Genomic DNA, 71,318 nt, shown 5'->3' with positions numbered 1-71,318 from the left:
AAAAAACTTCATCACCTCTCCCACGAACCCTTCCAGACTCACGCACATGACCGTCTGTTGTTCCCATTCAGCGGTAGCCCAGGTGAGAGCCCTCCCAGATTAGCGTGAATAGGTAGGCTTTCTATCTTGGAACGACCAGAGGGGATGGAGGAGGGCTGAAGCTCGAAAATGAGGGCACAGTGAGCTAAAAACGCCTGACAGGTGCTCGGCTCTCCATTTAAGCGTTCCGGGGGAGGTAAACGGGGCTCCCGGGAAGGTGGAGTGGCCGGTGGGACGGCACTGCTAACCGCCGAGTTAGTAAGGGGAGCTGGGGTTACCACCGTGGCAGACTGCCCCCCAGACAACCCGCGGAAATGCTCCAGCAGCATGTCCAATGCCCGGTCATGGCGCTCAGCCAACATTTGGACCCCCCCTCCAAAAGACCACGAAACAATTCCTTCTACCTACCATTGGAGGCTTGTTGGGAGGAGATGGCATTGCGCAGCTGACCCGGGTCTGCTGGGTCAGTCATCGCCAGTTCGTACTATCAGGTATGAAGGTAAGACCCAGATGCAGACAACATCGAATTCACAATGGTTTAATAATCCAACGGGGGCAGGCAATAGACAGGTCAAAGCAGGCAGGGGTCAGTAAACCAGAGGGGGGGCAACGAAACCGGACGGCATGCAAGCTCAGGGTAGGCAGAGGTCTATAATGGGGCAAAGTTATAGGTCGGCAGGCAGTCTCAGGGTCAGGAGAGGCAAGGGTCAAAACCAGGAGGGCGAGAAAAAGAGAGACTGGAAAAAGCAGGAGCTGAGAAACAAAAACAATGGTTGACTTGACAAACAAGACGAACTGGCAACAGACCAACAGAGAACACAGGTATAAATACACAGGGGATAATGGGGAAAGATGGGCGACACATGGAGGGGGGTGGAGACAATCACAAAGACAGTTGAAACAGATCAGGATGTGACAGGCAAATCAACGTTAAAATAATAATAATCGCAATCACCTCAAATGCAAATGTCTTGACTGCTGATCATTTTGTTCAGGAAAACATTATTTTATTATTCCTTCTTATTCATAACACCGACAAAACCTTGCTGGACGCTTCCAATATATGGATGCAAATAGAACTGGTCACTTATCAAGATTTTTTACAAATTAGAGTGCTAATATAGTCAAACGTCGTTGAACGTCACTGTAGAACCAAAAATAATGTGAGCAACACCAGTTTACTGAAAATATATTCCACAACATATTGTCCTGAATTAAATGTTTAGTCTTTATAGGAAAACTACTGAGCTGACAAAATGATTGGCCCATTTACTGGCAAAATGATTAGCCAATCTCCCAAAACACTCATAGAGAAACAGAAAGTATCAAGTCTATGGTAGGGGTAGTATGAGTGTGTCCTGAATAACCACCAGCATTAGCCTCTAGAGGTTTGCATCCTCCAGCAGCTCAGATGGGTTAGGTGAAACAGTGGCTTTACTGGTGACAGTAGGTTCAGGTGGAAACAAGAAATGCAATGCAGACAAGAGCCCAAAGAGGCTGATATTCTGTATGTAACTCATAGAGAAACAGAAAGGCTTTACCGACAAACCTCATTGAGAAACAGAAAGGCTTTACTGACAAACCTCATTGAGAAACAGAAAGGCTTTACTGACAAACCTCATAGAGAAACAGAAAGGCTTTACCCACAAACCTCATAGAGAAACAGAAAGGCTTTACTGACAAACCTCATAGAGAAACAGAAAGGCTTTACCCACAAACCTCATAGAGAAACAGAAAGGCTTTACTGACAAACCTCATAGAGAAACAGAAAGGCTTTACCCACAAACCTCATAGAGAAACAGAAAGGCTTTACTGACAAACCTCATAGAGAAACAGAAAGGCTTTACTGACAAACCTCATTGAGAAACAGAAAGGCTTTACTGACAAACCTCATAGAGAAACAGAAAGTCTATGGGTGGAGTAGTATACAGCGTCTTCCAAAAGTATTCACACCTCTTGACTTAAAAACATTTTTTGGGTTGTGTTACAGCTTGAATTTAAAATGTATTACATTTAGACATTTCTGTCACTCGCTTACACACAATTCTGCATAATTAAATAGAATTATCTTTTTCAAAATGTGTATAAAACATATATAAAATGAAAATCTATAATATCTTGAGTCATTAATTATTAACCCAGTTTGATATGGCAAGCCTAGATTAGTTCAGGAGTAAAAATGTCATGAACAAGTCACATAATAAGTTGCATGGACTCACTCTGTGAGCAACAATAATGTTAATATTATTTTTGAATGACTATCTCATCTCTGTACCCCACACATACAATTATCTGCAAGGTCCCTCAGTCGAGCAGTGAATTTCAAACACAGATTCAACCACAAACACCAGGGAGGTTTTCAAATGCCTTGCAAAGAAGGGGAATCTTATCGGTAGATAGGTAATGGTGCATGGTGAAGTTATTAATTACACTTTGGATGGTGTATCAATACACCCAGTCACTACAAAGCTACAGATGTCCTTGCTATCTCAGTTGCTGGACAGGAAGGAAACAGCTCAAGGATGTCACCATGATGCAAATGGGGACTTTAAAACAGTTACAGAGTTTATTGGCTAAGATAGGAGAATAATGAGGATTGATCAACTATATTGTAGTTACTCCACAATACTAACCTACCTGGTTGACCAGGGTGCCGAAGGTGGAAGTCTGCATGAGGGCTGGGTCCAGGATGTCTCTAGCGGGGACCCAGCACTTCTCCTCCGGGCCATAACTCTCCCAGTCAACCAGGTATTGGAAACCCCTTCCCCAATGGTAAAACACTCAGGAGCCGTCTCACCGTGTAAGCCGGATGGCCATCGATGACACGGGGAGGAGGGGAGGAGGGGTGGGCCTGGAAACAGAAGACAAAGGGCTGTGAGACACAGGCTTTTCCTAGACACATGGAAAGTAGGGTGAATACGGAAGGTACGGAGTAACAAAAGACAAACAGCAGTAGAGCTAATGGCTCCAGAGAGGGGGAACGGGCCGATGACATGGGGGGAAAGTGTGCGCGACTCCAAACGAAGGGGCAGGTCCTGGGTGGAGAGCCATACCCTCTGCCCGGGTCGATAGCGTGGAGCAGGGGATCGATGGCGATCCACTTGTTGCCTATGCCTGGAAGTGATCTTCAACAGAGCGGCCCGGGCTCTCTTCCAGGTACGTCAACAGCGGTGGATGAACATCTGGGACGAGGAATTGCTGACTTCCTCTTGCTTGGGGACGAGTGGAGGCTGATATCCCAAGGAACACTCAAAGGGTGAGAGACCCATGGCAGAGCAAGGAAGGGTGTTGCGAGCATACTCAACCCATACCAGTTGCTGACTCCAGGTGGTAGGGTTGGCGGAGACTAGGCAGCGAAGAGTCATCTCTAAGTCCCGGTTTGCTTGCTCCGACTAGGCCGTTGGACTGGGGGTAGAATCCGGAGGACAGGCTGTCCAACAAACGAATGAGAGTGCAGAACGCCTTCCAGAACTGGGACGAGAACTGCGGACCCCGGTCGGAGACCATGTCCACCGGGATTTGATGGATCCGGAAGATGTGCTGCACCATAAACTGGGCCGTCTCATTGGCCACGGGTAGTTTGGAGAGAGGAATGAAGTGGGCGGCTTTGGAAAACTGTCCGACCACAGTCAGGATGGCAGTGTTGCCCTCAGACGGGGAGACCCATGACAAAATCCAGGCATATATGGGACCAGGCACGGTGAGGGACAGGCAGTGGTTTGAGATGACCAGCCAGAGCTTGCAGAAGAGTCTTGTTCTGTGCGAGGACTGTGCAGGCAATGACAAACTCGGCAACATTTGGAAGCATAGCATCTTCCTGTCTGGGTTGGCGCCCCCCCTTGGGTTGTGCCGTGGCGGAGATCTTTGTGGGCTATACTCGGCCTTGTCTCAGGATGGTAAGTTGGTGGTTGAAGATATCCCTCTAGTGGTGTGGGGGCTGTGCTTTGGCAAAGTGGGTGGGATTATATCCTTCCTGTTTGGCCCTGTCTGGGGATGGGGCCACAGTGTCTCCTGACCCCTCCTGTCTCAGCCTCAAGTATTTATGCTGCTGTAGTTTATGTGTCGGGGGGCTAGGGTCAGTTTGTTATATCTGGAGTACTTCTCCTGTTCTCCTGTCCTATGTCCTGTGTGAATTTAAGTATGCTCTCTCTACTTCTCTTTCTCTTTTTCTTTCTCTCTCTCGGAGGACCTGAGCCCTAGGACCATGCCTCAGGACTACCTGACATGATGACTACTTGCTGTCCCCAGTCCACCTGGCCGTGCAGCTGCTCCAGTTTCAACTGTTCTGCCTGTGATTATTATTATTTGACCATGCTGGTCATTTATGAACATTTGAACATCTTGGCCATGTTCTGTTATAATCTTCACCCGGCACAGCCAGAAGAGGATTGGCCACCCCACATAGCCTGGTTCCTCTCTAGGTTTCTTCCTAGATTTTGGCCTTTCTAGGGAGTTTTTCCTAGCCACCGTGCTTCTACACCTGCATTGCTTGCAGTTTGGGGTTTTAGGCTGGGTTTCTGTACAGCACTTTGAGATATAAGCTGATGTACGAAGGGCTAAATAAATCAATGTGATTTGTAAGGTAGGAGAGGGGGCTTTGATATTTACTTTCTTTGCTTTGGTTCCATCCAGCCCCTTTTCCCAAAAATTACACTCTGACGGAAAAAATCATTGTAAACGGTACAATTCTCTGCCTTTAGTCATCCTTACTCACACCTACAGTGCATAACTCTTTCACTTCACAGAGAGTTGAGTTGTAGCAGGGTGTTGCGATTCCTCTTCATAGAGGCGTGCGTAACAGACCCCGGCCGGTAGGAGAGGGAAAATTGGAACCGGAAAAACAGCAGGGCACCTCTCGCTTGCCTGGAGTTCAGGCGCTTGGTGGTGCGGAGATACTCCGGGTAATGAACAACTGGTTCTCCAGAAGGCGCTGGAGAGCCTGTCGGACGTGGAGTACGTGTTCTTGGGGGCAGCGGGAGAAGACGAGGATGTCATCAATGTAGACAAAGACGAACAGGTTCTGTCATGTACTGTCATGTTGTGTCTTGTCTCTGTCCTTTCCCTTCACCCTGTCTCCCTCTGCTGGTCGTTGTTAGGTTACCTTTTCTCCCCCGCTTTCCCCCAGCTGTTCCTTGTCTCCTCTTGACTACCTCGTCACCCCTTCTCCCACCTGTTCCCCTTTTCCCTCTGATTAGTCCCCTATATCTCTCTCTGTTTTTGTTCCTGTCCTTGTCGGATTCTTGTTTGTTGTGTTTCATGCCTGAACCAGACTGTCGTCATGTTTGCTGTAACCTTGTCTTGTCCTGTCGGAATCTGCCGGTCCGTCTGAGCCTACCTATGTTTGGTAATTAAAGAAGCTCTGTTTAAGTTAATTCGCTTTTGGGTCCTCATTCACGCACCGTAACAGAAGAATCCGACCAAGAATGGACCCAGCGACTTCGGATCCTCTCCACTCAGCCGTCGGGATCCAGGGAGCGATGCTAGGCAGACACGAGCAGGAAGTGTCTGCTGCTCGACATGCCGTTGAGACCCTGGCCACCCAAGTCTCCAACCTCACAGAACAGGTTCACCATCTCCGCCTCGATCCACCGGCCACTTCCAGGGCTTTCGAATCTCCGGAGCCCAGAATCAATAACCCGCCGTGTTACTCTGGGGAGCCCACTGAATGCCGCTCGTTCCTCACCCAGTGTGATATTGTGTTTTCTCTCCAGCCCAACACTTACTCCAGGAGCACTGCTCGTGTCGCCTACGTCATATCTCTCCTTATTGGACGGGCTCGTGAGTGGGGCACGGCAATCTGGGAGGCAAGGGCTGAGTGTACTAACCAGTATCAGGACTTTAAGGAGGAGATGATACGGGTTTTTGATCGATCTGTTTTTGGGGAGGAGGCTTCCAGGGCCCTGTCTTCCCTATGTCAAGGCAATCGATCCATAACAGACTACTCTATTGAGTTTCGCACTCTTGCTGTCTCCAGTGGCTGGAACGAGCCGGCCTTGCTCGCTCGTCTTCTGGAGGGTCTCCGCGCAGAGGTAAAGGATGAGATTCTCTCCCGGGAGGTTCCTTCCAGCGTGGATTCCTTGATTGAACTCGCTATTCGCATTGAGCGACGGGTTGATCTTCGTCACCGAGCTCGTGGAAAGGAGCTCGCGCTCTCCGTCGCTCCCCTCTCCGCATCACTACCATCTTCCTCTGCCGGCTCGGGTGCTGAGCCCATGCAGCTGGGAGGTATCCGCATCTCGACTAAGGAGAGGGAACGGAGAATCACCAACCGCCTCTGTCTCTATTGCGGTTCCGCTGGTCATTTTGTCACTTCATGTCCAGTAAAAGGCCAGAGCTCGTCAGTAAGCGGAGGGCTACTGGTGAGCGCTACTACTCCTGTCTCTCCTTCAAGATCCTGCACTACCTTGTCGGTCCATCTACGCTGGACCGGTTTGTCAGCTTCCTGCAGTGCCTTAATAGACTCTGGGGCGGAGGGCTGTTTTATGGACGAGACCTGGGCTCGGGAACATGACATTCCTCTCAGACAGTTAAAGGAGCCCACGGCCTTGTTCGCCCTGGATGGTAGTCCTCTCCCCAGGATTCAGCGTGAGACGCTACCTTTAACCCTCACTGTTTCTGGTAATCATAGTGAAACCATTTCTTTTTTAATTTTTCGTTCACCTTTTACACCTGTTGTTTTGGGCCATCCCTGGCTAGTTTGTCATAATCCTTCCATTAATTGGTCTAGTAATTCTATCCTCTCCTGGAACGTTTCTTGTCATGTGAAATGTTTAATGTCTGCTATCCCTCCTGTTTCCTCTGTCTCTTCTTCACAGGAGGAGCCTGGTGATTTGACAGGGGTGCCGGAGGAATATCACGATCTGCGCACGGTGTTCAGTCGGTCCAGGGCCACCTCTCTTCCTCCACACCGGTCGTATGATTGTAGTATTGATCTCCTTCCGGGAACCACCCCCCCCCCGGGGTAGACTATACTCTCTGTCGGCTCCCGAACGTAAGGCTCTCGAAGATTATTTGTCTGTAGCTCTTGACGCCGGTACCATAGTCCCCTCCTCCTCTCCCGCCGGAGCGGGTTTTTTTTTGTCAAGAAGAAGGACGGGTCTCTGCGCCCCTGCATAGATTATCGAGGGCTGAATGACATAACAGTGAAGAATCGTTATCCGCTTCCTCTTATGTCTTCAGCCTTCGAGATCCTGCAGGGAGCCAGGTTTTTCACTAAGTTGGACCTTCGTAACGCTTACCATCTCGTGCGCATCAGGGAGGGGGACGAGTGGAAGACGGCGTTTAACACTCCGTTAGGGCACTTTGAATACCGGGTCCTTCCTTTCGGCCTCGCTAACGCTCCAGCTGTCTTTCAGGCATTAGTCAATGATGTCCTGAGAGACATGCTGAACATCTTTGTTTTCGTTTACCTTGACGATATCCTGATTTTTTCACCGTCACTCCAGATTCATGTTCAGCACGTTCGACGTGTCCTCCAGCGCCTTTTAGAGAATTGTCTTTTTGTGAAGGCTGAGAAGTGCACATTTCATGCCTCCTCCGTCACATTTCTCGGTTCTGTTATTTCCGCTGAAGGCATTAAGATGGATCCCGCTAAGGTCCAAGCTGTCATTGATTGGCCCGTCCCTAAGTCACGCGTCGAGCTGCAGCGCTTTCTCGGCTTCGCGAACTTCTATCGTCGTTTCATCCGTAATTTCGGTCAGGTGGCAGCTCCTCTCACAGCCCTTACTTCTGTCAAGACGTGCTTTAAGTGGTCCGTTTCCGCCCAGGGAGCTTTTGATCTCCTCAAGAATCGTTTTACATCCGCTCCTATCCTTGTTACACCTGACGTCTCTAGACAGTTCGTTGTCGAGGTTGACGCGTCAGAGGTGGGCGTGGGAGCCATTCTTTCTCAGCGCTCCCTCTCTGACGACAAGGTCCACCCATGCGCGTATTTTTCTCATCGCCTGTCGCCGTCGGAACGTAACTATGATGTGGGTAACCGCGAACTGCTCGCCATCCGGTTAGCCCTAGGCGAATGGCGACAGTGGTTGGAGGGGGCGACCGTTCCTTTTGTCGTTTGGACTGACCATAGGAACCTTGAGTACATCCGTTCTGCCAAACGACTTAATGCGCGTCAGGCGCGTTGGGCGCTGTTTTTCGCTCGTTTCGAGTTCGTGATTTCTTATCGTCCGGGCTCTAAGAACACCAAGCCTGATGCTTTGTCTCGTCTCTTCAGTTCTTCAGTAGCCTCCACTGACCCCGAGGGGATTCTCCCTGAGGGGCGTGTTGTCGGGTTGACTGTCTGGGGAATTGAGAGGCAGGTAAAACAAGCGCTCACTCACACTCCGTCGCCGCGCGCTTGTCCTAGGAACCTTCTTTTCGTTCCCGTTCCTACTCGTCTGGCCGTTCTTCAGTGGGCTCACTCTGCCAAGTTAGCCAGCCACCCTGGCGTTCGGGGTACGCTTGCTTCCATTCGCCAGCGTTTTTGGTGGCCCACCCGGGAGCATGACACGCGTCGTTTCGTGGCTGCTTGTTCGGTCTGCGCGCAGACTAAGTCCGGTAACTCTCCTCCTGCCGGCCGTCTCAGGCCGCTTCCTATTCCCTCTCGACCGTGGTCTCACATCGCCTTAGATTTTGTCACCGGACTGCCTTCGTCAGCGGGGAAGACTGTTATTCTTACGGTTGTCGATAGGTTCTCTAAGGCGGCTCATTTCATTCCCCTTGCTAAGCTTCCTTCTGCTAAAGAGACGGCACAAATCATCATCGAGAATGTTTTCAGAATTCATGGCCTTCCGTCAGACGTCGTTTCGGACAGAGGTCCGCAATTCACGTCTCAATTTTGGAGGGAGTTTTGCCGTTTGATTGGGGCTTCCGTCAGTCTCTCTTCCGGCTTTCACCCCCAGTCTAACGGTCAAGCAGAACGGGCCAATCAGACTATTGGTCGCATCTTACGCAGTCTTTCTTTTCGCAACCCTGCGTCTTGGTCAGAACAGCTCCCCTGGGCAGAATACGCCCACAACTCGCTTCCTTCGTCTGCGACCGGGCTATCTCCTTTTCAGAGTAGCCTCGGGTACCAGCCTCCGCTGTTCTCATCTCAGTTCGCCGAGTCCAGCGTCCCCTCCGCTCAGGCTTTTGTCCAACGTTGCGAGCGCACCTGGAAGAGGGTCAGGTCTGCACTTTGCCGTTATAGGACGCAGACTGTGAGGGCTGCTAATAAGCGTAGAACTAAGAGTCCTAGATATTGTCGCGGTCAGAGAGTTTGGCTCTCCACTCAGAACCTTCCCCTTAAGACGGCTTCTCGCAAGTTGACCCCGCGGTTCATTGGTCCGTTCCGTATTTCTCGGGTCATTAATCCTGCCGCAGTTCGACTTCTTCTTCCGTGATACCTTCGTCGCGTCCACCCGGTCTTCCATGTCTCCTGCATCAAGCCCGTCCTTCGCGCCCCCGCTCGTCTTCCCCCCCCCCCCCCCATCCTTGTCGAGGGCGCACCCATCTACAGGGTCCGTAGAATTTTGGACATGCGTCCTCGGGGCCGTGGTCACCAGTACCTCGTAGATTGGGAGGGGTACGGTCCTGAGGAGAGGAGTTGGGTTCCCTCTCGGGACGTGCTGGACCGTGCGCTGATCGAGGATTTCCTCCGTTGCCGCCAGGTTTCCTCCTCGAGTGCGCCAGGAGGCGCTCGGTGAGTGGGGGGGTACTGTCATGTACTGTCATGTTGTGTCTTGTCTCTGTCCTTTCCCTTCACCCTGTCTCCCTCTGCTGGTCGTTGTTAGGTTACCTTTTCTCCCCCGCTTTCCCCCAGCTGTTCCTTGTCTCCTCTTGACTACCTCGTCACCCCTTCTCCCACCTGTTCCCCTTTTCCCTCTGATTAGTCCCCTATATCTCTCTCTGTTTTTGTTCCTGTCCTTGTCGGATTCTTGTTTGTTGTGTTTCATGCCTGAACCAGACTGTCGTCATGTTTGCTGTAACCTTGTCTTGTCCTGTCGGAATCTGCCGGTCCGTCTGAGCCTACCTATGTTTGGTAATTAAAGAAGCTCTGTTTAAGTTAATTCGCTTTTGGGTCCTCATTCACGCACCGTAACAGGTTCAGCGTGTTGTGGAGAACATCATTCACCAGAGCCTGGAACATGGCAGGGGAGTTGGTGAGGCCAAAGGGCATGACAAGATATTCGTAGTGGCCGCTAGCCGTGTTGAAGGCGGTCTTCCATTCATCCCCCCTCATATCTGCACCAGGTGGTAGGCATTTTGTAGATCCAGCATGGAGAAGACAGTGGCCCCATGGAGAGAATCGAAGGCAGAGGAAATGAGTGGTAGTGGATAACAGTTCTTTACAGTAATGTCATTGAGGAAGTCAATGCACGGGCGCAGGATCTTGTCCTTTTTCTCCACGAAGAAAAAACATGTGCCGGCAGAAGAGGAAGAGGGACGGATAAATCCTGTAGCTAGGGAGTCCCCAATGTAGGTCTCCATAGTCTTGGTCTCTGGTCCCGACAGAGAGTGCAGAAGTCCCCGGGGCGGAGTGGTGCTAGGGAGAACGTCAATCCCGCAGTCATAGGGGCGGTGCAGGGGAAGGGAAGTGGCCCGGGACTTGCTGAAAACCTCCCGGAGGTCCTGGCACTCCACTAGAATGGCAGAGAGGTCCGGAGCAACTTCTGATGCCCCAGGAAGATGTCCCATGGCAGGTTGCGTCGACTTCAGACAATGGGCGTGGCAGATCGGACTCCAGCCCATGATAGCACCCGTAGACCAGTTGATGATGGGATTGTGTCGCTGGAGCCAGAATTGAATGGTCTCGCTGTGATTCCCGGACACACATAGGTTGATGAGATTGGTGTTACGGGTGACCCGACCTATAGAGCGCCCGTCCAGCGCTCTACCATCTATGGGAATGGAGAGGGGCTGTTCAGCTCGGAAGCCAGTGTGGCGTCCAAAAAGCTCTCGTCGGCCCCAGAGTCAATGAGGACCTGGAGAGATTTGGACTGGTTTCCTCACATCAGAATGACATGAAAAGGGGTGCGAGTAAGGGAAGCAGAAAAGTTCTCCATATAGCCCACCAGTGTATCCATTCCTAACGGGGAGCCTGTTCTTTTACTGGGCAAGAGGACTTAAAATGTCTAAAAGTACCGCAAAACTGCCGGCTCCTTGTGTTGATCCTGTATTGTCGTTCCGCTGGCAACAGCTCAGCTCTGCCTAGTTGCATAGGCTCGTGACACAGTACCACGGCCGTCTTCGGTGACTCTCGAGGAAGGTCTGGAAACCTCGGGTGCTCTCGGCAATGGGACATCCGGGGACTTCCAGGATGACTCGGCGGCGAGGTGGAATCCCTTGAGGTGCGAGCGAAATAGAATTTCCTCTCCATCCGTCGTTCCCGCAATCGCCCATCGATGCGGAAGGTGAAAGCAATGAGGGACTCAAGATCTGTGGGTAACTCCCAAGCAACAAGCTCGTCCTTAACCTCCTTCAAAACATCTTGCATGAAGTCGTCGAACAGTGCTTCGTGGTGCCACGAACTCTCCACTGCCAACATACGGAAATCCACCGCATAGTCGGGCCACTCTGCGGGCGTCCTGCCGGAGCTTGTTTACCTTCCAGGCAGCTTCTCTCCCGGAGCACAGGGCATCAAAAAACTTCATCACCTCTCCCACGAACCCTTCCAGACTCACGCACATGACCGTCTGTTGTTCCCATTCAGCGGTAGCCCAGGTGAGAGCCCTCCCAGATTAGCGTGAATAGGTAGGCTTTCTATCTTGGAACGACCAGAGGGGATGGAGGAGGGCTGAAGCTCGAAAATGAGGGCACAGTGAGCTAAAAACGCCTGACAGGTGCTCGGCTCTCCATTTAAGCGTTCCGGGGGAGGTAAACGGGGCTCCCGGGAAGGTGGAGTGGCCGGTGGGACGGCACTGCTAACCGCCGAGTTAGTAAGGGGAGCTGGGGTTACCACCGTGGCAGACTGCCCCCCAGACAACCCGCGGAAATGCTCCAGCAGCATGTCCAATGCCCGGTCATGGCGCTCAGCCAACATTTGGACCCCCCCTCCAAAAGACCACGAAACAATTCCTTCTACCTACCATTGGAGGCTTGTTGGGAGGAGATGGCATTGCGCAGCTGACCCGGGTCTGCTGGGTCAGTCATCGCCAGTTCGTACTATCAGGTATGAAGGTAAGACCCAGATGCAGACAACATCGAATTCACAATGGTTTAATAATCCAACGGGGGCAGGCAATAGACAGGTCAAAGCAGGCAGGGGTCAGTAAACCAGAGGGGGGGCAACGAAACCGGACGGCATGCAAGCTCAGGGTAGGCAGAGGTCTATAATGGGGCAAAGTTATAGGTCGGCAGGCAGTCTCAGGGTCAGGAGAGGCAAGGGTCAAAACCAGGAGGGCGAGAAAAAGAGAGACTGGAAAAAGCAGGAGCTGAGAAACAAAAACAATGGTTGACTTGACAAACAAGACGAACTGGCAACAGACCAACAGAGAACACAGGTATAAATACACAGGGGATAATGGGGAAAGATGGGCGACACATGGAGGGGGGTGGAGACAATCACAAAGACAGTTGAAACAGATCAGGATGTGACAGGCAAATCAACGTTAAAATAATAATAATCGTAATCACCTCAAATGCAAATGTCTTGACTGCTGATCATTTTGTTCAGGAAAACATTATTTTAAAATTCCTTCTTATTCATAACACCGACAAGACCTTGCTGGACGCTTCCAATATATGGATGCAAATAGAACTGGTCACTTATCAAGATTTTTTACAAATTAGAGTGCTAATATAGTCAAACGTCGTTGAACGTCACTGTAGAACCAAAAATAATGTGAGCAACACCAGTTTACTGAAAATATATTCCACAACATATTGTCCTGAATTAAATGTTTAGTCTTTATAGGAAAACTACTGAGCTGACAAAATGATTGGCCCATTTACTGGCAAAATGATTAGCCAATCTCCCAAAACACTCATAGAGAAACAGAAAGTATCAAGTCTATGGTAGGGGTAGTATGAGTGTGTCCTGAATAACCACCAGCATTAGCCTCTAGAGGTTAGCTTCCTCCAGCAGCTCAGATGGGTTAGGTGAAACAGTGGCTTTATTGGTGACAGTATGTTCAGGTGGAAACAAGAAATGCAATGCAGACAAGAGCCCAAAGAGGCTGATATTCTGTATGTAACTCATAGAGAAACAGAAAGGCTTTACCGACAAACCTCATTGAGAAACAGAAAGTCTATGGGTGGAGTAGTATACAGAGTCTTCCAAAAGTATTCACACCTCTTGACTTAAAAACATTTTTTGGGTTGTGTTACAGCTTGAATTTAAAATGTATTACATTTAGACATTTCTGTCACTCGCTTACACACAATTCTGCATAATTAAATAGAATTATCTTTTTCAAAATGTGTATAAAACATATATAAAATGAAAATCTATAATATCTTGAGTCATTAATTATTAACCCAGTTTGATATGGCAAGCCTAAATTAGTTTAGGAGTAAAAATGTCATGAACAAGTCACATAATAAGTTGCATGGACTCACTCTGTGAGCAACAATAATGTTAATATTATTTTTGAATGACTATCTCATCTCTGTACCCCACACATACAATTATCTGCAAGGTCCCTCAGTCGAGCAGTGAATTTCAAACACCAGATTCAACCAGGGAGGTTTTCAAATGCCTTGCAAAGAAGGGGAATCTTATCGGTAGATGGGTAATGGTGCATGGTGAAGTTATTAATTACACTTTGGATGGTGTATCAATACACCCAGTCACTACAAAGCTACAGATGTCCTTGCTATCTCAGTTGCTGGACAGGAAGGAAACAGCTCAAGGATGTCACCATGATGCAAATGGGGACTTTAAAACAGTTACAGAGTTTATTGGCTAAGATAGGAGAATAATGAGGATTGATCAACTATATTGTAGTTACTCCACAATACTAACCTACCTGGTTGACCAGGGTGCCGAAGGTGGAAGTCTGCATGAGGGCTGGGTCCAGGATGTCTCTAGCGGGGACCCAGCACTTCTCCTCCGGGCCATAACTCTCCCAGTCAACCAGGTATTGGAAACCCCTTCCCCAATGGTAAAACACTCAGCAGCCGTCTCACCGTGTAAGCCGGATGGCCGGCGATAAAAGTTGGCAAACCGCAGTAAGCATTGCAGTTGCACCCTGGATTTAGGCTGAGGAAAATCCACAACCGCTCTCACCTTCTCGGGATCCATCTGGACAATCGCAGCAGAGATGATGTAGCCCAGAAAGGGAATGGTGGAGCGATGGAACTCTTTTCCACCTTAATGAACAACTGGTTCTCCAGAAGGTGCTGGAGAGCCGGTCGGACGTGGATCACGTTTTCTTTGGGGGAGCGGGAGAAGACGAGGATGTCATCATTGTAGACAAAGACGAACAGGTTCAGCATGTTGTGGAGAACATCATTCACCAGAGCCTGGAACATGACAGGGGAGTTGGTGATGCCAAAGGGCAAGACATGATATTCGTAGTGGCCGCTAGCCATGTTGAAGGCGGTATTCAACTCGTCCCCCTCTCGTATCCACACCAGGTGATAGGCATTTTGTAGACCCAGCTTGGAGAAAACAGTGGCCCCATGGAGAGAATCGAAGGCAGAGGAAATGAGTGGTAGCGAATAACAGTTCTTTACAGTAATGTCATTGAGGAAGTCCTGCACGGGCGCAGGATCTTGTCCTTTTTCTCCACAAAGAAAAAATATGTGCCAGCAGGAGAGGAAGAGGGCCGGATAAATCCTGTAGCTAGGGAGATGTTTTTGAATGATTATCTCATCTCTTTACCCCACACATACAATTATCTGTAAGGTCCCTCAATCAAACAGTGAATTTCAAACACAGATTCAACAACAAACACCAGGGAGATTTTCAAATATCTCGCAAAGACGGTAATCTGTTGGTAGATTGGTAAAAGTTTAAAAAAGCAGACATTCAATATCCCTTTGAGCATGGTGAGTTATTAATTACACTTTGGATGGTGTATCAATACACCCAGTCACTACAAAGCCACAGGTGTCCTTCCTAACTCAGTTGCCGGAGAGAAAGGAAACTGCTCAGGGATGTCACCATGATGCGAATGGGGACTTTAAAACAGTTACAGAGTTTATTGGCTCAGATAGGAGAATAACAAGGATTGATGAACTATATTGTAGTTACTCCACAATACTAACCTAATTGACAGAGTGAAAATAAGGAATCTCTTACAGAACAAAAATATGCATCCCGTTTGCAACAAGGCAGTAAAATAATGCTGCAAGTGATGTGGCAAAAGCAATTACCCTTTAGTACTGAATACAAAGTGTTATGTTTGGGGCAAATAAAGGTTAAAATAATCATAATCATCATTACCTCAAATGCAAATGTCTTGACTGCTGATCATTTTTACAGGAAAACATTATCGTAAAATGCCCTCTTTTTCAATGACACTGACAAAATGCCGTATTGAGTTACCAGAAAATACAAACATGTTTGTGATGTTGGCCCTATTATGCACCGCGAAATATGTACTAGTGTTGTGAAAAGAAGCACAAAGCGACAATGGAGGCTGACACATTTATCTGGCCACAAGGGAAACATGAAGAGAAAGCACTATTTTTTTTCACCGTCTTAAGTAAGTGCTTAAGGTATCCAACTTTAGTATCCAACTCAACGATGAGATGTTGATTTGCACCCCCTGGTGGATGGAGATTCTAAATACAGAGGCCGAGGCATTTACAGAATACTGGCACCATCTAGAGGGGATTACAAAACATTTTTTTTTCTTCAACAAAACATACATCTTTTCCCAAGCTGAAATCAGAAAGTATTGTGTGGTCAAAGTATGTATTTAGTAGCCTATGTAGTGGTGTTGCCATCTGACGGAGGGAGACCAATGACGAAGTCCAGTGATATATGAGACCAGGGGCGGTGAGGGACAGGAAGTGGTTGAAGGAGCACAAACAATGCAGGTGGTGATGAACGCGGAGACGTCCGGAACCATGGTGGGCCACCAAAAACTCTGTTGCACAAAGGCCAGGGTCGGACGGGAGCCAGGGTGGCAGGCATGTCTGGAGGAATGAGCCCATTCCAGGACTGGGGAACGGGCAGCTGGCACTCCCTGGCTGCAGGCACTCTCTGCGGCCAACTTACGTAAATCCACCGCATAATCTTCCACACTACGAGAGTCTTGACGAAGCAGGAGTAGCTTCCAGGCTGCCTCTCTCCCAGACAACAGAGAATCAGAAACCTTTTTCACCCCCGCCACAAACTCTTCCAGACTGAAGCACACGTTTGAAAAATAAACAAATTATTGATGGGATCACTGACAGCGCCGTTGCAGGATGCTACAGGATTGGCATTGAAAACATGACAAAGTGCAAACTATCATGGTCCAAACACACCAAGACAGTCGTGAAGAGGGCACGACAACCCCCCCTCCCCCCATTTTTACGCTGCTGTTACTCTCTGTTTATTACCTATGCATAGTCACTTCATATATTTTAAATTACATTTTTTCTACTTCAGTTTATTTAGTAAAAACTTTCTTAACAACTATGTTTCTTAAACTGCATTGTTGGTTAAGGGCTTGTAAATAAGCATTTGACTGCAAGGTCACTTGTTGTATTTGGCGCAACCTTTATTTAACTAGGCAATTCAGTTAAGAACCAATTGTTATTTACAATGACAGCCTACCAAAAGGCAAAAGGCCTCCTGTGGGGACGGGGGCTGGGATTAAAAATTCAAATACAATTTAAAAAATATACTACAAAACACATCACGACAAGAGAGATAACACAACACTACATAAAGAGAGACCTAAGACAACAACATAGCATGGCAGCAACACATGACAATACAGCATAGTAGCTACATAAGATGTCAACAACATGGTAGCAGCACAACATGGTAGCAGCACAAAACAGGGTACCAACATTATTGGGAACAGACAACAGCACAAAGGGCAAGAAGGTAGAGACAACAATACATCACGCAAAGCAGCCACATCTGTCAGTAAGAGTGTCCATGATTGAGATAAAACTGTCCAGTTTGAGTGTTTGTTGCAGCTCGTTCCATTCGCTAGCTGCAGCGAACTGAAAAGACGAGTGCTTTGTGTGCTTTGGGGACCTTTAACAGAATGTGACTGTCAGAACCGGTGTTGTATTTGGAGAATGAGGGCTGCAGTAAATATCTCGGATAGGGGGGAGTGAGGCCTAAGAGTTAAAAAAAATAATAAGCATCAACCAGTGGGTCTTTGTGACTGGTATACAGAGATGACCAGTTTACAGAGCATTGGTGGCAGATCTGATGGCCGAATGGTAAAGAACATCTAGTCGCTCGAGAGCACCCTTACCTGACAATCTATAAATTATGTCTCCGTAATCTACCACGGGTAGGATAGTAATCTGAATAAGGGTTAGTTTGGCAGATTTGATTTAAAGTGGCTGTAGATCATTTAAAAAACATATTTGAATAGAATGACAGTAAAGCAGTTATGCTCTGTGTTCGTTGAGAAGCTAGCTGAAATGTTTATTTTTCACTTTGATGTCTAACTTTCAATAGGCTACTGCTACCATTCAATTCCAGTCATTTTTGCTTGCATTGCTGGTATCATTGTTTACAATTCTTACTCATTCATGTAAAGAATTATGGGATATTAGAATCCTCTTTTCTTAACCTTTGTTATCTTCATTCAACCTAGCGTTGCTCCTATGGGTACACTCAAAATGGCTGCCAGTCCAACCATTATGCCATCATTGACTTGAATGGGGAGGTCCGTTCTATGGATTATATTTCTATGGTTAGTAGGTCGTCTATGAGGGAGTTCAATTAAGCTTCCCGGGTTGAAACGGGCTATGGCCCTTCACGTGACCAATCGAAGCCCTGCTCAAATCGAATAGTAATCTGCCCCGCTCGGTCATATTGTCAACAAGGCAGCATGGTGCATCTTTCAGAAACCTACAACATCCCTTTTCCGTAAATATACAGTATGTTCGAATTTTCAAAAGAGTTTTCATTGGGATGGCAGGTAAAGTGTTTATCCTACTCAATACTCTACGTGCTTAACCTACTTCACTTTTGTTTTGAGCCGACTTTGCTGTCAAAACGGTGCACCTGGCACACGTCCGGGTGGCAGCCAGGTTCCAAATCGAATGCAATCAATGCTAAACCGGTTTACCCGTGGCATTAATCAAATCCCCTCATAGTGAGGTCCCTTCATCTGATAATTTTGAGCAATGGTAGAGGGAAGACTAAGAAGCACATGACATGGAGAAAGAATGGCAACAAGTTCACATGGAGTTGAAGAGAGTATGAAGTACATTACATGACCAAAAGTATGTGGACACCTGCTCATCGAACATCTCATTCCAAAATCATGGGCATTAATATGGAGTTGGTCCCCCCCTTTGCTGCTAAAGGCTTTCCACTAGAACATTGCTATAGAGACTTGCTTCCATTCAGCCACAGAGCATTGGCGAGGTTGCACACTGATGTTGGGCGATTAGGCCTGGATCTCAGTTGGCGTTTCAATTCATCCCAAAGGTGTTGGATGGGGTTGAAGTCAGGGCTCTGTGCCGGCCAGTCAAGTTCTTCCATACCAATCTTGACAAACCACTTCTGTATGGACCTCGCTCTGTGCATGGGTTATTGACATGCTGAAACAGGTAAGGGCCTTACCCAAACTGTTGTCAAAAAGTTGGAAGCACAGAATCGTCTAGAATGTCATTGTAGGCCTAGCCAAACCATGAAAAACAGGCACAGACCATTATTCCTCTTCTATCAAGTTTGTGTGTGGCTGCTCGGCCATGGAGCTCCAGACAGAGTTATTGTGCTGAAGTTAGCTTCCAGAGGCAGTTTGGAACTGGGTAGTGAGTGTTACAACCAAGGACCAACGAGTTTTATGCACTTCGTGCTTCAGCAATCAACGGTCCTGTTCTGTGAGTTGTATGGCCTACCACCTCGCGTTGTTGCTCCTAAACGTTTCCACTTCACAATAACAGCACTTACAGTTGACTGGGACTCGGTGGCCCCGTCTCAACAGATGTCTTAACAGATTCCTTACATGAATACAATGCCAAAAAAAGATGCAACACTGTTTCTGGGTGGTCCCCATCATTTCTGTCAAGGGGCATTGTCTTCCGTCAGCGCTTTGGGCAATGCTTGCAAAGCAGACCATACCAGGCCGGGGTTTGGCGTTGTAGTAGTAAATGAGGGATGTTAAACATTCTTCCTTAGTTGTTAATTTTCTCGAAATCTAAAGGCACAACCTATATTCTAGCCAATGTCTTAAGTAGTTGAATATGTTATTACTCCAAACTCGTGAAAGTGACAAACTGACACGTTTTCACATTGGTCAAAAACAACTTTAAGGAGTGGCTTTGATTCTTGACGGTTTTCACATTGGTCAAAAACAACTTTAAGGTGTGACTTTGATTCTTGACGGTTTTCACATGCGCAGTTCGGCATGAGACAGCAGTTAGTCTCGATGACGTGTTTCTGCACTTGAGCTCATGCCGCGTTCACATCCTAGTCGGAAATAGGAAACTCTGCAATTTCTGACTCTCTAACTGGTTGTAGTTATACACTTGCTGCGTTCAATGAATCAGCAAGTTGGACATTTTTGAGGTTCCTAGTTCCGACCAGCATATAAACGCGGCATTAGCCTAGCTTTAAAAAACAACTATATTTTACCTAGAGCTTATGCCGTGTTCAAAACGAGTGGGAACTCGGAAATCTCCGGCCTCAGTGTGTTCAAGACAACTGAAAACTCTGGATAAACGAGCTCTGACTGGGAAAAATCTTTTGAACGGTCATCCAACTCGGAATTCCAATTTGGGCCTTGTTGGTTCCACTTTTCTGGGCTCCGTTATTTACTTAACAAATAAGGACTCCTCAAAATGTGCATTTATAAATCATTACAATTTTAATCAAAACACAGCTGTAGACAGAAGTCAGAGATCAAACATCAAACATACAACTGATGTCTCTCCTGAGTTCTGCAAAATAGGAAATGTCCAAGTTGCTTTAATACGCTTGCAGTCAACCCCTAGTGATGTAACTGCCTACATCAATACCTTCTACTCATGAGACCAAGCCCATGCATATGCAGTTTTACAAACTTGCAAGAGAGACACTAGTTCCAGTGTTTTCTAAGGGCTCAGCAGTAATTTTCCACTCCCCAAGTTGCTTTATAGTGGTATGTTTGACTAGTCTCTTATCTCTTTCACTCCCCTGCAGGGTTCTGTGTCTATGAATCTCTTTTAGCCTTGAGGAGCTTTCTCACAGACTGTCACGGCTGGCTGAAGGACTGGACCAAGGTGCAGCATGGAAAGCGTTTATTTAAAAATGACGCCGACAAAACAAAGAACAAAAAAACAACCGTGAAGCTTTGGGCTATGTGCCCTGAACAACTACAAAGTTAACTTCCCACAAAACAGGTGGGGGAAAAGGGTACCTAAGTATGGTTCTCAATCAGAGACAACAATAGACAGCTGTCCCTGATTGAGAACCATACCAGGCCAAGACATAGAAATACAAAACATAGAAAAAAGGACATAGAATGCCCACCCTAGTCACACCCTGGCCTAACCAAAATAGAGAATAAAAAGCCTCTCTATGGCCAGGGCGTGACACAGACTCCCTGTTTTGACTGCAATAACTCACACATTTCTCCGACCGTTTCTTTATAAGAGACAGAGACTAGAAGATAACTGTGGAACAATATTAACTTCTTGGCGCACCCATCCCGTTAGCGGGATCATTTTCGTCAACATCAGCTGAATTGCAGAGTTCCAAATTCAAATTAAATTACTGAAAATATTTAATTTTCATGAAATAACAAGTGCAATATAGCAAAACACAGCTTAGCTTGTTGTTAATCCACCTGGCGTGTCAGATTTCAAAAAAGCTTTACAGCTAAAGCAAACCAAGCGTTTATGTAAGGACATCTCTCTCAGCAGACAAAACATTACAAATAGCTAGCAGCAAAGTAGATCACGAAAGTCAGAAAAGCAATAAAATGAATCGCTTACCTTTGATGATCTTCGGATGTTTGCACTCACGAGACTCCCAGCTACACAATAAATGTTCCTTTTGTTCCATAAATATTATTTTTATATCCAAAATACCTCCATTAGGTTGGCGCGTTATGTTCAGAAATCCACAGGCTCGAGCGGTCACGACGGGGCAGACGAAAATTCCAAATAGTTATCGTAAAGTTTGTAGAAACATGTCAAACGTTAATTATAATCAATCCTCAGGTTGTTTTTACAATAAATAATCGATAATATTTAAACCGGACTGTAGCTTTTTCAATAGGAGAGAGAGAGAAAATGTCTGCTCCAAGCTGTTGCCTGGCGCGATGTGATCATTCTCGCTAATTTTTCAGAATAAAAGCCTGAAACTATGTCTAAAGACTGTTCACACCATGTGGAAGCCATAGGGAAAGGAATCTGGTTGATATCCCTTTAAATGGAGGGAAGGCATGCAATGGAACAGGGAGCTTTCAAAATAAGAGGCACTTCCTAGTTGGATTTTCCTCAGGTTTTCGCCTGCAATATCAGTTCTGTTGTACTCACAGACAATATTTGGACAGTTAAAGGAAAAACTTTAGAGTGTTTTCTATCCTAATCTGACAATTATATGCATATTCTAGCTTTTGGGCCTGAGAAATAGGCAGTTTAATATGGGTATGTTTTTCATCCAAACATCAAAATACTGCCCCCTACACTCAACAGGTTAAACCTTATAATGCATATATATATTGTTAATCTGTAGTCTAGGACCCTATAAATGTAGAGGGGGAGGGGTCTTATAGCCCTTCACCTATTAATACAACATAAGCATAATCAATTATTATAATACATCAAACATATGGTGCAGCCCCTGTCATGAGTCTGTCTGTACTTTCATTCCTCCTGAGTCCTGGGAAGATCCACACGAGTTGGATAGACAATGGAATTAAGAGAATCCAGAAATGCACCAGTCGGCACGATTTGTATCAGCTTCCACCAACACCATCACTCCAGTATGTTCAAGAGCAGTTACAGTCATTTTCTTACAAATATAAACAGTAGCCAAAATCACCCAACCTCCTGCAAGTATAGGAGTAAACAATGAAAACAAAGTCAACATAACTTTCCCAATTACATTTCAAAATGTAGCATTAAACCAGTAACCAATTTTATCAAAGAGAGATTTTTCTGATTTTGAGAGAGTTTTCCTAACATCAGCAATCTTATCAATTATCGCAGTCATATTCTCAGAGGAGTCAGCGAGGAGCATAACATAATTGTCAGGATCAATAATACCTAGTACGTTACAGTGTCCTCCTTCCTCCGCCAAAAAGATAATCTAAAGCCAACTCATGGCGGCTGCTAAATCCTCGGATCGTTAAATTCATATGGGCCTGTAAAGAGTAGGTTCAATTGTTAACCCACTTTCTCATGACAGCCACACCCCAGGAGGGTATGACTGACATACCAAAAATCTCACCCGGGTGTAGGACATGACCATAGGCTTCCTGATTGTCTGGGATGAGTTCTCTGGCGTGCTTCAGTTCCCCAGAGTTGGTTTAACTTGTCTCATTGAAAAGATCGGTGACCGGAATTCTTAACATGTACATTTCTGTTTTTCCTAAATAACAACGTCCCCCCCATCCAGGAGGTAAAGTGGGATACCCTTTGTCACTGCATACCCACATCCATCCAAAAGGTGCTCTCATGCCTTCCTCTATCCTGGAATGGTTCCTGGAATGGTTTACACCTTTACACACTAAAATTCCCTTTACTATAGTTTCTCCTATCACTATACTCTTCTCTCTGTTGACCCATATATACACAACAAGCTCTAGTATCTCCCACATCTTCCTTCCCATTATTACAAAGACACTTCTTGTGACCACCCCAACATACATGTGTCCCATGATCCCAAGCTAACCTCTCAGTTATTTTCCCAAAGAGCAGTTCTGTGGTCTCCCTTCTGCTAGTAGGTTGTTTCTCATTACCCCTCTGCATAAAGTATAAAAACCCACATTCAAACTCTGTCCTTCTCATAGGCTCAACCTGATTACCGAACAGCTCAGTGGTTGTTGTAGGCTTTCTAAACACTAAAACCTGGGTTCCTGGCCTCTTAGTCTGATTTCCAATTTGTCTCACCATTTGTATTCATTTGTTGTTTTCCTCAGATCCCCCCAGGGGGTCCTGTGGCTGCGCCAACAAGGAGACCCATGGAAAGGATGATGGGGAAAACAAACCACCAGACCCGATGTAGTCTCTGTTTCCTAGTTATAGAACCTGAGTGTGAGTGTGAAATGATGTCTCCTTCTTCTGCTCGTTGGCTAGAGACTTATTTTTCATCTTTCTTTTCGGCCTTTTGGTCTGGGCCCTCTGCTTCTGTCCTTTGGCTCACACTTTCTTCCTCCTTCAGATGTCCTCTGGGCCCTGTTCTCCCTCCCTCCAGTCGCTCATCCATGGCTTCCACTCTGGGAGATGCTTGCAGTGGGAGAGATGATGCCAGCCGGACCTCTCCTCTACCCGGATTGCAGTCGGTGTTGCCATGTGTCATGTACTGTCATGTTGTCTTGTCTCTGTCCTTTCCCTTCACCCTGTCTCCCTCTGCTGGTCGTGTTAGGTTACCTTTTCTCCCCCTCTTTCCCCCAGCTGTGCCTTGTCTCCTCCTAACCACCTCGTCACCCCATTCCCCACCTGTTCCCTTTTTCCCTCTGATTAGGTCCCTATATCTCTCTCTGTTTCTGCTCCTGTCCTTGTCGGATTCTTGTTTGTTTGTGTCATTCATGCCTGAACCAGACTGCCGTCATGTTTGCTGTAACCTTGTCCTGTCCTGTCGGAATCTGCCGGTCCATCTGAGCCTACCTATGTTTGGTAATTAAAGAAGCTCTGTTTAAGTTGATTCGCTTTTGGGTCCTCATTCACGCACCGTAACACCATGGTCACCTGGAAGGATCCCATCCATCTTGTCTGGCTCCATTTTCTTTTATGGACTTGTAGTCTCCTATGCAGATGGTCAGAGCATCTAGATCCTCACCTGCGATTGGTTCTGCTGCTTTCCTAGTGTGAGAGTGGAGAAAATGTCTAACAGAAGTTAGTTCCTTCATGTACTCAAGATGGTCACACTGTGTCTTAGTTATGTCTATCTGTCGGTCAGTCATAGGTCTCACCCCTGGGGCCTTCATTGGTCGTCTTGTTAACATCTCAATACTTTTGTTAAGGCTGCTGCGCATTTTCATGAGGACAAGGAGCAATCCCTCTACCCATGTAATTCCTGTGTAATGGCATAGTTTGGCCAGGGAGCCTTTCAGGGTCTGATCTGCTTTATAGTGGTATGTCTGACTAGTCTCTTATCTCTTTCACTCCCCTGCAGGGTTCTGTGTCTATGAGTCTCTTTTAGCCTTGAGGCGCATTATCACAGACACCCTGCTTTGACTGCAAAAACTCAGACATCTCTCAGACCATTTCTTTATAAGAAAGAGAGACTAGAAAATAACTGTGGAACAATATTAAACCTTATAATGCATATATTGTTAATCTGTAGTCTAGGACCCTATAAATGTAGTGGGGGAGGGTTATTATAGCCCTTCCCCTTCTATTAATACAAGATAAGCATAATCAATAATTATAATACATCAAACATTTGGTGCGGCCCCTATCATGACCCCATCAGCCTGTTTGTAGAGCTCCGACTTTCCGACCTGAAAATCAATAACATCATGATCTGACCTCGTAATTTTCAGAGTTCCCAGTTGTCTTGAAAGCACCATTAGCTAGCCAACGTCGCCATGACATCGTCTACATGATCTTGGAAGCAGTATATCTTCATACTGTACTGTCTTTTGCCTCGTTCACGTCTTAGTCGGAACTAGAACTAGGAATCTCTAACATTTCTGACTCGCTAAATGGTTGTAGTTATACACGTGCTGCGTTCAATCAGTTACCAAGTCTGACATTTTCGAATTTCCTAGTTCCAACTACCATATGAACGCAGCATTTGATTGATCGGTTGAGGGATTCACAATCATGATCAATGATGTTTAGTCTCAGGTACAGCCGGATATTGGGAGGTCATTATTTGCAGATGATGGGGCCTTATGGAAGAGAGGAAGAAATGTGCCATGCAAAGTCTGGAAGGTACAGAAAGCAATTGATGAGGTAGAGCGGTGGGCATTAACCTCTCTGGGATATGTGGGACGTCCCGCCTGGCCAAAAGCCAGTGAAAATGCAGAGCGGCAAATTCAAATAAATTACTATAAAAATCTAACTTTCATGAAATCACACATGTAAGATACCAAGTTAAAGCTACACTTGTTGTGAATCCAGCCAACATGTCAGATTTCAAAAAGGCTTTTCGGCGAAAGCAAACGATGCTATTATCTGAGCACCTCCGTAAACAAAGAGAGAAAAGCATATTTCAACCCTGCAGGCGCGACACAAAACGCAGAAATAAAAATATAATTCATGCCTTACCTTTGACGAGCGTATTTTGTTGGCACTCCAATATGTCCCATAAACATCACAAATGGTCCTTTTGTTTGATTAATTCCGTCGATATATATCCAAAATGTCCATTTATTTTGCGCGTTTGATCCAGAAAAACACTGGTTCCAACTTGCGCAATGTGACTACGAAATATCTCAAAAGTTACCTGTAAACTTTGCCAAAACATTTCAAACTACTTTTGTAATGCAACTTTAGGTATTTTTTAACGTAAATAATTGATACAAAAGAAGACGGGATGATCTGTGTTCAATACAGGATGAAAACAAACTGTAGCTAGCTTTCTGGTCACGCACCTTTATCTAAAAGTACACTACAAGTGACCCTCGTTCTGAACAGGGCTATTTCTTCATTACACAAAGGAATAACCTCAACCAATTTCTAAAGACTGTTGACATCCAGTGGAAGCGTTAGGAACTGCAAGAAGGTCCTTTAGAAATCTGGATTCCCAATGAAAACTCATTGAAAAGAGCGTGACCTCAAAACAAGAAATCTGAATGGTTTGTCCTCTGGGTTTCGCCTGCAAAATAAGTTCTGTTATACTCACAGACATGACTCAAACAGTTTTAGAAACTTCAGAGTGCTTTCTATCCAAATATACTAATAATATGCATATCTTCTGGGGATGAGTAGCAGGCAGTTGAATTTGGGCATGCATTTCATCCGGATGTGAAAACACTGCCCCCTGTCACCAAGAAGTTAACGTGGGGATTTAGGTTCTCTGTAGATGTTAAGTAATTTTGTAATCAATGTTCATAGATTCCAATTTATGTTTATCTGTCTGATAGCCAGAGGTTGTAAAGTTCTGGTCTTAAATAAAACAGACAGAATTTCCAGCTCACAATTGATCAGATCCAGATTTATTTGCGAGAGCTCTCCAGTTTACACAAATACATTCCTTTTATACCATCCTAACCTACGCACATACATACACACCAACATAGGGATTTTCTCATGAGTCTCATCATAGTTTATAACCACTCAGCTGACAGTTCCAGGCTCCCCCAGATACTAGAGCTCTGGAGGAGTTCTCCCTGTCCTCTCTTATCTCCACAAATGTACATCCAGGTCGGTTCCAACATAGGTTAATGCCCCTCTCCGTTCTCTTTCTACCCCCACATACATTCCTTTATTCCCAGGTACATGCCATATAACCCCTTCCTAATGAACAAACATTATTTAACACTACAAGAAAGACAGGGTAGAATTCTTGCCAGTTATAGTGCAGTATACCTCTTTAGTCATTATTCATAAAAAATCCCATAACAGTAGAGAAAACTCAGACAGTGTTCTTTACCAGGAGGAAGGTGGGAGATGAGGTATGCTTGAAGTTATATGGGAGAATATTGGAGAGGGTCGGTGCCTTCAGGTTCCTTGGGGTATACTTTGATACTAGAATGACCTAGGCAGAACACATTGAGAGAGTGGTGGGAAAGTGTAAGAAGGTACTAAATGTGATGGGCTGTCTGACAGGGATGGAGTGGGGGGCTGGGCGTGCCTCATTGAAGACCATATATGTTGTATTGATCCGATCTGTAATAGTCTATAGAAGTATAGCGTATGGTTTGGCTAGATGTCATACAGGGACAAGGACTGGGGCATTTCAGACATCCCCAGTGGCTACACTACAGGTGGTGATGGGGAAATGCCATTGCAGATTAGGAGACAGCAGCTGGCAATGAATTATTTGGGTCAACCTACAGGGACATGAGGTATCTCATCCTGCAAAAGGGATTTTACAGGCATGCTGGGAACATGAGCAAAGACAGAACACAAGCTTTGGGTGGGTGGATAATACCCAGGCGAAGGAGATGAGAATGTATGGAAGGGAGTTCAGCCTAACGGTTGCTATTCCTGTAAATCCACAATGGCTACTCCCACCTCCAGTAGCAGATCTAGAAGTATTGGAGAGACTACAGAAAGATAGGGAGGGTGTTGATCCATCTGATTTGTTTAAGAGACATCTGGATACTGTGTATCAAGATTTTGTGGCCATGTACACAGATGGTTCAAAAGATCCAAGGACAAGATGTACTGGGTCAGCATTGTAGTGCAGGAATGTGGGGTGAAAGTCAGGAAACGTATTACCGATCATCTGGCTGTATATTCGGCAAGAGGTGGTGGCCTTGCAGTAGGAGGAAGAAGTTAAGCCAGAAAGAGTAGTTATTTGCTCTGATTCATGTGCAGTGTTAAGGAGTCTAATTACAATTTAGCAAATTAACACTGGAGTGATAGATGTGCAAATGATGTGCAAGTATAAATACTGGTGTGCAAAAGAGCAACAAATAAAAGTAAATAAAAACAATATGGGGATGAGGTAGGTAGTTGGATGGGCTATTTACAGATGGGCTGTGTACAGCTGCAGCGATCCGTAAGCTGCTCAGATAGCTGATGCTTAAAGTTAGTGAGGGCGATATAAGTCTCCAACTTCAACAATTTTTGCAATTCATTCCAATCATTTGCAGCGAAGAACTGTAAGGAAAGGCGGCCAAACTGGTGTTGGCTTTGGGGATGACCAGTGAGATATACCTGCTGGAGCGCGTGCTATGGGTGGGTGTTGTTATGGTGAACCAGTGAACTGAGATAAGGCAGAGCTTTACCTAGCAAAGACTTATAGATGACCTGGAGCCAGTGGGACTGGCGACGAATATGTAGCGAGGGCCAGCCGACGAGAGCATACAGGTCGCAGTGGTGGGTGGTATATGGGGCTTTGGTGACAAAACAGATGGCACTGTGATAGACTGCATCCAGTTTGCTGACTAGAGTGTTGGAGGCTATTTTGTAAATGACATCGCCGAAGTCAAGGATCGGTAGGTAGCATAGTCAGTTTTACGAGGGTATGTTTGGCAGCATGAGTGAAGGAGGCTTTGTTGCAAAATAGGAAGCCGATTCTAGATGTAATTTTGGATTGGAGATGCCTCATATGAGTCTGGAAGGAGAGTTTACAGTCTAACCAGACACCTAGGTATTTGTAGTTGTCCACATACTCTAAGTCAGAACCGTCCAGAGTAGTGATGCTAGTTGGGTGGGCGTGTGTGGGGAACGATCGGTTGAAGAGCATGCATTTAGTTTTACTAGCGTTTAAGAGCAATTGGAGGCCACGGAAGGAGATTTGTATGGCACTGAAGCTCGTTTGGAGGTTTGTTAACACAGTGTCCAAAGAAGGGCCAGAAGAATACAGAATGGTGTCGTCTGCGTAGAGGTGGATCAAAGAATCACCCGCAGCAAGAGCGACATCAATGATATATACAGAGAAAAGAGTCGGCCCAAGAATTGAACCCTCTGGTGCCCCCATAGAGACTGCCAGAGGACCGGACAACAGGCCCTCCGATTTGACACACTGAACTCTATCTGAGAAGTAGTTGGTGAACCAGCCGACGCAGTCATTTGAGAAACCAAGGCTGTTGAGTCTGCCAATAAGAATGCAGTGATTGACAGAGTCGAATGCCTTGGCCAGGTCGATTAAGACGGCTGCACAGTACTGTCTTTTATCGATGGCGGTTATGATATCGTTTAGTACCTTGAGCGTGGCTGAGGTGCACCCGTGACTAGCTTGGAAACCAGATTGCACAGAGGAGAAGGTACAGTAGGATTCGAAATGGTTAGAGATACCACGGGCCGGTATTTATTTCAAGTGCAGAGGAAAGTTGGGGAGGGGAGAACGGCAGGAAGGAACAGAAGAGAGAAGGCTATATTTACAAGATTAAGGGTGGGACACAGCCATTTGAATAAGACCTTACATGTAATAGGAAAGCATCCATCAGGAAAATGTAAGTATTGCCAGGAAACCGAGACAGTGGAGCATGTATTGATACAGTGGGGACATTATTGGCGGGAAAGAGAGAGGATGAGATCTAGTATGAGGGAGAAGGGGTTACGGGAAATTAGTTTAAGGAGTATATTGAGTAGAACGTCATTAGATATAGTCTCAAATATGTTGTTATCTTTTTAAGAACAACGCGGCTGGCAGGCAGAATTTAGTTTCTCCCTGTCTCTGTCCCACACTCCAGTACAGTATGTGGTGGTAATGCACCATAAAGTTGGATGCCAACCACCCATAAACCCCACCAAAGAAGAAGAAGAAGATCGGCTGAGGAACGAGCGTCGCGGAGGAGTGACGTTAATGCTACGTCTCTTAGTAGCTACTTGTTTCCGGGTGAGGGATTTGAGGTGAGTGGTATTGGACGAAACACAATATTTAACTAAAATAGTATGCTATTAAATGACTCCTTAAAATATTATAACAATACGCATTAACAAATGTTGTAATTGTTCAATGTAAACCTACTTAATTTTGCGAACTACATTTCTAATAGAAGTGGATACCTAGTTAATTGGCCTTGTCAGCTAGCTACATTAGCATAGCAAGTTAGCTAGCTAACGTTAGTTGTGAATTCCGGGTTTGTTTTGCCATTCTATTTCTGTTATTTTATTTGTTATTTGTAGTTTGTCAATGTGTACATTTTTATTAGATTACGTAGTTATCTGTTTGATTATCTGGAAATGTTCTGTGTTTGCAGGTCCACAACGATATAAAATTAACAGTATCGACAATCTTCCATCCGCCAAGATGTGCAGTTATCACGGTACAATCAGACTGTTTGTACAGGTGTTTTGGGCCCACCTGCTCTGTGGATGGGCGTTTGGTTCTGAGCTTACATTTGAGCTTCCGGATAACGCAAAACAGTGTTTCTATGAAGATATTACCGTTGGTACCAAGTGTACACTTGAGTTCCAGGTAAGTTAATTGAGGCCCTCACATTATGACATGGAGTTATGGGAATTAATATTGATAATAATTCCACCACTATGGGACCAAGTTGTATATTGAAATGGATAGGCTGTATTTTAAACAACACATTTTCTGTCCAGGTTGTCACTGGTGGGCATTACGATGTTGACTGTCGCCTGGAGGATGCAGATGGTACTGTTCTTTACAAAGAAATGAAGAAGCAGTACGACAGCTTTACATTCACGGCTGCCAAGAATGGAACATACAAGTTCTGCTTCAGCAATGAGTTTTCCACCTTCACGCACAAGACAGTCTACTTCGATTTCCAAGTTGGAGAGGATCCTCCACTTTTCCCCAATGAGAACAGGGTCACTGCTTTGACCCAGGTAGGTCTGTTAAAATGACTATTGTTGAGAGATGCTCTTCTATGTGATATTGATTATGGCAGTTCAATAACAAACAAAAAAAACAATTGGTTAAATCTCTACAACAGTATGAAATGTAATTGGATTTCGGTGGGTCCCATTAGGTGACGATGTCATGTGGGAATAGTGTGCATTGACAAACAGTGGTTGGTTATTTGCAGTGCTTGTATGTCAAAACATGCAAGGATCTTGTAAGGATCTTTAAACTCTAAATACCTCTGTTTCAGATGGAGTCTGCCTGCGTGTCCATTCATGAGGCCCTGAAATCGGTCATTGACTATCAGACACATTTCCGTCTGCGGGAGGGTCAGGGACGCAGCCGTGCCGAGGACCTCAACACAAGAGTGGCTTTCTGGTCCATTGGAGAGGCCTTCATTTTGCTGGTGGTCAGCATCAGCCAGGTAGTTTTGCTGAGGAGCTTCTTCTCTGACAGGAAGACCACCACGACGCGAGTTGGATCCTAACGTCCCACAGAATCTCATCCCAGTCACCACCTCCACTACAACAACAACGGTTCATGGCAGATTTTTGCTTTTTAGATGCCATTCACGGAATTTGAATTTTTAATATACGTTCAGGTTTGAAGTTACTTTTAACAAACCCAGTGGATTTTCTAAATGAAATCTAGCAAATATTGGAATTGTAACAACGTATTTATTATGTGGGTGCATATTGTCATTGTTTTTTACAACACTGTTTTCCTGAATGTATGAACATACTGGTGGCCTGTCTTGCAGTTCTAATTTGAGACCTACTTGATACAATTCTGCTTTAAACTATAATTTAATGTATTTGCACACAGTTCTCACTTCCTCCTTAGTAATGGCTCAATTCAAACTTTGTTTTGATATCAATGAAAATAACTGATCAACTGAGTACACAATTGGTAAGCATGTTCTTTGTTTTTAATTTGAGATTCCACTCGTCAACAGCTTGTGGCCAGCAGAGGTTGTGTTTTGGGTGGATGAGCTTTGACTTGGTGCATTTTCAGGAGTTCAACCAATCTCTTTATTGTAACTGGTGTTTTGTTCTTGGTGTAAATGGTAAAACAGATAAATATGAAGCTGGTTTAAGCACATGATTTAATTTCTTTTATGTTAGGCATTTCTTCAATGGTGTGGTCTTTTTCAGTGTGGTCTTTTTAAAATGTTGGTTTGTATACTGTTCATGATTATTTCTGAACAGTCATCACTGCTGCCACTCCAAGGAATTGTTTCCTTATTTGAACAGCTGAATAAACATTTTCTGGTAAACCCATTTTTCTGACCTTCTATAATCAATTGAACATTGGTTTGAACTATTGAAGTACAGCATCTATATCCAGGACTAGGATGTATATTGCGCTGTAGAATAGTTCACTAACATTTGTCCAGAGAGCTCTCATCAGAGAGTATCAAGAATAGCTGATACATTAAAATCCACTCATTGCTCAGGTCTCTGATGATCAAGTATTGTTTTTTTCTTCTACAAAGGAGGCAGTCGGTGGGTCATGTATACCTGTAAACATCACAAATGGTGTGATTGTAAGCAACACAAAAAGTTGAGGGGTGATGGTTGAAAAATTTGTTATGCTTAAAAAGATTTATCTAACTAGGCAAGCCAGTTAAGAATTTCTTATTTACAAAGACGGCCTACCCCGGCCAAACACGACACTGGGTCAATTGTGCGCCACCCTATGGGACTCCCAATCACAGCCGGTTGTGATGCAGCCTGGAATCTAACCAAGGTCTGCAGTGACTCCTCTAGCACTGAGGTGCAGTACCTTAGACCGCTGCACCACCCGGGAGCCCTGCCTAGTGTTCTTTTGAAGAACTGCAGAAAGCATTCAACTATACATGAAATTGATCTTGATTATATTCACTTGGTGCTTGCTGATCTAATATGATCATAGAAAAAGAAAAAAAAGATCCTATGTACTTGGTTCACGAAACCTCCAGGAGGTGGCAGTAGCATAGAATGAAAAAAATTCAATCTCGCCATTTGGAAGGACATATGTCATTTCGTTTAATACAGTTTTATTCACAGATTACAACTTTATTCATACAAACTACAAAATTGAATTGAAATCTTGCTCAACCAACTAATAGTAAAATGTATGAGGAAGTCTGACCCTTTAACTGGGTCGTCACAAGTTACCACAGTCACAAAGTCATTATTATGGCTAAATCCCGCCTATTTCTACAATTAATTTAAAAATGACATTTTAAACATAACGTTAACCCTAACCTTAACCGAACTGCTAACTTTATGACTAACCCTAACTTTAAATTAAGATAAAAAACATTACTTTTTTTCGATATATACAATTTCGACTTTGTGGCTGTGGTAACTTCTGACAATCCGTTAACCGCTGTTGCGCAAATACCCACTCTGTGATTGGATGTTTTCCTTGTCAATAAATTGGGTGTTACAAAGAAACGGCATTGTTTTCGATTTGACTTGAAGTGTATTCTGGGTATTGAGTCGTGATAAATTATGTGGTGGGTGGACAAATCTGCCCCCTCAAGAACACCGTAGAAACATGACCATAGTAGATTTTCTTGTGTTATTTCAAATGAAAAACATTTAACGTTCGGGCAAGATTTATGACTCTACCATCTGGTCAACATCGAAGAAAAAGAAAAGGCATTTCAACCGAGTTCGGCTGCTGGACAACGTTGACTAGCTTAGCTTCACATACAGGAAATAAGTGGGGGTGGATGTCGGCGTTCTCTGGGCCTCGCCGTAATTATTAGTATTTTAACTGGATAGCTACAACCTCTACCTATGTCTACTTACACATGGTTCTGTCTGAAAATGACATACATAATTAAGTCTATTCATAAAAAACCGCTTGATGGAATAGAAAAGGACGTCGGACGGCGTAACGTTGGACACTCGGAAGAGTAACTAGCTAGATTGCAGCTGGTATCAATATTGTTGTTGGTGAGCAGTACAATACAACAGTTAGCCAGCCAATTGAGGAAGTGATCTGTCCGTCGCTAACAAGCCCGTGTTAACTTTCAATTGAAGAGGGGAAAACCGAACAAGCCAATGTTAACAAATACGTTTATCAACTAGCTACCTGATTTCTACCCATTTCGCTCATTTAGCTAGCTAACAAAACATATTACAACATATTCAAAACTAGCTAGCGCCACAAACAAAGGCTTTTCTGCTCAGCACCTGCCACGAGCACCTGACACTCGTCGACGTTCCTGTCTTTTAAATCAACTGTGTATCCGGTGAAGGAAGCTGAACCAATGGATTTACAAACGGCTGTTTTCAATGCAGCCAGAGATGGCAAGCTACGGTTGCTTCAGAAACTTTTGGAGAACAAAATTGGCCACGAGGTTATCAAATTAATGGCAGAGAAAACCAACGGGGCGACCCCTTTGCTTATGGCTGCCAGATACGGACACCTGGATTTGGTGGAGTATCTAATGGAGTGTTGCTCCGCACCCGTTGAGATTGGGGGGTCAGTGAATTTTGATGGTGAGACTATTGAGGGTGCCCCCCCTTTATGGGCTGCCTCAGCAGCAGGACACCTGAAAGTCGTGCAGTCTTTACTTGGCCACGGTGCTTCTGTGAACAATACAACACTCACAAATTCCACCCCCCTGAGAGCAGCCTGCTTCGATGGACATCTGGACATTGTGAAATACCTGGTGGAGCACAAGGCAGACCTGGAGGTGGCAAACAGACACGGTCATACATGCCTCATGATTTCGTGTTACAAAGGACACAAGGAAATTGCCCAGTACCTCTTGGAGAAAGGTGCTGACGTTAACAGGAAAAGTGTTAAAGGTGAGTACATACAAGACGTGTTAATTATCCTGTGTTGTATATCCTGGGCCTACCTAAACAATGATATTAGGCCTAGTAGCTGGCAGGTGTATTACTCTGTGATTGTCTTCATAAAATCAAGAAGTTGAAACATTTACACTAATTTGTACATCAGATTGGTCTTGATACAATTTCATGGTGTTTTTCAGACTGGCTCAAGGTAAATCCTTTAAATCATCACATTTGTCATGAATCTTGCCCTGGAGGCAGAACTGGGCGATTTTCGCTAGATTGGATTGCTGCAAAGTCAAAATTGGCTATATCGAGAGAAAAAAAAGCAAGGATGGGCATTAGTGTCAACGGTGTGGTTAGACTTAGTTTTAAAATCTGATTTTAATACTTAGTGAAACTTTTTTTTAGCCACTTGTGAATTCGACAAGTAGGACAGATGTTTTTCTACTTGTCCTAAAGCTCAAATCACTTGTCCCCCTGTATTGACAATGGAAGGCTAATGGTCTCTGATCCCATGTATTATCTCCTGCTGTTGTTGCCTTGAGCAAGGCACTTAAAGTAAAATACTGCACTGATAGGCTATTGTATAACACATGTGTTTGGTCAACTCTCCATCTGGAGAGCTACTGTGAGTGCAGGCTTTTGAGCCAACCCTGCTCAAACACACCAGAGTCAGTTTATCAAGGTCCTGTTGAGCAGCTTTATTATTATTATTTATTAACAATGTGTTTCAGCAAGGTAGGAATAAAAGCCTGTATACCCAGGAGCTCTCCAGGAGGGGAGGGTTGGCCACCCTGCAACGTTACAATTACAACCAGATACTTTTTGTAATTCCCTCATTCTATGAACCAGGCAGGGATCAAATGGCTAAGCTGGGCGAGTTAGCCAACTAAGATGTTTATCTATTTGTAAAGTTAAATTATTCAGTGTTCAGGGGAGTTTTTGACGGCATAGGAGTTACTTGTCCATTAGGCTATTCTAAGAAAGTGTTTTTATTTTTTATTTATTTTTTTATATATATTTTTTTTTTTACTTTGTCAGAATTGCATGGCCAGTATTGAATAGACGAGAATCCTAGCAAATTTTGAGCGCTTGAGAGATGGTTTTACAACTGGAGCATGCAGTATTTGTTTCATCAACTGTGCATCCGTATCAACTGTGCATCCGTATCAACTGTGCATCCGTATCAACTGTGCATCCGTATCAACTGTGCATCCGTATCAACTGTGCATCCGTATCAACTGTGCATCCGTATCAACTGTGCATCCGTATCAACTGTGCATCCGTATCAACTGCGTGTCGGCCATTTGCGGTTATACATTAGTGCCGATGGAAAGTTATTTTAGGACATCGGACATGACGATGACATTAATGCAAGCTAGTATTTCACCAGCGAGAACCAGTCAAAATACAATCTGTTTTGAATTGTCTATGTAGTTAGTCTGTGTGTAATTTATTTGACCGGTTGCCCTAATGTCTCTCTGATCCAATTTTCATCTGAATAGCCTGCCCAATTGTTTGATATTGTGATTCTTTTAAAATTTAAAATTCATTTTACTTGTCCATTCAGACAACTGAGATCTATATTCTGCTTGTCCAACAATTGTATTTACTTGCGAAGAGAAAGCGGACAAATGACCGCCATGAAGTTTTGCCTCCAGGGCAAGATTCAGGACAAATGCTAACCTGCTAAATCCTCACATTTGGACATCTAATCAGGTCACCTAACAAGCTGATTTAATTTGTATTTAAACCAATTAGGGGAAGGGAATCCACCCAAGCTTTTGCTAAATGTAAGCCTTGCAATCGCCCACTCACAAGATCTGTTCGTGTCCATGAGATTTGCACCCCCTTGGCGTAACGCTTAGATTGGCACATTGAGTTCATCACTCAGAGGTTTCTCCTAGTGAGATAAGGCTACAGGCAAGCATGTGACAACCCCATTTAGTTGAAATGTAGAGAATTTAACATTTTGATCAACCTTTTGTCTCTTCACTTCATCTTCTTTTCAAATAACTTGCATATATATTGCTCTTTATTACTAGAATGTCTGCCAAAAATGACTCCCATTTTGCGGAACACATGAAATTGTTTTTCTTTCTTCACAGGTAACACGGCATTACATGACTGTGCTGAATCCGGCAGCTTGGAGATAATGAAGATGCTGCTAAAATATGGTGCCACCATGGAGAGGGATGGTTATGGAATGACCCCACTACTGTCCGCTAGTGTGACGGGCCACACTAACATTGTTAACTATTTGACTCAACACCAGCAAACACGCCAATTGGAGAGAATAAACGCCTTGGAACTACTTGGTGCCACTTTTGTGGATAAAAAGCGTGATCTTCTTGGGGCATTAAAGTACTGGAAGAGGGCCATGGACCTGAGATACAGGGACGGCAACAATGTTCTCCACAAAGCACACCCAAAGCAGTTGATCATGGCCTATGACCATGCCAGGGAGGTAAGTAATGAGGAGGAGCTAGACAGCTTGATCTCTGAACCAGATGAGATGAGGATGCAGGCCTTGCTCATTAGAGAGCGCATCCTAGGCCCCTCCCACCCCGACACCTCTTACTACATCCGCTACCGGGGTGCTGTATATGCCGACTCTGGGAACTTTGAGCGCTGTATCAATCTGTGGAAGTACGCCTTGGACATGCAGCAGAGCAACCTGGACCCCCTCAGCCCCATGACAGCCAGCAGCCTGCTGTCCTTCGCTGAGCTCTTCTCCTTCATGCTCCAGGACCGCGCCAAAGGCCTGCTGGGCACCTCAGTCTCCTTCGATGACCTCATGGGCATCCTCAGTAAGAGCGTGCTGGAGATTGAGCGGGCGGTGAAACAGAACCTGCCTGACCCGGCTCAGCTCAGCAAGGCCCTCTCCATCATCCTGCATCTCATCTGCCTGCTGGAGAAGGTCCCCTGCACCGTGGAGCAGGACCACTTGAAGAAGGAGACCATCTACAGGTTCCTCAAGCTGCAGCCCTGTGGGAAGAATGGCTACAGCCCGCTCCACCTGGCTGTGGACAGGAACACCACCTGCGTGGGCCGCTATCCTGTCTGTAAGTTCCCCTCTTTCTATGTCACCTCTATCCTACTGGAGTGTGGGGCGGACGTCAACTTCCGCGACGAGGACAACAACAGCCCCCTGCATGTGGCCGCCTCCAACAACCACCCGGACATCATGAATCTGCTGATTGCCTGCGGCACGCACTTTGACAGCACCAACTCCCTGAAGCAGATGGCCTGTGACCTGCTGGACGAGAAGGAGATGGCCAAGAACCTGATCCAACCCATCAATCACACCACCCTGCAGTGTCTGTCTGCGCGGGCCATCGTCAAACACAGCCTTTCCTACAGAGGCAACATCCCAGAGAAGCTGGAGGCCTTTGTGCTTCTCCACAGATAATGACTATTAAAGAGGTGTGAGTGGAGTGTGATCCTGCTCTTTTGATCATATTGAAGTCGAGGATGAATGTCACGTGAACAACTTTGCTTTCCCCCCCTACAAAGCCAGAGTTAAAGCTCTGTGGAAAATCAATGGGGATTTTTGTAATATGGGCATGCACAATATTTTGAACCGAGCTAGTGTTTTGCTTTCTAATTTCTACATATTCCATGCTATTTATTAAGATATCATTAAGAGATTTCTCTTTGTGTGTTTCTCTATTTGCAAAGATGCAGGAATATGTTGAGTCATTTTTACATCACCATGGTTCCAATTCAAACCTTTTTCTTTAATTAATTGGTCTTTTGATCAATCAGATCAGCTCTGAAAAAGATCTGATGCGATTGATCAAAAGACCAATTAGTGGACAAAAATGTCAGAATTGGGCTGCCTGTGTAAATGCAGCCAATGTTGCCAATATATCAACCCTCTACGTTTCATTGTACGTTCATTATGCTCTCATTCAGTGGTAATGTTTTCAGGGTTTTGGGTCTGTGGAGTTGAGTAATGGACTAATTTCTCGATCAAAACCATACAGATGCTTCATGAAGTGGTCATGTTTGCAAATACCATAAGTGCTTTATTCTTTCTATGCACAGGCTATGATATGCGACTGTTCTGTGCGGTGTCTTGCATTTTGTTGTGGTAACTCCCCTGTTCCTTCATCTTTCCCTAATTTGTTACACTAAGCAGAGGGATGTGATGTGACAATTACTGAATGCTGTTAGTGGTGGGGTTGGGTGATTTCATGTGCGAACTGTTAAAGGTTATTAAGTGCTGAAGTTGAGTAGGAGTGTATGCAACCCTCATGCTTGATATCATTGACCGTTGAACCTGATTCTTCTATGGTGATCTGAGCACTAAAGCAACATGGTTAGTTGGAAACTAATATGTCTGTGCATGTAGTTAGAATTCAAAGGAAACCCCTCTTCATCTGCGTTTTGAATGGCATATCATTAAATTATTGCATAAATGCTTTAGAGCTCTGACGAACCCAAACGTATAACCTTATTCATCCAATTGCATTATAATTGGAAAGTAGGAAGGCCTTGTACAGTGTGTCTGTCTGAGCTTTGTGAAGTAACCTTGCACATTAGCTTTATTCATCTGGTTTAAAAAAAAGGGCTTAACTTAATATGTTAAGGAATAGATTTAGCTAAATACAGAACCATTCAAAGGAACCATACCAGGGAACTTGCTTTAATTCTGCACTTTATTACAGACTGTAAGATTCCAATAACAAAATTCCAATGATCAATTTCATGTCTTAAGAACTAATTTGACAATAAACCCATGTTGCATTTGCCCTCTTTTTCCCAGTGTTTTCATTCAGTCCCAAGTAGCTATGCAGCAGGATTACATTTGTCTCTGTAGTGACTCTCCTGCACACACCGATTTCCCACCCCTTTAAAATGTGGCAGTGTTACTGGATGTTCTTTTCTTGATGAGTCATGGGTCGAGGAATGCCTGTAGCCAGTAGGGTGGATCCTCTTGATAGATCACACTAGGCCTGTCTAGTTGGCCATGGTGCTTGAACAAAGACTTGTTGGTTATGCTATTGTTGTTTCTCTATTGTAGAAAAACATGGTCAAGACCAACTTTTTTTAGATTCTTTGTGGTAATATCTTTTCTCAACTCATTAGCCTACCTCTTGGCTGGAATGTTCACGTCATTAAACTAAAAAGAGGGTACAGTATGGTTGAGCATGTTCAGACTTGCTTGTAGTCTGTCAAGCATGAGTAAATTGTATAGTTTTTTTCTTCTGAGAATTAGCCTAGTTTTATTGCCACTCAATAGGTCACACATTTTAGAGTGTATTTTCATTGCAATATTGTGTTTTTCACCCCTAGAAGGACTTTGCACCCCCAATGAACCCAACCCTTTTTAAACTATTTCCTTTACTGGGCTACACACACTTACTGTCATTTATAATTTCTGTCCTTTTTGGCAATTGACGCTCAGCCTACTTCTGTCGTGTCTTAAAATAACCCAGAATAATGCCCCACTGAAAACGTGGCCTAAATAAGGGCTCGCTCCAATGTCTCCCTGCAGGTGTTTCAGTCAGTACAACGCCCATAAACCCAACTGAAAGATGGCACTCCCTAAATGCATCTCAGAAAAGGTTCTAGAAATCATGTTAACCTGTTTTTAAGACAACTCCCAGCTCAGAGTAGGTTTTAGGGTAATGTGAAGACACAGCCCAGACAAACTCTGAGCCTGGAGTAAAATCAACCCATGAAAGTTTCAGCTGGTAATCGAAACAGTTTTGAGGTACCGCAAAGGAAAGATCGTGATGACGCTCCTTGACTTTGTTGCAGATAATGGGGAATGACCAATGAGTCATCGCCAGCTGTGCACGGTTCAGACAACCGCGGTGAATGTGATTGTCAGATGTTGCTATTGTGAAACGTCCAATACTTTTAGCCTGACAGTCAGTTAGCCTTCTAATAAATCTTAGCTAATATGTTGGCACGCATTACATTTTTGGGTTTTTACAAATTCTGTTGGTTACAAGCAGAATTTTTATAATATTACCATTACCAACACTTGTCACACCCATTTAATTACTCAACGTTACATCAAATCTCTTGCTGATAATGTTGCATAAAACATTTTGGAAGGTCTATCATTTTCATCGAAGTTAACGTAGGCCCTAGATGCCTTTTAATTGCCCAATTTAGGCATTTTTTTTTTTACGTTGAGTTTCAAAGGGATAACTTGCAGTTGTCTCGACAGGAGATGACAGGTTCCATTAGGCCCAGCGCCGCTTCCTGTGTGTGGAAGGTTGGTACTCTAATGAAAGTCCCTTTACCTCTCATATGGGAGCTCTTGTCTGGTAAAGTGTTGGAATTTCTCATTAGTATCGGCCAATGTGAAAAAGGAGACTCCATTGAAAAATATGGCACATGTTCCCACAAAAAAAAGACTAGAGAATACTATATTACCTAGTATATAATTCTGTAGAATACTATACTACACTGTAGTATCCCTTGATCGTGTAGTGCTTACTATATAATTTTGTAGTATACTGTAGAATACAATACTCCACACTGTAGTATCCTTTGGTCATGTAGTGCTTACTTTAGAATGTTGTAGTATACTGTAGAATTCTACACTACACACTAGTATCCCTTGACTGTGTAGTGCTTACGATAGAATTGTGTAGCATACTGTAGAATACTATATTAAATACTACAGTATTATCTGCAAAAACATAGTAATTACAATACTATATTTCTAAGTAATAGTTTTTACTATAGTAATACTACAGTATTTGTACTGTAGTAAATTATACTGCAGTGTATAGTCCTGTCCACAAAAACACTACATTAAATACTACAGTATACTTCCGCAAAAACACTACAGCGAATACTATATACTAATACTACAGTATTTAGAGCATAGTATACTCTAATATTTGTTCATATGGGTGCAGGTGCTATGACAGCCGCATAACAGATAGAATATTATAGTGCTTCATCTGTGAATAGTAATGACAATAGTGAACTTCCACTGTATTTATCTCTGAACGTACTTATTTTCTGAGACTAGCTTTTAAAGATTCAATTAAGTTGATTTATCAATAATGAGAGACAGAACCATTAGACAAAGAAAGCATGACCTGTTTAAGATCCCCTCCCCCAGAGCTTAAAATAGAGAGGGTAATAACATGGGGAACTCTGGGTACGAGGGTCACATGTGGAACAGAATGTCAACAGGCCATTAAAACAGGACCTCAGCCAAGCTTCCATTAAAACAGGACCTCAGCTAAGCTTTCACTGGGAAATAGACGTGCGGGGGACACTTGAGCAGGCAGGTACCAATCTTCCTAACTACCACTGTGCAACGGCTCACACCACTGAGTCAACTGTGAAAACAACAGGGCATATTTATAGGAAGAGGTGGCATGATTACACCAATGCCATTTCAGAGCTATTCTAGTCTCCCAGTCTTCCTCTGGGCAGCAAGGGCAGTGCCCTTGCCAGTTCTTTTATGGTGTTAGTTAGAGATTATTTGTCCTGGTGGTGAGCCACACTATTAAACAGATGTATCATCACACAAAACTGATACTGACACCATTACACCCTGCTATCAGATTCCAGTGTAAAATGACTAATTTACATGTCCTATTAAACTCCACAAAGGTTTCATTCACGCTCGTTTTGCACATTCCCTCACACTTAACATCCATTTATGCTGGTTAGCTGACATAAAATGAAAGTTTTCATAAAATGAAAGTTTCTGATGCAAGTGTTGTCTGGATGGTCTGTCACGTTTACATACATCTCTACGTCCTAGTTTGTCTTTTACAGGACTGTCTGTGATTCATATGTTTTGGTCCAGTGAGAATCCAGAACAAGAGAGGGGAGTGTATATTAGGTAAAGCTAGTGACTGTGCTGTGAATAGTTGTATTTCCCTCTCACTGATCTGAGAGATGGGTCTACAGTGACATGGGCGAGCAGCTGTTAGCTTAGCATGGGGGGGGGGGGGCTGTTTGCTATCTCTGTTTAGGCCCAGTTCACTTTCCTGGCATGGACGCTCGAGCCCCTGGATTTATGTGGTGGTATGCATTACCCTTGATTCGTCTCTACATTGCAGCTGATGTACCCAACGGACTGCCTCCAGGCCTCAGGTTTCTATAACCACCACCATCTGCCCTTTTCAACAGGGCCTTTTTAGGCTGTCCCGTATGAACAAATAATATAGCTCTAAACACTAGTATTGCTATATTTATATACCATAGTATTCACTGTAGTGTTTTTGCGGACATGACTAGTATTTACTAGTGTTTTTTGTTGTATTATCTGTCAGATGAGGGCAGTGGGAAGGTAGGCCCCTAAATGGCAGGTAATCCAACAAAGAAAACGAGTAGGCGGACAGTACATTGCAAAAACATTAGCAGCTCAGCATTGTACATGAGGACGCACAACTGCAACACGTTTTGACTACGAGAGTCTTCCTAAGGAAGCGTTAAGCTACTACTAGAGTCTTCCTCAGGCAGCGTTAAGCTACGACTAGAGTTCCTCAGGCAGCGTTAAGCTACTAGAGTCTTCCTCAGGCAGCGTTAAGCTACTACTAGAGTCTTCCTCAGGCAGCGTTAAGCTACTACTAGAGTCTTCCTCAGGCAGCGTTAAGCTACGACTAGAGTTCCTCAGGCAGCGTTAAGCTACTAGAGTCTTCCTCAGGCAGCGTTAAGCTACTACTAGAGTCTTCCTCAGGCAGCGTTAAGCTACTACTAGAGTCTTCCTCAGGCAGCGTTAAGCTACTACTAGAGTCTTCCTAAGACAGCGTTAAGATACTACTAGAGTCTTCCTCAGGCAGCGTTAAGCTACTACTAGAGTCTTCCTCAGGCAGCGTTAAGCTACGACTAGAGTTCCTCAGGCAGCGTTAAGCTACTAGAGTCTTCCTCAGGCAGCGTTAAGCTACTACTAGAGTCTTCCTCAGGCAGCGTTAAGCTACTACTAGAGTCTTCCTCAGGCAGCGTTAAGCTACTACTAGAGTCTTCCTAAGACAGCGTTAAGATACTACTAGAGTCTTCCTCAGGCAGCGTTAAGCTACTACTAGAGTCTTCCTCAGGCAGCGTTAAGCTACTACTAGAGTCTTCCTAAGGAAGCGTTAAGCTACTACTAGAGTCTTCCTCAGGCAGCATTAAGCTACTACTAGAGTCTTCCTAAGACAGCGTTAAGCTACTACTAGAGTCTTCCTAAGACAGCGTTAAGCTACTACTAGAGTCTTCCTAAGACAGCGTTAAGCTACTACTAGAGTCTTCCTAAGACAGCGTTAAGATACTACTAGAGTCTTCCTCAGGCAGCGTTAAGCTACTACTAGAGTCTCCCTAAGGCAGCGTTAAGCTACTACTAGAGTCTTCCTCAGGCAGCGTTAAGCTACTACTAGAGTCTTCCTAAGACAGCGTTAAGCTACTACTAGAGTCTTCCTCAGGCAGCGTTAAGCTACTACTAGAGTCTTCCTCAGGCAGCGTTAAGCTACTACTAGAGTCTTCCTCAGGCAGCGTTAAGCTACTACTAGAGTCTTCCTCAGGCAGCGTTAAGCTACTTCTAGAGTCTTCCTAAGACAGCGTTAAGATACTACTAGATTCTCCCTAAGGCAGCGTTAAGCTACTCCTATTTGTATTGCTGTGTAAATATGTTGTTGACATAGAAGTGGGGGCTTTCTCCTTGAAGACACCTACTAGGGAAATACAAAGAGCACATTTTCCATAACCTGAAGGTAGGTCAATTTATTTGGTTGTTCCAAAATTCGTTACAATTTCAAATCAATTTGGTTACAATTCTAAAACAAACAATTCAAACAATAAGTAATCAATCCAACTTAATCTCATCAAATCAAAAGAAAAACCAACAAGAAAAAATATATAAAAACGAATGAATGCATTAAATTAAGAAACAGGTAGCAATAATTAGTCTATTAATTAGTTAGTCAGTCATGGTTGTTCTGGTTGAGTGTCTTTGTGTTGGAGGATGGGAAGCGGGGTGGTCTGGGCTGGCAGTCTGGATGGAGGGGGTAGTTGTGGTTGATCAGTGCTGTGTCCAGGGTTGGTGCTGGTGTTTGGGCTGGGACCAGGAAAACCTGGGTTTGTGTTGAGGCCAGGTTGGAAATCATATTGGTACTAGGACTGGAAACCAGGGGTTGGTGCTGGGTCTGTTGCTGGGGACCTGGGAAGAACATGAACCGGGAACTGGGTGATGCTGGGTCGGGATTTGTAGAGGGGAGGAAGGACAACCTGAGAAGCAAGTAGAGACAGCAGGGAGCCATAGACCCAGAGGCCAATGGTTGTACTTCCCTGTGGCCTGCTTACTCCAGGTGAAGGTCTGGTGTTTGGTCCCACCTCCGCGCCACATCCGGTGTGATGATGAATGGTTCTGGTTCTGTGAGAGGCTCAGTGAAGAAGGAGGAAGGGGGAAGAGATGGAGAGGGAATGGGGTGGTGGAGAGTATGTCCATCGGCTGGTGTTGGAGGAGGATCGATGTGGTGGCAAGGCTGGAGGCTGGAAGACAGAGGGAGCATACAGGGCCAGACCCTCCTGGCTACGGAGCACTCACAAACAGTTGGTGGGTGTGTTCAGTGCGAGTGCCACCGTGGGGGAAGTTTTCTGTAGGTATCTTGTGGCGTTATAGATGGATTCTCTGGGGAAGAGGCAAACATGAACAGCCAGCCATCTGAGGAAAGTCCTGTTCGGATGTTGTCAGGGTCATGATTATTGTTTATTTGGGGGGGTCCAGGTTTGATCATTTAGTTGCAGGGGTGGATGAGGGAGGTGGATGAGTGCATCTAGCGGGTTGTTTGTGTTATTAGGTGGTTCTTGGCTGTTCAAACGTCTTGACGTGCCACACCACTGACTGCCTGGTGCTCCCCTGTACTAACTTGATGGTGGACTGGAGGTGCGAAGGGTCTGGACTGAGGCTGTAGGTATGTCGGTAGGTAGGACTGGGGTCTGAACGTATAGTTCAGAGCTTCTGCTCTTTACTATAACCTGTAGGGAACTCAATATATGGACTATACTCACTTATGGGTGGCACAAATTGGGATATGTGAATGGGTAGTATTTACTAAAGTGTTTTTTTAATGTATTATCTTTGGCAGAAATGGGAGCTTTCTCCACGAGGAAAACTCCTGGGCAAATACTATGAGCAAATGTTCCATATTCTGTAGAACTGGCATCTGAACAGATAGTTCAGTGCCTCTGCTCTTTTCTATAACCTGTGGGGAACACAATGTATGGTTCATACTTCACATGTAAGTTTCTCATGATTGGGATATGGGGGATGGTAATGGGTGGAGTATATGCAAATTAAATAATGTAGTAATACTATAGTTTAAAAAACATAGTGTTTTTGCATATAATACTGTAGTGTTTAATATAGTATTCACCAGTGTACTACAAAATTCTATCGTAAGCACTACATTATCAAAGAATACTACAGTGTGGAGTATAGTATTCTACAATATACTACCAAATTATATAGTAAGTACTACACATGACCGAGGGATACTACAGAGTGTAGTTTAGTATTTTACAGTATACAAATCAAACTTTATTTGTTGTATAAACATATTCAGCAGATGTTATTGCAGGTGTAGTGAAATGCTTGTCAGGAGCCATGAACAGGGTGACCATGTCTATTGGTGCCATACGACAGTTTACTTCAGTTTACTACAGTTTACTTCAGTTTACTTCAGTTTACTACAGTTTACTATAGTTTACTATAGTTTACTTCAGTTTACTACAGTTTACTTCAGTTTACTATAGTTTACTACAGTTTACTACAGTTTACTTCAATTTACTACAGTTTACTTCAGTTTACTACAGTTTACTTCAGTTTACTATAGTTTACTTCAGAATACTACAGTTTACTTCAGTTTACTTCAGAATACTATACAATTCTAAAGTAAGTACCATGGTATTCTATAGCAAACTGTAGTATTTTTTATGTGGGGTCAACCTCTCTTTTCACACTTTCAACATGTCTCAATTTATTCAGTGGAATGGACCGATTGCCTGGTCCCAGATCTGTTTGTGCTCTTGTCTACTCTATTGTCAAGCCAAACAGTATTATTTGAATGTGCTGTGAATGGCAATTCAGCTTTTTGCTGCCAAGTACGGCCTACATGTAATAATAATAATAATGATAAACTACCACTAACTAAAATGTCATTCATTTCTAATTAGGAGTTAGCAAGAGAGCAGTAAGAGACTTGCAAGCAGGCCACTGGACTGATGCATCACAAACACATACCATGAGTCATGCTGCTTCCATGCTAATAACAAAAGGACTCATACATCACACAAGACAACAGAAACTTGGTAAGGGTGTGAACAGGATACCGATGCCATCCAGCAAGGTGTTTCACTCAGAACTATTTCCCGTGAGAAATTTGTGGAGTGCTATTTATAACTTTAGTGTACTGTAGTAGTACTGCATTAAAGAGGAAGAGGATCATTTATTTGAATGTTAGAAATAATCTAATCATCAAGAGGTGTGCAGAGAGGAAATATTTTGTTTACAATTAGTCCTTCCACATACAGTGCCTTGCGAAAGAATTCAGCCCCCTTGAACTTAGCGACCTTTTGCCACATTTCAGGCTTCAAACATAAAGATATAAAACTGTATTTTTTTGTGAAGAATCAACAACAAGTGGGACACAATCATGAAGTGGAACGACATTTATTGGATATTTCAAACTTTTTTAACAAATCAAAAACTGAAAAATTGGGCGTGCAAAATTATTCAGCCCCTTTACTTTCAGTGCAGCAAACTCTCTCCAGAAGTTCAGTGAGGATCTCTGAATGATCCAATGTTGACCTAAATGACTAATGATGATAAATACAATCCACCTGTGTGTAATCAAGTCTCCGTATAAATGCACCTGCACTGTGATAGTCTCAGAAGTCTGTTAAAAGCGCAGAGAGCATCATGAAGAACAAGGAACACACCAGGCAGGTCCGAGATACTGTTGTGAAGAAGTTTAAAGCCGGATTTGGATACAAAAAGATTTCCCAAGCTTTAAACATCCCAAGGAGCACTGTGCAAGCGATAATATTGAAATGGAAGGAGTATCAGACCACTGCAAATCTACCAAGACCTGGCCGTCCCTCTAAACTTTCAGCTCATACAAGGAGAAGACTGATCAGAGATGCAGCCAAGAGGCCCATGATCACTTTGGATGAACTGCAGAGATCTACAGCTGAGGTGGGAGACTCTGTCCATAGGACAACAATCAGCCGTATATTGCACAAATCTGGCCTTTATGGAAGAGTGGCAAGAAGAAAGCCATTTCTTAAAGATATCCATAAAAAGTGTTGTTTAAAGTTTGCCACAAGCCACCTGGGAGACACACCAAACATGTGGAAGAAGGTGCTCTGGTCAGATGAAACCAAAATTTAACTTTTTGGCAACAATGCAAAACGTTATGTTTGGCGTAAAAGCAACACAGCTCATCACCCTGAACACACCATCCCCACTGTCAAACATGGTGGTGGCAGCATCATGGTTTGGGCCTGCTTTTCTTCAGCAGGGACAGGGAAGATGGTTAAAATTGATGGGAAGATGGATGGAGCCAAATACAGGACCATTCTGGAAGAAAACCTGATGGAGTCTGCAAAAGACCTGAGACTGGGACGGAGATTTGTCTTCCAACAAGACAATGATCCAAAACATAAAGCAAAATCTACAATGGAATGGTTCAAAAATAAACATATCCAGGTGTTAGAATGGCCAAGTCAAAGTCCAGACCTGAATCCAATCGAGAATCTGTGGAAAGAACTGAAAACTGCTGTTCACAAATGCTCTCCATCCAACCTCACTGAGCTCGAGCTGTTTTGCAAGGAGGAATGGGAAAAATTTTCAGTCTCTCGATGTGCAAAACTGATAGAGACATACCCCAAGCGACTTACAGCTGTAATCGCAGCAAAAGGTGGCGCTACAAAGTATTAACTTAAGGGGGCTGAATAATTTTGCACGCCCAATTTTTCAGTTTTTGATTTGTTAAAAAAGTTTGAAATATCCAATAAATGTTGTTCCACTTCATGACTGTGTCCCACAATTTTATATATTTATGTTTGAAGCCTGAAATGTGGAAAAAGGTCGCAAAGTTCAAGGGGGCCGAATACTTTCGCAAGGCACTGTATGTCAGCTAATACATGTGGCGCTAATACTTGACCTACTTTATGCATGTGTTTGTGCTATCACTCGCCATTTAAATGGGTATCATTTTCCTTGGAGGGATGTTGTTGTTGTAGGCTGCAAGATTACTGACCTATGAAGAAACCAGAATATGTGCTATCAGTAACAATTGAATTTAGCGGATACGTGCTTAACAAAGGTTATCCGTTGATGTCATATGACAAGTCAGGCTGCAAAATCGAATAGAGTCTGGACAAACGCTTTTTTTTTTATGAACAAAAGGTTGAATTCTAGTCAAATATCCAGTGTAGCCAAAGTCCGTGGACTAGTTTTATGTAACTCTCTATGTCCCCATTGATTTGTCAATCACTTTGTTTGACATGTTAATGAGACAACCAGAAAGGAGGGCGTAATATAGTATGTTGGCCTCATAAAAGTTAACAGAAATGTCAATAACATAGCTGAGGTAGGGAGGTCAGGTCATGGTGTAAATGTTTAGTCAGCATTTGTAGTGCCAAACAAGTGAAGCCACATGGCAAGTGGCAACAACCCTGTGCTTGAGTGGCATGCCTACAATGAGCGAATTTCACAGCTCACACAGGTAGATATGTAATACTATCACTCCTACAGAGCAGACCTCACACTCTCCAACAAACAAGGGTAGAGTTGACTGAAGCCATGCTTGTGTTGCATTCTAGGACATAAATATCCTTCTGAGAAAAACAGCCCATGTGATTTAAAAAAAAAAAAGAGTGTATTTCTTAATCTTTTTATTCTGTCAACAACACTCATGACAAATTCTATACATGTAATAATTCTCCAGTCATCATAAAAAGCTTTATGGAGGGAAGACACTGTCAGAGGTGGAAAGTAACGAATTATAACTTTTACTTGAGTAGTTTTACTTCTAGTGAGATTTCATTAAAGTAACAGTACTTCTACTTGTGTAGGATATTTCAGTACTCTTCCCACCCCTGGACACTGTATTTGCTTATAATTTACTGTATGTGTAGTGCTTGACTTGAACAGGAACACACCAGTTTGTTTTCTACTGCTTGAGTTCCGGTCCCTCTTATAGAATATCGGCTATTTTATGGCACCTAAATAAATACAGTACTGTGTGGTACCCAGAAGAGTACCAGCACTTATTTCAGTCCACTTCAAGCACGTTGTATGTGTACATAGCAGTGATATCTTGTGGTGACAGATACCTGCATAGGACCCTGTTTCACCAAGGAGGTAGACAGAAGAAGTAAACACTGTCCAAACCAATGCGAGATGATAAAATGCAAATTCCTGTTGATATAGCTCTGCTTTCACCTAGTCATCCCAGCTTGTGCCATGTGTTTCTATACTGAGCTCAGTTAACAACAAATACATTGCTACATGTGTAAAATGCATACCTTTCAATAGTTGCGAATGAAAACCCTTGTACCATCCCGTATCCCATATCAATTCACAAAACAGACCTTCATTTTTATCCATAACTGAAAACAAAGCTTCAGCTAATTGACACAATGTTGCGATTGTGACCTCAATATTGTTTTCTGATACCAGTGATTCTAAAGTTAAATTGCAGTAAAGTCACAGACCGTAAATCTGAGCCAGAGATTACTTTCTATCCATGACATGAGGTATTTGTAATTATGGTGAACTATCCCTTTAAAAAGATTACAGGGACCCAATTGTCTGTCTAAAACGACCCACTTCCTGTCTATTATTAAAAAGATGATCCTCGGGGTATTTACTTTAATCTTGGCATTGTCTTGTGCTGGATCTGTTTTACTACTTTATTGTTGGACAAAGTTAGATTGACCTCTCATCAGATTATATTTTGTACTACCATTTGACATTTTAAGATTGTTAATCATCATACTAGCACACTAAAATCCCTGAAATCAAGTCAAGACTAGGAGAGGTGGGGGAAGGTAAGTAGCGTGTGTTCTCACACAGCAGAGAATAAGGGGAGGAGTCATACGATGGGCTCCCGGGTGGCGCAGCGGTCTAAGGCACAGCATCTCAGTGCAAGAGTCATCACTACAGACTCTGGTTTGATTCCAGGCTGTGTCACAACCGGTCCCATAGGGCGGCGCACAATTGGCCAGCATCGTCTGGTTTAGGGTTTGGCTGGGGTAGGCCATCATTGTAAATAAGAATTTGTTCTTAACTGACTTGCATCACTTTCCCAATTGTCCCAGGTTCACCCAAAGATCAAACCCTTGCACCCTCACAGAGGTCGCTGGCTGGAGTTACATGGAACTCCAGCAGCAGTGGTCAGCTGTCAGAAGGTTTTACTATGCCTGCTGTGTGTGTGTTTGTAACCAATCTGTTATCCACCAGAAGGCAGTTGAAAACAAGCTGCACACAGAAGAGTCAATTACATGGATACACACAAACCAGTCATCGGTAAATATATCTAACTCACTTCTGAAGAAGAAGGGAGACATGCTGCGCATCTTGTCAGTATGTTAGTAAGAATATCTTACAATAAAACTATGCAAATTATTTTACGCTATTATTTTTCACTATGTCATCTGTCTATGAGAATTACTATTGTGAAATGACATTCCAATTGCTGATATCTATTGCATACATTCTGTCCAAAATACACATGGCTAGCCTAGCTTTCCCCATGTGTCCAATTTGTTATTACAATTAGTATAATGCTATGATCTTTACATCTCTTTAATCAATTTAAATTTCTCTCTGAGCTGGTGACAAAAATAGGAAATTTGAACGTGTGCTTTTCTTGGATCGTTTGCTATTCATGCCTTTACACCCACGGACTGGCGATCATCCTTAATATCCTCCTTCAATAATGGATTTCAGTTTCTATTCATATTCACTTACTCCAGAGAATTGTCAAGCCATCTAGCACAGAAATTGTGGCTGCTGGCCATCATTTAAAAGGTGTCTTAAAATAACCTAATCATCAACAGACAGCAGATTATTTGAGTGTGTGTATGTATGTATGTATGTATGTATGTATGTATGTATGTTGAGGTGATATCCATATTTTGGACTGTTGGATTTGTATTTTATTTTATTTAACCTTTATTTAACTAGGCAAGTCAGTTAAGAACAAGTTCTTATTTACAATGACGTCCTACCCCGGCCAAACCCTAACCCGGACGACACTGGGTCAATTGTGCTCTGCCCTATGGGACTCCCAATCACGGCCGGTTGTGATACAGCCTGGAATCGAACCAGGGTCTGTAGTGACACCTCTAGCACTGAAATGCAGTGCATCACTCGGGGTGACCTTTCTTTCTTTCTGCCTGCCTGCCTGCCTGGTCTGTCTTGTCTGTCTTGTCTGTCTTGTCTGCCTGCCCGCCTGCCTGCCTGCCTGTCTGCCTGTCTGTCTGTCTGTCTGTCGAGCTGATGACCAGTAAATGAGCTACAAAGATCGAAATGATCAGCTGCGCCCTCTGCTGGTGTAGCCAAATCAGTAAAGAGGATGGTTACACTTGTAGACGACTTCATGGTGACGTTTTTTAAATTAAATTACATTTTTACATTTTGTTGAATTTTTTTAATTGAAGAAAAATCAGTATACATATAAGAAGTATACAAACAGACAATGATAACATATGCTAGGGGGTATACAAAGACCTTAAAAGATGCACACACATTGATTGTTTTGACAGCTTTCTTATTAGAAGAATGTATAATGGTCTTAATGTACTGCTCGAATTCCTTATAGAGAACACAGAAGCGTGGTTGAATTTACATGTATGAATATGACATTTTGCCATTAGCACAATTAGATCTATAAGGTAAAATTATTTTTCTTTATCTTTATTATGGTTAAGGAAACCGAGCAGCACATTCTCCCATAAAAAAACAAAAGTCATCAAGAATATTAACAATTATAAAACTGTGAATATCTTTCCATAATTGTTTTACATGTAGACAATGTCAAAATAAATGTGAAACTGTTTCTGGATGCTCAACACAAAAAGTACTATCAATGTTAATGTCTTTTTTAAGTTTCTTCAGGTAATGATTCGCAGGGTAATAATTATGGATCATTCTGAAAGATACCTCTTTGACCTTGTTAACAAGCAAGTATTTGTGTGGTAATAACTAGACTTTTTCCCAGCAGATATTAGTGACCAACGTATTCCAGTAACTTGTGACATAAGGAATGGATACAATATCCCTTTGAAATAAAGCACTTTTAGACCTATTGTTCTGAGGGAGCAAGGAGAAACATATTTTCCTTATTGGAGAGTCCACTGGATTAAGCGAGGGTAGGTCAAGAAGGTGAGGTCTGGCGACACCTCTAAATAACATGACAGTTCCAGATGGAATAGCATCAAAGACGTCATGGCGACGTTGGCTGGCTAAACTCAGTAGAAAACGTCATCGGGTCTAACGGTCGTCTCGCGCCAAACTGCGCATGTGCAGGCCATCAAATCGAAGGCACTCATATATTATATTTATTTTTTTGACGAAAATGAAAACGTGTCAGTTTGTCACTTTCACGGGGTTGGAGTACTAACATGTTCAACTACTTAAGACATTGGCTCAAATCTAGGTTGTCTTTAAAATGTGAGAAAATTAACAACTAAGAACAAATGTTTCACTTGTCTCATTGACTTCACGAACTCTAAACCCCGGCCTGGTCTATTTGGTCTGTTTCACAAGCCTTCCCGGAAGTCTTGCGATGTTGTGCCTCTGAGTTTTGAAACTCTGTGGGACGGTTCGGCTCAACAGATGTGGTCTCATTAAAGTTTTAAAATTCAATATGAAAATGGCTTCCATAACGACCAAAGAGCTTTTTGATGCACAACTCCTGGTAATAACGTTTTATTGTCCTCTATATGTATTTAAATTGTTGGAAGTTGCCAGCAAACGATACTCTACACAATATTATTTTAACCTTGAGTAAAACTTATAAGCTTCTTCGCTAAGAACAAAGGAAACCAAAATAGCTAACCGGCCAGCCAGGTTGCCAACAACAAACACAGTAATTATATTTTGTGTGTATGCTATGCTAGCTAACCTTGCTTTCTAACGTGCTTCACTTTAAACATACGTTTTTTTCTTCTGTTTGCGTTGCTGTCTGACAACTCTTTTGGGATATTTCTGCCAACTTCTAGAGACAGTAAATAATGATCACCGTAGGAGGAGTTGTCAGACAGCACAACCAGATCTGAGCCCAGGCTAGAATATTAGGTATTGCATTATCTAATGACAGAACGTATTGGCTGACTGTTAGACCTGGCTCATACTAGCTTTTGTTTTCTCATAAGGAAGGTGACTTCATCACAGCTACTCACCACAATGCACAACGTTTGGAAGATAGAGTTTCCCAACAAAAGACAGAGTTTCTCAGAAATGCAGAGAAACTCAGAAAACAGTAAGTTCCTCGTATTAATTTGCAGGGGAATTGAGATTATACATGCACATCTATTGTATTGAGACTCATTTTCTATTGTTCTTAAAACAGGATTGAGAAACTTGAGAAAGAGAAGATGTTGAATACACAAAACAGGAAGAATGGTCTTTCAGATGGATTTAGAGTATTGGAAGAGTTTGATAAAGGTCTTCAGGATGATCGAAATACTGAGCGTGTGTATTTTTGTGGTTTTAGTACTCTTTGTATGTCACATTCAATATTTTACTGACTAAAACGTAATTTGAACATCTTTAATAATAATGTTGCTCATGTTCTTTGTCCCTCAGAAATGAACGTGCAAAAGCATCTGATGAAAATCCATAATGGTGTAAATAAATTTCAGATGCAGCTGACTGACGTGAAGCCTACCCCTGAGTGTAAGTCATATGCTGGTTGATGGTTAAACATGTGCATGGAAACAGTACAGATTGGGGAGTCATGACATTCATGTGTTTTTATGAAGCCAGTTGAATTTGATACCCACTTCACCTCCCTTTATACAGGCTGTTATACTTTAACTACTTAGAAATGCTGTTGATTGTTTTTTAGTAATTGAGAAACTGAAAGACATAATGACAGAAGTTGAAAATTCAATCAACACTTTCAAGGGGGATCAACGTCAAAGGTATGAGATGTTCAATATTTTAACAGCTGTCAGCTGTCATGTAATGCATGTTTCAAAATGACTTGATTATAGTTTAGACTGAGATGAAAAGCCTCTTTCTTATTTTTTTTAGTTTTGAGGATCTATTGAAAGAGGAAAGAACATGCAGCCAGGAGATATGTGCTTTTGAAAAGAAGATTGAGACTTGGTCTTTGGCTGTAAAAGCAGACCCAAAGTTGCCCCCTGCTCCCCCAGGCAAGGTGTGTCTGGCCAAAGCCCTAGAGGAAGACCTCCCACCAGAGGTGACCGCACTAGAGAGGTTCCTGCAGCAAACTGGAGGGAAGCAGGGGGGCTGGGACCAGTATGACCATCAGAGCTTTCTGAAAGTGTGGACCAAGCACAATGGCAAACCAGCCTATAGGAAAGAGGCTTTGCTCTACCTGCCAGGCAGAACCCCAGACAATGTTGAACAGCATGAAGATTGGTATCTTGAGCTCCTGTACCTCCAGGAGAAGAAGAAAGAGGTAGACTGGGCATCACTTTGTAGGCAATGTAATGAGTTTCCAGTCACTTTCAACTGTAGATGGCTAGAACAGTACCGCCATTTATGAGCTCTGAAATGTCAGTCAGCTATTTGTTTTGAACTGTTAAATCGCATGAATATACTCGTAATATTTGTTTTGTCTTATAATTTTGCTAATTTTCACTCTCCATGCACCAGGCCATTTACCGGTGGAAGGTTGAGAGACAGCAGGAGAGGGCTGCAAGGCTGCAGCACCAGGATGAGCTGGAGAACGTTGCCAGGAGGGAGAGGGAGGCGCAGGCTGAGACCCAGCAGCGTAGGGCTGAGGAGGAGAGGAGGGAGGCGGTGGCTCGCCTGGAAGGGTGGAAAAGGCAGCGCAGGCTGCGCCTGGAGCAGGAGGAGGAGCAGAGGCTCACTGAGGAGATCCTGCAGCGTAGACAAGCAAAGGAGGAGCGCAGGAGACAGCTGGAGGTGAAGCTGGTTCTGGAGGCCCACATTCGGCAGAAGAAGGAGGAGGAAGAACTTCTGACCATGCAGAAGGAGGAACAGGAACAGGCTGACATGGAGGAGAAGAAGAGACTGGCAGGCTACTGCATCAAACGCTTTCAGGAAAGGGTATGTGAAGGATCAGTATTTACAATGGTACTACTCAAGGTATTTTGTATATACAGTGCATTTGGGAAGTATTCAGACCCCTTGACTTTTTCCACATTTTGTTATAGCCTTACTCTAAAATGGATTAAATAAAACATTTTCCTCATCAATGGAGACACAATACCCCATAATGACAAGGCAAAAACAGGTTTTTAGAAATGTTTAAAAATAAAAAGCAGATACCTAATTTATATAAGTATTCAGACCCTTTGCTATGAGACTCGACATTGAGCTCAGGTGCATCCTGTTTCCATTGATCATTCTTGAGCTGTTTCTACAACTCGATTGGAGTCCACCTGTGTTAAATTCATTTGATTGGACATGATTTCAAATCAAATCAAAACTCTACCTACATGTATATATTACACCAATTACCTCGACTAACCAGTGCCCGCGCACAATGACTCTGTACCGGTACCCCCTGTATATAGCCTCACTTGTTATTTTACTGCTGCTGTTTAATTATTTGTTACTTTTATTTTCTATTTTTTACTTAACACTTATTTTAATAAATGTTTCTTCATTTCTTAAAGCATTGTTGGTTAAGGGCCTGTAAGTAAGCATTTCACTGTAAGTTCTACAACTGTTGTATTCGGTGCATGTGACAAATACAATTGGATTTAAATCAAATCCAATTGATAGGCACACACCTGTCTATATAAGGTCCCACAGTTGACAGTGCATGTCAGAGATAAAAACCAAGCCATGAGGTCGAAGAAATTGTCCGTAGAGCTCCGAGACAGGATTGTGTCGAGGTACAGATCTGGGGAAGGGTACCAAAACATTTCTGTAGCTTTGAAGGTTCCCAAGAACACAGTGGCCTCCATCGTTCTTAAATGGAGTTTGGAACCACCAAGACTCTTTCTAGAGCTGGCCGCCTGGCCAAACTGAGCAATCGTGGGGAGAAGGGCCTTTGGCCTGAATGCCAACCGTCAGGAGGAAACATAGCACCATCCCTACGGTGAAGCATGGTGGTGGCAGCATCATGCTATGGGTTATGTTTTTCATCGGCAGGGACTGGGAGACTAGTCAGGATCAAGGAAAAGATGAACAGAGCAAAGTATAGAGAGATCCTCGATGAAAACCTGCTGAGGACCTCAGACCCCTTCATCTTCTAACAGGACAACAACCCTAAGCACACAGCCGAGACAACGCAGGAGTGGCTTCGGGACAAGTCTCTGAATGTCCTTGAATAGCCTAGCCAGAGCCCCGACTTGAACCCGATCAAATGACTCTGGAGAGACCTGAAAATAGCTGTGCAGCGACGCTCGCCATCCAACCTGACAGAGCTTGAGAGGATCTGCAGAGAAGAATGGGAGAAACTCCCAAATACAGGTGTGCGAAGTTTGTAGTCATACCCAAGAAGACTTGAGGCTGTAATCGCTGCCAAAGGTGCTTCAACAAAGTACTGAGTACTATTTGAGGTTGCTCAGGTAGTACTTTTCTCAGTTATGTCTACTTGAGACTGGGGTGGAGGAAAGACTGGGGTGGAGGAAAGTCAAAGTATAATGGTTAACTGACTTATCTGCAGGACTTCCAGAAGTTGGAGACAAAAGTGCAGGAGAAACAGGAGAAGGAAAAGCAGGAGCTGGATAGACAAAAGAGACTGGCTAAGCTGAAGGAGAAGGTAAGACCTTACACAGCAGCAGGCACTGATTCCATTGTACACAATGTATGCCACCCAGTTATTTTCTGCTATTCATTTGATTTCATTAGGCAGAGGCTCATATCAGCAGAGACCCTTCCAGGCTCTGCAAACCCACCAAAGGATGGGAGGAACGCACCAAAGAGATCGGACCCACTGGGGGCGGACCTGTATTACAGATGTTTCATAGGTGAATTAGCCCAAAACATTTTCATCACCCACTTTTTCACTATCTTCTTTCTCTGTAACTAATCTATGCTCATCACCATCTTACAGGGCTGTTCCAAGCTGGAGACAAGGCTTATGAGGATGTCTGACTGGAACCAATATTTTCTATGCTAATTTGATTTTTATTTAATCATGCAAAATTCAATCCTCAGTGTGGTTATTTGTCATTTCAACACACTTGTATCTGTGCTTTGTGTCATTTCCACTTTTAAACAATACATTATCACATTTCTTATTTGAATTAAAACATGAATATCTGTCGGCCTACACCTGTTATTTGTCTTATTCTGAAATTAATATTATTATAGAAGTGCATTTGACGGTAAACATTTTACATTCTTCAAATATATTTAGCCTCCAGTGTACCAAAACGAAAAAAACATTTCAAACGTTGCAATGCAAAAGAATGGGAAACTGAGCAGAGTTGGGTTGGAAAACAGAAGGTTGAGCTCTGCTGAAGTCCCCATTTATCTTGTGTGATTTATTGAGGATGACCACCTGGATGAAACTTGAGAAACCCGTTTCGGATATGAAGAGGTGGTGGGTGAAGTAAAGGCTGTGAGGATCACGGGAAGTGGGCTTGGATCGCCTCTCAGGGAGATGGACAAGAGGGCGGTTACGCCCGAATGGTTGTTGGATGTGGAGATGTCGTCAGAGGAACCCATAGAGGTCGTTAAGAAAACGGGCAGGGGGAAAAGGAAGAAAGTGGAACATATTAAATGAGATTGAGGGTGAATTAACTGCGGTTGCAGGTGCAGTCATCCTGTCCGTGATTGAAGATGATTTTGGCCCAATTAGAGGGAGATTTTTTGACATAATGGAATGTTGCCTTCTGGTTGAACCATATGTGGTGTCAGGTTGTGTGGCGAAGAGGTTCGGTTAGTGAAAGTGGCTCGAAGTGGAATTGTGTTTTTCTGCCGTCCAGAGGGAGCGTGCGCTCCACACCATGCGACTGGGGTCAAGAACTGTGACTTGCTATGTTATTCGGAGCAGGGTGCCATTGAAAGGAGTGATAACTGGTGTGGCGTTAAGTGTTGAGGAGGATTAACTGAAATTGAAGATTCTCAATATCTGTGATGCTCGCTGTGTCGTGCGACGCAGACCCGGTAGAGAGCGTTGCGAAACAGAGAAGACACTGTATTACCGAGTTGGGATGCAGAGTCTTTAAAAGATAAAGTCAAGTTAGGGTCTGTAAGTTATCCTGTGAGAGCTTTTGTCCTGAATTAATTAACGTGTTTGAGGTGTCAAGCTTATGGTCATGTGGCAGCAGTGTAGGAGGGAGATTCCTAGATGTGAGAAGTGTACAGGATGACATGAGACATAGGAATGTGTAGTATTGGTGGAAAAATGTGTGTGTTTATGTGAAAACTGTAGGGGTACCCATTTTGCTGGAGATGAGAGGTGTCCTGTGAGAGAAAGGCAGGTTGAGGTTGCCAGGATCAGAGCAGTACAGAAGGTGTCATATGCTGAGGCAGTGAAGAGAGTAGTACAGGAAGATTGGTCCAGAGTGAGGGATCCTGAAAGGGTCCCTGTGAGTAGGCTGAGGTCAATAGAGAGTGATAGGATGTGCTTCAGTAAGGTAGTTTTTTTGGTGGTCATGGTTGTCCACTGTACCGCAGGAATGGAACGTAAATCACAGAGGATAGATGTTGTGGTTGCAGAGAAGTACTTGGGTGTCACAGGAGGTTGGTGGCACCTTAATTGGGGAGGATGGGCTTGTGGTAATGGCTGGAGCGGAATAGGTGGAATGTTAGAAAATGCATCAAACACATGGTTTGATGCCATTCCATTTGTGCTGTTGCAGACATTATAATCCGTCCTCCCCTCAGCAGCCTCCACTGTTGGGTGCATGAGATTTTATTACAGAAGAGTTACAAGGTGTTTTGAATAATAGTATCCCATCCTCCCAGGCGGCTGGCCTGGCTTAGGATCAGATAGGGCCAAAGTAGTGGAATAGTGGTGAGACTTTTAATGGGTGTAGGGTTTGTTGGTCTGGCAAATCTTTCACAAAGTGTAATGATACTACACAAATGTAGGCCTGATACACAGCCAATACAGTAGGTGGTGGAATGCACCTATAACATTTGTTTGCGGACCGCTATAATACCAAAGAAGAAGTAGAAGTGTAAAAGAAGGCACGTGTGGTGAGTCTCACCCATTTCGAGAACTATGATGTGTCATGCGTTGCTCTTCAGAGCAGGGTATTTGTAAAGGGAATAATACCTGGTGTCTTGAGGGATGTTTATGTTGGACAAATTAAGAATATCCCAGGAGTGGTTGATGCACATTGGATGAATCGTGTGGTGAATGGAGTGACCGTAACGAGTCTGTCTGTTCTTCTGTTTTTTTTAATACGGAGTCCCTCCCTGCCCAGGGGAAGTTGTGGTATGTGAATCATCATGTCGGAGCGTTCGACCCAAGACTGATACAGTGTAATTATCACTGTATGGCTTTCGGATATGCCAAGTGTCTGTAGAAGAGAAAAGCTGAGATCAACACCATTATACCAGACACCCACTCCACCCTGGACCCACCCACCCACACCTGGGGCGGCAGGGTAGCCTAGTGGTTAGAGTGTTGGACTAGTAACCGGAAGGTTGCGAGTTCAAACCCCCGAGCTGACAAGGTACAAATCTGTCGTTCTGCCCCTGAACAGGCACTGTTCCCAGGCCGTCATTGAAAATAAGAATTTGTTCTTAACTGACTTGCCTGGTTAAATAAAGGTAAAATAAAAATAAATAAATAAACACCTACGTGTGAATGCTATTCACTGACTACAGCTCAGCGTTCAACACCATAGTTCCCCCAAAGCTCATCACTAAGCTTGGATCCTGGGACTAAACACCTCCCTCTGCAACTGGATCCTGGACTTCCTGACGGGCCTCCCCCAGGTGGTGAGGGTAGGTAGCAACACATCTGGCACGCTGATCCTCAACACTGGAGCCCCTCAGGGGTGCGTACTCAGTCCCCTCCTGTACTCCCTGTTCACCCACGACTGCATGGCCAGGCATAACTTCAACACCATCATTAAGTTTGCAGACGACACAACAGTGTCGTGGGAGGAGGGAGGAGGTCAGAGACCTGGCTGGGTGGTGCCAGAATAACAACCTATCTCTAAATGTAAACAAGACTAAGGAGATGATTGTGGACCACAGGAAAAGGAGGACCGAGCACGCCCCCATTCTCATCCACGGGGCTGTAGTGGAGCAGGTTGAGAGCTTCAAGTTCCTTGGTGTCCACATCAACAACAAACTAGAATAGTCCAAACACACCAAGACAGTTGTGAAGAGGGTACGTCAAAGCCTATTCCGCCTCAGGAAACTAAAAAGATTTGGCATGGGATCCTCAAAGGGTTCTACAACTGCAACATCGAGAGCATCCTGACTGGTTGCATCACTGCCTGGTACAGCAATTGCTCGGCCTCTGACCGCAAGGAACTCGAGTGTAGTGCGAATGGCCCAGTACATCACTTTGGCTAAGCTGCCTGCCATCCAGGACCTCTACACCAGGCGGTTTCAGAGGAAGGCCCTAAAAATGGTCAAAGACCTCAGCCACCCCAGTCATAGACTGTCTCTCTACTACCAAGCGGTACCAGACTGCCAAATCTGGAACAAAAAGGCTTCTCAACAACAGTTTTTACCCCCAAACCTTAAGACTCCTGAACAGGTAATCAAATAGCTACCTGGACTATTTACACTGTGTGCTCCCCCCAAACCCTTTTTTACGCTGCTGCTACTCTCTGTTTATCAAATATGCATAGTCACTTTAACTATACATTCATGTACATACTACCTCAATTGGCCCGACCAACCAGTGCTCCCGCACATTGGCTAACCGGGATATCTGCATTGTGTCCCACCACCCACCACCCGCTAACCCCTCTTTACGCTACTGCTACTCTCTGTTCATCATATATGCATAGTCACTTTAACCATATCTACATGTACATACTACCTCAATCAGCCTGACTAACCGGTGCCTGTATATAGCCTCGCTACTGTTATTTTCCACTGTCTTTTAACTGTTGTTTTTATTTCTTTACTTACCTATTGTTCACCTAATACAATTTTTGCACTGTTGGTTAGAATCTGTATGTAAGCATTTCACTGTAAGGTCTACTACACCTGTTGTATTCAGTGCACGTGACAAATAAACTTAGATTTGATTTGATTTGTGGAAAAGTAGATTGTTGTATGGATTGTTGCAATTGTGGTGGGAACCATGAAGCTACATCTTTGAAATGCCCGAAGAAGGCGAAAGAGAATGCGGGTGCCAGAGGCAGGGCTGTCTAGAGCATTTCATATCAAATTCAATTTTATTTGTCACATACACGTGTTTAGCAGATGTTATTGCGGGTGTAGCAAAATGCTTGTGTTATTAGCTCCAACGGTGCAGTAATATCTAACAGGTAATATCTAACAATACACACAATCTAAAGTAATGAAATTTACTTAAGAATATATCAATATTTGGATGAGCAATGTCAGAGGAGCATAGACTAAGGTACAGTAGAATAGGACAAAATACAGTATATGCAAATGAGATGACTAATGCAAAATATGTAAACATTATTAAAGTGACTAGTGTTCCAATTATTAAAGTGGCCAGTGTTCCAATTATTAAAGTGGCCAGTGATTTCAAGTCTATGTATAGGGCAGCAGCCACTAATGTGCTAGTGATGGCTATTTAACAGTCTGATGGCCTTGAGATAGAAGCTGTAAATGTAGAGGCTGTCAAAAGAGTTGAGGGAACTAATTGTCTGGAGACTCCACGGTGTTGGATAGGCCTTCACTGCAGCCTGCAGAGTTTGCCTCTTATCAGCAGGATCCAGATACTGTATGTTACATATGAATTTTTAAGTAGGTGGATTTTGTGGCTTTTTGGCAATGGTGATTAATAGCGCTGCCGGAGTGGAGAAGAAGTCCAGTAAGATTGCTGTCATTTTGTCTGCGGCAATGAGCTATAACAAGAATGCGATCTGCACTAGGACGGTTCCTGGGATTGAAAGATCTTTCAGTGGTGGAGTTATATGGAGTGCCACCCTCTCATTCCCCACAGCCTGAGAAGGGAGATATGGAATTTTGTTTATTAAGAAGTGGGACTTATTTTTTATTTGTTACGTTTCAGTTTGTGTGGAAAAAGGTCCCAACTCCCCATTTTTTGCCTGTACGGTTTCCTTTTTTCGCCCCAGGCCAGTTGGTGGCGGTAATGCATCATAAACGTTGGATGCCAACCGCCGTTAAACCGCAACAAAGAAGGTTGCAAAGCCTGTTTACGCGGAAGTTGTTTCAAACTCAAAGATGGCGGAAGAAGAGAACCCTCTTGCCGAATTTGAACAAATTGACTTTTTAAAAGATCGACATGTACGATTCTTTCAAAGATGTCTTCAAGTTTTACCAGAGAGATATTCATCATTAGAAACAAGCAGGTACATATGTTGGCATGAATAATTATCTCTTATTTTCATTTGACAACGTCTTCGCTAGCCAGAATGCTAATGAGTGACAGACGAGCCTGCCAGTGCCGCTGTCATCAGGCCAAAAGTGTTTTTGTTAATTAACGCTAGCTAGCTATAGCATTTTCAGACAACATACTCAATATAAAAATTGCAACTAAACATTGGTGCCTTTTGCAATGCAACCAACTGAATTAGCTTGCTACCGTTAGGTACCTAACGTTAGGTACGTTTTATGGACATCCTATTATCTCGAGATAGTTAGCCAGTCAGCCTAAAATGTAACTATCACATAGAGTTGGCCAACTTTAGATTTGATTCAGTTATGGCCACTACTATCCGTGATCCTTGGGACATCCCTGGCTTAAACCCGAACCTCTACCCTAGCCGAGGAACGCTCAACTCCGTTCTCTTATATCGAGACGGATATAAATACATAGGTTTTTAATAAACGTAAATCAAATACGACCGACTGTTTCCTTGTTGAGATAACATTATATTCAATTTTGGAGCAACAGCAATGAGCAAACAATAGGTTGTATTTGATTAACGTATAATGACTCAAGACGGAGCCAGATATAAAAATAGTCTAACCAGAAGGAAAAAAACATCCTCCTACTACTGCTGGCCGTTGCAGATTCTGCCATTACAATCCCAAAGTTGCAGGCTACACCAGGGTCGGCAACATTTTCCATTTGGAGTGTCAATTTATCATACAATTTCTACGGATCTGCTGCCAGTTACGATTGGTGGTGACTCTGTTGTTGGTAGAAAATCCTGCAACCAGTTATTAAAACTCTGCCTCAATATGATAACTGAATTGAGCATTCCACAGCTACCCTAACCTTTTACCCTTACCTTAACCATTGTAAACGTCAACTTCAATGGGTTAGGGACGTCTCAGTGATCCATGTTAGCACTGACCATTCAGATATAGCTTGCTAGTTAGTGGCCATACCTGCCATAGCTTAGTGGCTGTAGCTGGAGTTCTGCTATCATGCCAACTCCCTGTCACTCATTCTGTCATTGTCATGCCAACAACACAAACAGGTCTGGACTGGGACCAGGCTTAGTTGGTCATTTAAAAGCATAGATACATAATACAGCACACATTATTTATTAGTGGTTTTCAAAAACAAACTAGCTATCTAAGTGGTGCACTTGGATTGTTTGGAGTCCTCTAGCTATCCAACTAACACATGGTGTTGGCTATCCAGCTGTCATCATGTAAAGTAACCACTCATATGATTTAGTTTTCAGTTCTTACCTCAAATATGCTGTGGCTAATTCTAATAGTATAATATTACTAGGTGAATAAATGTTTGTTTACCTTTGTCCCTCCCTGTCTAGGTTGACCATTGTGTTCTTTGCGCTCTCTGGTCTTGATGTCCTGGATTCTCTTAATGTAATAGACAAGCCCAGCTTGATTGAATGGGTCTACTCACTACAAGTCATTCCTACAGAAGACCGTAAGTGCTGCGTTGTAGATTATATTGTTTTTGGGCATTCATGTTTCAACGGCCTTCAGGAGGCTTCCAAGCACGCACACGTAATTCACTTAATTTTGGTGGAACAGAAGAAGGGAGAAATTAACAGTCAGCTAAAACCAACTGAGTTTTTTTGTATCCCTTGGTAAACTGTTGGCTACTAAAAAGCAACCATTTAGCCTAGTCTTCTCTGGTTTAGGGGTTATTTGCTCTCTACTCTTAGATTATGTGCATAATACACTGTGCCAAGTACAGTCGATCAGTGTGAATTCTAGGGCCATTTAGCTATAACAGTTCTGTTCTGAACACCTCCAAAACAAAGGTCATGTGGTTTGGTAAGAAGAATACCCCTCTTCCCACAGGTGTTATTATTACATCTGAGGGTTTAGAGTTTGAGGTAGTCACCTCATACAAGTACTTGGGAGTATGGCTAGATGGTGCACTGTCCTTCTCTCAGCACATATCAAAGGTGTAGGCTAAAGTTAAATCTAGACTTGGTTTCCTCTATCGTAACTCTATCGTAAAGTCAAACTAACCCTGATTTAGATGACCATCCTACCCATGCTAGATTACGGAGACACAATTTATAGCTCGGCAGGTAAGGGTGCTCTCGAGCGGCTAGATGTTCTTTCCCATTCGGCCATCAGATTTTCCACCAATACTCCTTATAGGACCAATTCACTGCACTCTATACTCCTCTGTGAACTGGTCATCTCTGTGAACCTGACGCAAGACCCACTGGTTGATGCTTCTTTATAAACCCTTTTCGGCCTCACTCCCCCCCAATCTGGGATATCTTCTGCAGCCCTCATCCTCCACATAAACACTCGTTCTGCCAGTCACATTCTGTTAAAGGTCCCCAAAGCGCACACATCCCTGGGTCACTCGTCTTTTCAGTTTGCTGCAGCTAGCGACTGGAACGAGCTGCAACAAACACTCAAACGGGACAGTTTTATCTCAATCTCTTCATTCAAAGACTTAATCATGGTGACTGTTACTGACAGTTGTGGCTGCTTTGTGTGATGTATTGTTGTCTCTACCTTCTTGACCTTTGTGCTGTTGTCTGTGCCCAATAATTTTTGTACCATGTTTTTGTGCTGCTACCATGTTGTGTTGCTACAATGCTGTTTTGTCATGTTTTGCTGTCTTAGGTCTCTCTTTATGTAGTGTTGTGTCTCTCTTGTTGTGATGTGTGTTTTGTCCTATATTTATATTGTATTTATTTATTTATTAATCCCAGGCCCCTGTCCCCGCAGGAGGCCTTTTGGTAGGCCGTCATTGTAAATAAGAATTTGTTCTTAACTGACTTGCCTAGTTCAATTTTAAAAAATGTGTCAGGCATTTACATAGGTTGTAGAAGTGCTCATATGTACTAGAGTTTGCGAGGCATGTATTTGGCCAGCAGCCATACTTTGTCACTTGCCCCACCCAACATCCTGTAGTTTGCATATTTTAAAGAGCTCACTCCTCTGGATGATGGGCCAACTCTGACCATCTGCTCAGTGCTCACTTTTTAAATTATTCAGGCGCTGAACGCAAATCAAATCTTATTGGTCACATACACATATTTAGCAGATGTTATTGCAGGTGTATTGAAATGCTTGTGTTTCTAGCTCCAACAGTGCAGTAATATCTAACAATTCACAACAATACACACACGTCTAAAAGTAAAATAATGTAATTAATAAATACATTTATATTACAACAAGCAATGTTGGAGTGGCATTGACTAAAATAGAGTAGAATATAATACAGTATATGCATATGAGATGAGTAAAGCTGTATGTAAACATTATTAAAGTGACCAGTGTTCCATTATTAAGAACTTATTTGTCCATTGGACACAGAAAGCTACAAACATATGTTACTTGTCTGGCCTGCTAATATTCAGAGAATTACATCTCTCCTTTATAAAGCTGACCTTATAGCTAGCTACCCGCTAGATGGCAGCATTGCGCCTAGTTGAGTTGCCCTGCAGCAACAGACAATGACTTGTGTTTATGGAGTGTTATAAAATAGTATCAGAGTAGGAGTGCTGATCTAGGATCGCTTTATGAATATGGGATCTGATTTTAGAACAGTACACACAGAATCTATTTATGCATTCATTTCCTTAAATTTAATTTATTATTATTATTATTATTAAAGGTTTTTATTTTTTTTAGCTGGTAGATCAGCTTTAATATTGCAGATACAGTGGGGCAAAAAAGTATTTAGTCAGACACCAATTGTGCAAGTTCTCCCACTTAAAAAGATGAGGCCTGTACTTTTCATCATAGATACACTTCAACTATGACAGACACAATGAGAAAAAAAAATCCAGAAAATCACATTGTAGGATTTTTAATGAATTTATTTGCAAATTATGCTGGAAAATAAGTATTTGGACAATAACAAAAGTTTCTCAATACTTTGTTATATACCCTTTGTTGGCAATAAGAGGTCAAACGTTTTCTGTAAGTCTTCACAAGGTTTTGGCCCATTCCTCCATGCAGATCTCCTCTAGAGCAGTGATGTTTTGGGGCTGTTGCTGGGCAACACGGACTTTCAACTCCCTCCAAAGATTTTCTATGGGGTTGAGATCTGGAGACTGACTAGGCCACTCCAGGACCTTGAAATGCTTCTTACGAACACACTCCTTCGTTGCCCGGGCGGTGTGTTTGGGATCATTGTCATGCTGAAAGACCCAGCCACGTTTCATCCTCAATGCCCTTGCTGATGGAAGGAGGTTTTCACTCAAAATCTCACGATACATGGCCCCATTCATTCTTTCCTTTACACGGATCAGTCGTCCTGGTCCCTTTGCAGAAAAACAGCCCCAAAGCATGATGTTTCCACCCCCATGCTTCACAGTAGGTATGGTGTTCTTTGGATGCAACTCGAGTTTTTACCAAAAAGTTCAATTTTGGTTTCATCTGACCATATGACATTCTCCCAATCTTCTTCTGGATCATCCAAATGCTCTCTAGCAAACTTCAGACGGGCCTGGACATGTACTATCTTAAGCAGTGGGACACGTCTGGCACTGTAGGATTTGAGTCCCTGGCTGCGTAGTGTGTTACTGATGGTAGGCTTTGTTACTTTGGTCCCAGCTCTCTGCAGGTCATTCACTAGGTCCCCCCGTGTGGTTCTGGGATTTTTGCTCACCGTTCTTGTGATCATTTTGACCCCACAGGGTGAGATCTTGCATGGAGCCCCAGATCAAGGGAGATTATCAGTGGTCTTGTATGTCTTCCATTTCCTAATAATTGCTCCCACAGTTGATTTCTTCAAACCAAGCTGCTTACCTATTGCAGATTCAGTCTTCCCAGCCTGGTGCAGGTCTACAATTTTGTTTCTGGTGTCCTTTGACAGCTCTTTGGTCTTGGCCATAGTGGAGTTTGGAGTGTGACTGTTTGAGGTTGTGGACAGGTGCCTTTTATACTGGTAACAAGTTCAAACAGGTGCCATTAATACAGGTAATGAGTGGAGGACAGAGGAGCCTCTTAAAGAAGAAGTTACAGGTCTGTGAGAGCCAGAAATCTTGCTTGTTTGTAGGTGACCAAATACTTATTTTCCACCATATTTAACAAATAAATTCATTAAAAATCCTACAGTGTAATTTTCTGGATTTTTTTCTCCTCATTTTGTCTGTCATAGTTTAAGTGTACCTATGATGAAAATTACAGGCCTCTCATCTTTTTAAGTGGGAGAACATGCACAATTGGTGGCTGACTAAATACTTTTTTTGCCCCACTGTAGATGGTGGCTTCCATGAATGCAATTGTCTGCATCATTTCCAATCCCATCCCCCCCCATATATTTTTGTGTGTGTGTACACACACAGTACCAGTCAAATGTCGACACACCTACTAATTTCAGGTTTTTCTTATTTTCTACATTGTAGAATAATAGTGAAGACATCAAAACTATGAAATAACACATCGAAGCATGTAGTAACCAAAAAAGTGACAAATCAAAATATATTTTATATTTGCCTTGATGACATCTTTGTACACTCTTGGCATTCTCTCAACCTGCTTCATGAGGAATGCTTTTCCAACGGTCTTGAAGGAGTTCCCACATTCTGAGCACATTTTGGCTGCTTTTCCTTCACTCTACGTTCCAACTCATCCCAAACTATCTCAATTGAGTTGAGGTCGGGTGATTGTGGAGACCAGGTCATCTGATGCAGCACTCCATCACTCTCCTTCTTGATCAAATAGTCCTTACACAGACTGGAGGTGTGTTGGGTCATTGTCCTGTTGAAAACAAATTATAGTCCCACTGGAATTCTAAATAAATCACTGACAGTGTCACCAGCAAAGCACCACCACACCTCCTCCATGCTTCACGGTGGGAACCACATATGCAGAGATCATCCGTTCACCTTCTCTGGCTCTTACAAAGACACGACCGTTGGAAACAAAAATCTCAAATTTGGACTCGTCAGACTAAAGGACATACAGTGCCTTGCGAAAGAATTAGGCCCCCTTGAACTTAGCGACCTTTTGCCACATTTCAGGCTTCAAACATAAAGATATAAAACTGTATTTTTTTGTGAAGAATCAACAACAAGTGGGACACAATCATGAAGTGGAACGACATTTATTGGATATTTCAAACTTTTTTAACAAATCAAAAACTGAAAAATTGGGCGTGCAAAATTATTCAGCCCCTTTACTTTCAGTGCAGCAAACTCTCTCCAGAAGTTCAGTGAGGATCTCTGAATGATCCAATGTTGACCTAAATTACTAATGATGATAAATACAATCCACCTGTGTGTAATCAAGTCTCCGTATAAATGCACCTGCACTGTGATAGTCTCAGAAGTCTGTTAAAAGCGCAGAGAGCATCATGAAGAACAAGGAACACACCAGGCAGGTCCGAGATACTGTTGTGAAGAAGTTTAAAGCCGGATTTGGATACAAAAAGATTTCCCAAGCTTTAAACATCCCAAGGAGCACTGTGCAAGCGATAATATTGAAATGGAAGGAGTATCAGACCACTGCAAATCTACCAAGACCTGGCCGTCCCTCTAAACTTTCAGCTCATACAAGGAGAAGACTGATCAGAGATGCAGCCAAGAGGCCCATGATCACTTTGGATGAACTGCAGAGATCTACAGCTGAGGTGGGAGACTCTGTCCATAGGACAACAATCAGCCGTATATTGCACAAATCTGGCCTTTATGGAAGAGTGGCAAGAAGAAAGCCATTTCTTAAAGATATCCATAAAAAGTGTTGTTTAAAGTTTGCCACAAGCCACCTGGGAGACACACCAAACATGTGGAAGAAGGTGCTCTGGTCAGATGAAACCAAAATTTAACTTTTTGGCAACAATGCAAAACGTTATGTTTGGCGTAAAAGCAACACAGCTCATCACCCTGAACACACCATCCCCACTGTCAAACATGGTGGTGGCAGCATCATGGTTTGGGCCTGCTTTTCTTCAGCAGGGACAGGGAAGATGGTTAAAATTGATGGGAAGATGGATGGAGCCAAATACAGGACCATTCTGGAAGAAAACCTGATGGAGTCTGCAAAAGACCTGAGACTGGGACGGAGATTTGTCTTCCAACAAGACAATGATCCAAAACATAAAGCAAAATCTACAATGGAATGGTTCAAAAATAAACATATCCAGGTGTTAGAATGGCCAAGTCAAAGTCCAGACCTGAATCCAATTGAGAATCTGTGGAAAGAACTGAAAACTGCTGTTCACAAATGCTCTCCATCCAACCTCACTGAGCTCGAGCTGTTTTGCAAGGAGGAATGGGAAAAATTTTCAGTCTCTCGATGTGCAAAACTGATAGACATACCCCAAGCGACTTACAGCTGTAATCGCAGCAAAAGGTGGCGCTACAAAGTATTAACTTAAGGGGGCTGAATAATTTTGCACGCCCAATTTTTCAGTTTTTGATTTGTTAAAAAAGTTTGAAATATCCAATAAATGTCGTTCCACTTCATGATTGTGTCCCACTTGTTGTTGATTCTTCACAAAAAAATACAGTTTTATATCTTTATGTTTGGAGCCTGAAATGTGGCAAAAGGTCGCAAAGTTCAAGGGGGCCGAATACTTTCGCAAGGCACTGTATTTCCACCGGTCTAATGTCCATTGCTTGTGTTTCTTGGCCCAAGCAAGTCTCTTCTTATTATTGGTGTCTTTTAGTAGTGGTTTCTTTGCAGCAATTTGATCATGAAGGCCTGATTCACACAGTCCCCTCTGAACAGTTGATGTTGAGATGTGTCTGTTACTTGAACTCTGAATCATTTCTTTTGGCTGCAATCTGAGGTGGAGTTTATTCTAATGAATTTATTCTCTGCAGTAGAGGTAATTCTGGGTCTTCCTTTCCTGTGGCGGTCCTCATGAGAGCTAGTTTCATCCCTTGATGGTTTTTACGACTGCTCTTGAAGAAACTTTCAATGTTCTTGAAATGTTCTGTATTGACTGACCTTCATGTCTTAAAGTAATGATGGACTGTCGTTTCTCTATGCTTATTTGAGCTGTTCTTGCCATAATATGGACTTGATATTTTACCAAGTAGGGCTATCTTCTGTATACCTCCCCTACCTTGTCACTACACAACTGATTGGCTCAATAAGAAGGAAATAAATTCCTCAAATGAACTTTTAACAAGGAACACCTGCTAATTGAAATTTATTCAAGGTGACTACTCATGAAGCTGGTTGAGAGAATGCCAAGAGTGTGCAAAGCTGTCATCAAGGCAAAGGGTGGCTCCTTTAAAGAATATAACATATATTTTGATTTGTTAAACACTTT

General features: G+C 43.5%; 4 protein-coding genes across 7 annotated transcripts in view; all 4 read left to right on the top strand.

Moving 5' to 3' along the window:
- The first annotated feature begins 29,593 nt into the window (after positions 1 to 29,593).
- tmed7 (transmembrane p24 trafficking protein 7) lies at positions 29,594 to 31,941 on the top strand. 2 transcript variants are annotated; one of them, XM_021605241.3, is made up of 4 exons: positions 29,594 to 29,697; positions 30,048 to 30,265; positions 30,400 to 30,645; positions 30,912 to 31,941. In XM_021605241.3, the coding sequence occupies exons 2-4, from the start codon at positions 30,098 to 30,100 to the stop codon at positions 31,146 to 31,148; spliced, it is 651 nt and encodes a 216-aa protein (XP_021460916.1). In that variant the 5' UTR covers positions 29,594 to 29,697; positions 30,048 to 30,097; the 3' UTR covers positions 31,149 to 31,941. The 2 variants fall into 2 exon arrangements, with proteins under 2 accessions (XP_021460916.1, XP_036835288.1); XM_036979393.2 differs by having other exon boundaries at positions 29,695 to 29,927.
- Positions 31,942 to 33,036: 1,095 nt separating this feature from the next.
- On the top strand, positions 33,037 to 39,218 carry fem1c (fem-1 homolog c). Its single transcript, XM_021605236.3, has 2 exons — positions 33,037 to 34,470; positions 36,570 to 39,218. Exons 1-2 carry the CDS (start codon positions 33,927 to 33,929, stop codon positions 37,871 to 37,873), a joined length of 1,848 nt encoding a protein of 615 aa, XP_021460911.1. The 5' UTR covers positions 33,037 to 33,926; the 3' UTR covers positions 37,874 to 39,218.
- Positions 39,219 to 52,939: 13,721 nt separating this feature from the next.
- Positions 52,940 to 57,881, top strand: ccdc112 (coiled-coil domain containing 112). Of its 3 annotated transcripts, none has more exons than XM_021605238.3 (10): positions 52,940 to 53,357; positions 53,815 to 53,921; positions 54,012 to 54,133; positions 54,248 to 54,337; positions 54,510 to 54,585; positions 54,698 to 55,088; positions 55,286 to 55,702; positions 57,273 to 57,368; positions 57,458 to 57,576; positions 57,663 to 57,881. In XM_021605238.3, the coding sequence occupies exons 1-10, from the start codon at positions 53,307 to 53,309 to the stop codon at positions 57,691 to 57,693; spliced, it is 1,500 nt and encodes a 499-aa protein (XP_021460913.3). In that variant the 5' UTR covers positions 52,940 to 53,306; the 3' UTR covers positions 57,694 to 57,881. The 3 variants fall into 3 exon arrangements, with proteins under 3 accessions (XP_021460913.3, XP_090093088.1, XP_021460915.3); XM_090236962.1 differs by having other exon boundaries at positions 53,214 to 53,357; positions 53,819 to 53,921; XM_021605240.3 differs by having other exon boundaries at positions 53,246 to 53,528.
- A 4,658-nt stretch (positions 57,882 to 62,539) lies between these two features.
- Positions 62,540 to 71,318, top strand: part of pggt1b (protein geranylgeranyltransferase type I, beta subunit) — a 20,800-nt gene continuing 12,021 nt past the window's right edge. Inside the window, exons 1-2 of the mRNA XM_021605235.3 lie at positions 62,540 to 63,042; positions 64,420 to 64,538. Coding sequence (XP_021460910.1) covers positions 62,915 to 63,042; positions 64,420 to 64,538 — 247 coding nt within the window. The 5' untranslated portion in view covers positions 62,540 to 62,914. The remainder of the gene's footprint in view (positions 63,043 to 64,419; positions 64,539 to 71,318) is intronic.

The sequence above is a fragment of the Oncorhynchus mykiss genome, chromosome 6, assembly GCF_057628025.1.
Source record: "Oncorhynchus mykiss isolate SJ-2025 chromosome 6, ASM5762802v1, whole genome shotgun sequence".
In the NCBI taxonomy this organism is placed as follows: Eukaryota; Metazoa; Chordata; class Actinopteri; order Salmoniformes; family Salmonidae; genus Oncorhynchus; species Oncorhynchus mykiss.
Note: the sequence above shows the minus strand (reverse complement) of the source record. Positions and strands in the feature narration are given on the sequence as shown.

Excerpts from the sequence above, each read along its gene's own strand:
- tmed7 (XM_021605241.3), top strand. The coding sequence starts at position 30,098 with ATGTGCAGTTATCACGGTACAATCAGACTGTTTGTACAGGTGTTTTGG. Across the intron at positions 30,266-30,399 it reads AGTGTACACTTGAGTTCCAG|GTTGTCACTGGTGGGCATTA; the intron begins GTAAGTTAATTG and ends TTTTCTGTCCAG. Across the intron at positions 30,646-30,911 it reads GGGTCACTGCTTTGACCCAG|ATGGAGTCTGCCTGCGTGTC; the intron begins GTAGGTCTGTTA and ends CCTCTGTTTCAG.
- fem1c (XM_021605236.3), top strand. The coding sequence starts at position 33,927 with ATGGATTTACAAACGGCTGTTTTCAATGCAGCCAGAGATGGCAAGCTA. Across the intron at positions 34,471-36,569 it reads TAACAGGAAAAGTGTTAAAG|GTAACACGGCATTACATGAC; the intron begins GTGAGTACATAC and ends CTTTCTTCACAG.
- ccdc112 (XM_021605238.3), top strand. The coding sequence starts at position 53,307 with ATGAAAATGGCTTCCATAACGACCAAAGAGCTTTTTGATGCACAACTC. Across the intron at positions 55,703-57,272 it reads TCAAACGCTTTCAGGAAAGG|GACTTCCAGAAGTTGGAGAC; the intron begins GTATGTGAAGGA and ends ACTTATCTGCAG. Across the intron at positions 57,577-57,662 it reads GTATTACAGATGTTTCATAG|GGCTGTTCCAAGCTGGAGAC; the intron begins GTGAATTAGCCC and ends ACCATCTTACAG.